This window comes from Myxine glutinosa, chromosome 2, assembly GCF_964187855.1.
Source record: "Myxine glutinosa chromosome 2, kmMyxGlut1.1, whole genome shotgun sequence".
Taxonomy (NCBI): Eukaryota; Metazoa; Chordata; class Myxini; order Myxiniformes; family Myxinidae; genus Myxine; species Myxine glutinosa.
In genome coordinates this window covers 52,732,558-52,804,646 of record NC_136262.1, presented here as the reverse complement: position 1 = coordinate 52,804,646, position 72,089 = coordinate 52,732,558, and the positions used below count along the sequence as shown (strand labels likewise).

Genomic DNA, 72,089 nt, shown 5'->3' with positions numbered 1-72,089 from the left:
GGTCTGATAATGAAAACCAATACACACTATTGGTGCCCATTCAACCCACAAAAAATTGAAAACAAGAAAAAGAGCAATCAGAGATTGCAAACCCTCACCAGGATGTATTTTCAGTGTTTTTAAAGGCTTTTATGTTAAAACAAATATGGCGGCCGAACGACGTGATCGATGACGTCAGCATTAATTTTTTTTCTCCACCAATTTATTCCTAGATTATGCTCACGAAATTTCATCTTGATCGGATGACGTTTTGTACTTGTCAAATTATGACGTCATAATGGAGGAACCTATGACATCATCATTCACAGATGTTATTCAACAGGGAGAGTTCTTTACAATGAGCCATGTCTCAATTTTTACTATTCAGCGCTTTCGGAGATATAGAGGTGCAAAGTTTTTCAGTTTTTCCAAGATGGCGGCCGAACCACGTGACCAATGACGTCATCATTATTTTCTTTCTCCACCATTTTATGTCGACATGACGCGCAAGAAATTTCATCTTGATAGGATGAAGTTTTATACTTGTCGAATTATGACATCATAATGGAGGGACCTATGACATCATCATTAACATATATTATTCCCCATGGAGAGTTCTTTACAATGAACCATGTCTCAATTTTTTCTATTCAGCGCTTTCGGAGATATAGAGGTGGTTTTTCGGTTTTTCCAATATGGCGGACGAAACACGTGATGTTTGACGTCATAATTATCATTAAAGAATTATGCAGGTGGAGTTGCACCCATGGTGAAATTTTCCTGTCAATCGGCCCAATGGTTGGAGAGAAAAATCATATTTATTCTGTGCGGACAAACAAACAAACAGACAGACAAACGGACTCAAATGCAATACCCTCTCCTCTGGCGAGGGTAAACATTGAAAAATACAAGTCATTACGATAAACATAGTCACAATTGTTAAGTCACCTCCTCTCACAATACTCTGGACACTATAGGTAATCTGTTGCATCGGCAACAAAGTACATACAATGAATGTTTTTTTTAAAACATTAGTAAAACAACGATTTGCCTTTGATACCTGCATTTTAAAAAACGACACTTGGTTTTAGTGCAAACACGCCCATCAAAAATTAAAAATAAAAGGTGTAAAAGTATTAAATTGCTTCCAGCTCATATTTGCATATTTTCCATGCGGCTCCGATGATATTCGCTGGTATTTGAGGCAAATTATAATAAAGAATTATTCTCGTTGTGATGTGACACCTGAGGTTAAGCGGTTGTTGTTGAAATGATATGCCACTGCGGCAAGCTGGTGAAAGCTTTCAGCACACTTTAAATAATGGAATGTTAATTCCACCAGATGGTACGAAAATGTTTGTTGTCAGGAAAAAGAAAAGGTTTTAAATGAAGCCATGAACGTCATCCGAGGAGAGCTAAAAGATCATTCGATGTGAATCAAATTCTCTCTCTGCTAAATTAAATGCACTGGGACAGGCTAGTTTCTCTGCTTTTCCATTTCTCCCTCAATAATCGATAAAAGAGGGTTTTATGGGTTTCAGTTATCGTATATTGAACCTCAATCGATGGTTGTGACCCTTGATGGCCACCCCCAAACCCACACTGGTAGTCGGTCGCTGGTAGTCCATTTTGGGAATTGAACTGCTTGAAGGTCTTGACATTTCAATAAATGAGATGAAATCAGCGTCACTGCATGGCTGGCAGGCTGAGTGATTGCCATGCAGGGGACAAGAGTCGAGAAGAGTTTCCCACGTCGTAGTTTGAGTCCACAGTTGTGGAATCTCCACCACGGCTTCCTGAGTCGTACGCAGTTGGAGAGGCAATGTGTAAGCCGGATGAGGATCCAGACGGGTAGGGAGAGGAAGCACCACGGAAGAAAGGCATGGGCAGGCCCATGTGCACAGCCTGGGAAATGGGAGACACACTACCATCGAATGTGGATGTTAGTGTTTGACTACAAGTTCGGCCAAATGTACTTGTAACAATGTTGTAAGTCCCACTGTACTCTTTGTTATCGTTTTACCATTCAATGCACCCTCGTACATTCACTTCCTGTAATAAACTCGAATGGTAGGTTATATAACATGAACACGTGTAACGACTACAAGTAGCATTTAATGTTGCGTAGCCACAACAGCAAGGTGTTCTTAATGCTCCTCAAAAGCTTGTAGCTTTGTTTTGGGTATCTGTGAGTTTAGTTCTGTTCAAACTGGGAAACCGGCAGCCTTGAACACAACCACAAGCACTTTCAGTTGTAAGACAAACTTGATACAATATCTCATGGAAGAGCTGAATGACTGAGGACGGAAGTTTAATATACGGACAATTAGGTTGCAGAGCAGGCGGAATAAATAGCCCCGCAAAGTGGGCGTAACCCCTCAGCCCATGCATGGTGGAAAACAATTTCAAGATGGCTGCCGTGGCGGCCATATTGAAAATCGCAGGGCGCCCATTTTCGAAAGGAACCTTCCTCTACTCAACCCCAACACACACTGCAAAAATGGATTTAATCGGACAAGCCGTTCTGCTTGAAATTGACGGAAACCAATTTCAAGATGGCTGCCGTCGCGGCCATATTGAAAATCGCAGCGCGCCCATGAACCTTCCTCTACTCAACCCCAACACACACTGCAAAAATGGATTTAATCAGACAAGCCGTTCTGCTCGAAATTGACGGAAACCAATTTCAAGATGGCTGCCATGGCGGCCATATTGAAAATCGCAGCGCGCCCATTTTCGAAAGGAACCTTCCTATACTCAACCCCAACACGCACTGCAAAAATGGATTTAATTGGACAAGCCGTTCTGCTCGAAATTGACGGAAACCAATTTCAAGATGGCTGCCGTGGTGGCCATATTGAAAATTGCAGCGCGCCCATTTTCGAAAGGAACCTTCCTCCACTCAACCCCAACACACTGCAAATATGGATTTAATCGGACAAGCCGTTCTGCTCGAAATTGACGGAAACCAAAAGTTGACGGACGCCCGGATGACGCCCGTGACGACAATACCCCTTAGCCCAATTTAGGGGTGAGGGGTGAAAAGGTTAAATGGATGTTTGGGAACAGGCAAACTAAATAGAGAACGGGTAGACAGTGTTAACGACACAACCAGTAATGAGTATCAGAGGTGGATATGAAGGGGATGATAAATGATGATTAGCTATTTCTTTCAAAGGAATAAAATGAAGGCAGATAATTGGGTAGCTATTTGGAGGCAGTCGTAAAGGTGGGAGAACAAAAAAAAGAGAGAGAAAGTGAACAGAAACCTTGGACTTTATGCAAGCAACATGTTGTTGAGGTCCTGATGGACTAGATTCATTAATGACAGACAAAGCTGGGTGTAAGACTACACTAAATATTGTCAGCTTGTCCATGATAGTAAAGAGCAGGCCCTATGCCTTCATCTCCCACTCCCAATTATTTTAAACACAAATGAGGCCTATAGTAATCCCTTTAGAAATGGAAGGGTTTTTTGCAATGGAAAGTAATATTGGACAAAATTGAGCAACACCCACGCATGATTATTGGCAAAACGTATTGTCTCGTCGAAGGTTTGCAAACGCGATATGCCGCAGCGCCAGGATCTTTTAATCCCACAAATAGCCGAAAGGTGGGAGGCTTAACTGTGTTCAAGTACGAATTACCCCCCGCTCTGATTCACCTACGATTCCCCAGATTATTCCAAATTAAACCAAATTCGGTGGTGAATGTGTGGGTGAGGAAAAAGATGGGAAAAGGTTTCTTACCCTTATAAGGGTTTATTTTTTAATAAAATTAATGTGATACGGGGAGAACAGATGGACAGGACGTGGGGAATGGACCACACTAAGCGGTACAGCAGACACATAGAGGAAGAAGGGTATATGCAAACTTCGACATGGTACAATGATAAAGAAATAAACAATCCGAACCCAGCTGTGACTATCTCACAAACAAAGGGGAGCAGGCGAGGATTATCCACTTGCATGATGGCTGTCGGTGTAACAAGAGCACGATTGGCATTTGGTGTAACAGGAGCATGATTGGTGGGGCTAAGGTGTTGTCACACGAGTTGCTTTCTAGATCAGGGCAAACAGCACGAAGAAAGACGCTCTATTCCTTCTCCTTGGCCGGCAGCAGAGACAAAGAGCATGCTTGAGAGAAAGTGAAAGAGTGAGAGAGAGAGAGAGGACGAGCGAGACTAAGAAGGCGAGCAAGCTTGATAAAGAGAGAGAGGAAGAGTGAGACGAAGAAGGCCAGCGAAACAAAAGAGGGCAGCGCGACAAAAGAGGCCAGCCAGACGAAAGAGGGCGGTGAGACAAAAGAGGCCAGCAACACGAAAGAGGCCGCCAGCAAGATAAAAGAGGCTGCCAGCGAGATAAAAGAGGCCGTCAGCGAGACAAAAGGGGCCGCCAGCGAGATGAAAGAGGGCAGCGAGATGAAAGAGGGCAGTGAGACTAAAGAGGCCGCCAGCGAGATGAAAGAGGCCGCCAGCGAGACAAAAGAGGCCGCCAGCGAGATGAAAGAGGGCGGTGAGACGAAAGAGGCCGCCAGCGAGATGAAAGAGGCCGCCGGCAAGATGAAAGAGGGCAGTGAGACGAAAGAGGCCGCCAGCGAGACAAAAGTGGCTGCCAGCGAGATGAAAGAGGGCAGCGAGATGAAAGAGGGCAGCGAGATGAAAGAGGGCAGTGAGACTAAAGAGGCCGCCAGCGAGACGAAAGAGGCTGCCAGCGAGATGAAAGAGGGCAGTGAGACAAAAGAGGCCGCCAGCGAGATGAAAGAGGCCGCCAGCGAGATTAAAGAGGGCAGTGAGACGAAAGAGGCCGCCAGCGAGATGAAAGAGGCCGCCAGCGAGATGAAAGAGGCCGCCAGCGAGATGAAAGAGGCCGCCAGCGAGATGAAAGAGGCCGCCGGCAAGATGAAAGAGGGCAGTGAGACAAAAGAAGCCGCCAGCGAGACAAAAGGGGCTGCCAGCGAGATGAAAGAGGGCAGCGAGATGAAAGAGGGCAGTGAGACTAAAGAGGCCGCCGGCAAGACGAAAGAGGGCAGCAAGATGAAAGAGGGCAGTGAGATGAAAGAGGGCAGTGAGGCAAAAGAGGCCGCCAGCGAGATGAAAGAGGCCGCTGGCGAGATGAAAGAGGGCAGTGAGACGAAAGAGGCCGCCAGCGAGACAAAAGGGGCCGCCAGTGAAATGAAAGAGGGCAGCAAGATGAAAGAGGGCAGTGAGACTAAAGAGGCCACCAGCGAGACGAAAGAGGCCGCCAGCAAGATGAAACAGGGCAGTAAGACGAAAGAGGCCGCCAGCGAGATGAAAGAGGCCACCAGTGAGATGAAAGAGGCCACCAGCGAGATGAAAGAGGCCGCCAGCGAGATGAAAGAGGCCGCTGGCGAGATGAAAGAGGGCAGTGAGACGAAAGAGGCCTCCAGCAAGACAAAAGAGGCCGCCAGTGAGACGAAAGAGGCCGCCAGCGAGACGAAAGAGGCCTCCAGCAAGACAAAAGAGGCTGCCAGCGAGATGAAAGGGGGCAGCGAGATGAAAGAGGCTGCCAGCGAGATGAAAGAGGGCAGCGAGATGAAAGAGGCCGCCAGCGAGATGAAAGAGGCCGCCAGCCAGATGAAAGAGGCTGCCAGCGAGATGAAAGAGACTGCCAGTGAGATGAAAGAGGGCAGCGAGAGGAAAGAGGCTGCCAGCAAGACGGTAGAGAGGACAAAAGACAAAAGGAGACAAATGAGGAAGACAAAAGAGGGACAAAGACAAAATACAAAAGAGGACAAAAGACAAAAGAGGCTGCCAGCAAGACAAAAGAGGCGACAAAAAGAAGACAAAAGAGGCCGCCAGACAGAAGAGGCCGTTAGAGAGACTAAACAGGCCACCAGCGAGACAAACAGGCCCAAGCACACACGCAGGGCAGTACTTTTATCACACTGGGACCGCACACGGTTGATCCCCATTGGACACTGCTCGGGATGAGGGCGGCACTCTTCTATAGAGTCCGTCCTGCCCCATTCCCCCCAACCCCCAAACCAGAGCATTCCTGCAACCCCCAATGGCTGCTTTTTACCCAGCCTGGTGTTGTCAGTAGGACTTGATATACCAGCTCTACTTTCCACCTCACCGCCATGGCTTTTTTTTTTTTTTGTATACAGTCACGTGAAAAAGTAAGTCCACCCCATGTAAAGTTTTGACTTTTTCAACATATTTCAGCATACAGCTATATGATCTTCATTTAAACAGTATCTATAGATAAAGGTGATCTAATTGAACAAAAAACAATGAAAAATTGACTTTGCAATAATTTGTTCAACAAAAAAGTTAACAGAGATGCCATTTCCTTCTGTGGAAAAAGTAAGTACACCCTTGGCTCTAATAGGTGGTATTGCCCCCTTTGGCAGAAACAACCTCAAGTAGGCGTTTCTTATAACTGTTTACCAGTCTCTGACATCGACTGGGAGAAATTTTTGACCACTCCTCCATGCAGAATTCTTTCAGCTGTGCGATGTTTGAGGCGTTGTACATGCACAGCTCGTTTCAAATCCCCCCACAACATATCGATGGGATTTAGATCCGGGCTTTGACTTGGCCATTCCAGAATCCTCCATTTCTTTCTTTTCAGCCATTCCTTGGTAGATTTACTGGTATGTTTAAGGTCATTGTCATGTTGCAAGTGTTACGGATTTATGTGAATTGATGTGAATTACTATTCAGGTCTTTGCTTATTAATGTGTAGTCGATTAAAGGTTGTTGTGATTAAAGGGTCAGGAGCCCTTCTGGGGAAAAGGAGACCGGAAACGGAAGAAGAAAAGACACGAGGTCCGGCAGAAGCGGCGATCTTCTTCCTCTTCCTCGCCGAGCTCCGACGTGAGCGGTATCGATATTGAGCAGTGTGGGGGGACGCTGCGTTTGAAAGCCCGTCTGGCGAAAGGAGTTACCTGCGCGGGGTAATTACCCCTTTACACGTCAAGTTGCCGTGGGTTCGTGCACGGAACCAAGCGTCCGGCACAGTTCGCCTCACCGTCTACAAGGACGCGTACGAGTCGCACCTTGGGCCTCGCGCGCTGGGCAAGCCGCGCGTTGCTTTGCCCGCTTTGCTTGGCAAGGAGGTGTGCGCTGCAGCCGTTGTTCCCGGTACGTGACGTGCACGTTTGGGAGCACGTCAGCCAGGGGTTCGTTCAACCGCCCGTGTGCGGAGAAGCCGACCTACACCTTGGTCTGGAGGGGCCCAGAGACATTGTGAGGGACAGTGACCAAAAGGGGTCATGAGTGGGGAAAGGGGACACATATATAAGATGGCCATCTTTGTAATATTGATTGTTGATTGTTGATGGTTGTTGATTGCTCCGGGAATATATCATTGATTATTCCGGATCCTTGGTGTGGGGTTTCTTATTGACTGGAATTCATATTGATTGCGTATAAATAATAGATCTTTCTGGCGGAGTTCCTCTCACAGTCCGGGGGTCACCGAGACCAGGTAGTCACCGGGAGGACCATGTAACAGAATTGGGGGCTCGTCCAAATTACAATTTGCGGATTCGCAATTGGGTCTACGTCCGGGATCTATAAAATTTTCTAAATTTTAGTCCGGGAAAGAATTCCCAAGAGTGGGAACTTCTCCAACGTTCCCAAAATTGTTTTGCTCTGTCGACAAAACAACAACAAAAAAATAATAATAATAACAATAGCAATAATAGTAAGACTGTTGCTTTTCTTTGTTGGTAAAGTCTTGGGTGAAGGTTAACAGGTGTTAACGATAGTCACCATGGCGTTTGTTGCACAGAACTTTGCGGTAACACCTAGTGAGGCACAGTTCCGAGGGTTACTAAAAGCGGACCTCTTGAAATTGGCCAAACATTTTAACTTGGAGGTCCGAACTAATTTGAGGAAGGCAGAGTTGCAGACCACGGTGATACAGTCTATGGTGGGATTAGGAACATGGGACGAGTTAGCCTGGGAGTGGCTACCCGAAGAACCAGAAGACGTTGAGCTCCGGAAACTGGAGTTGCAATTACGGAGCCAGGAACGGATCAAAGAAGAAGAAAGGAAAGCAGAAAAGGAAAGAGCAGAAGAGGAAAGGAAAGCAGAAGAGAGGAGAGAAGAGAAACAAGCAGAGGAAAGGAGAGTGGAACGAGAACTCCAGAAAAGGTTAAAAGAAGAAGAAAGGAAAGCAGAAAAGGAAAGAGCAGAAGAAGAAAGGAAAGCAGAAGAGAGGAGAGAAGAGAAACAAGCAGAGGAAAGGAGAGTGGAACGAGAACTCCAGGAAAGGTTAGAAGGGAGAAAAGCAGAGGAGAGGAGAGCTGCCAGGGAACTCGAAGCAGAGGGGAGAAAAGCCGAAAGGGAGTTGAAGGAACGTGATCTGGCGCTTCAGCAAGAAATTAAATTCAAGGAGCTGGATTTAATGAGAGAACGGGGAGAGGTACCACCCTTGCTGATGGGGTCGACACCTAGCCAGAACACCTGGGATGTGGGCAGACATGTGAGGCTGGTTCCACCCTTCAGTGAAAAGGAAGTCGCTAAATTTTTTCCACACTTTGAGAAAGTGGCTCGACAGTTAAACTGGCCGGAGGAGGCCTGGACCATACTAGTGCAAAGTGTGCTGGTGGGTAAAGCTCAAGAGATTTATTCGGCGCTACCAATGGACCAATGTGCAGATTATGAGGTATTGAAGAAGCACATCCTCAAAGCCTATGAGTTGGTTCCGGAAGCTTACCGGCAAAAATTCAGGAATGCCAGGAAGAGGGAGAGTGAGACCCATGTGGAGTTTGCTAGAGTGAAAGAAAACATGTTTGATCGGTGGTGTGAGTCAAAAGGAGTCGGGAACGACTTCGAAGCATTGCGTGACCTGATGCTGGTGGAGGAATTTCAACAGTGTGTCCACGAGGACATCAAAGTGTACCTGCAGGAAAAGAAAGTACCGAAGTTGTGGGACGCAGCCACCATGGCAGATGATTATGCCTTAACACACCGGATAGGGGTCCACGAACCTAACTCCTCGCCTAGATCTCCGCAGGGGAGGTGTGTAACAGCAGGTGCGGAGAACGACAATACATGGCGGCGGCCTCGAGATGATTATGGGGACAACGCTGATACCCGAACTGTTCGAAATCAGGGGGCTACGGGCCCAAGACAAACTTATTTTTCGGGGGGCCCGAGGCAGACCACGAGTTTTTCCTCCGGCCTACTTGCGCTTTTTGCAAGAAACCTGGACACTTGATGTCCAGTTGTTACCTCATGAAAAGGGAAAACCCAGAGCGGAGTCCGACTATTACAACTCCGAATGCGATGGCAAGCGTAAGCAATCGCCCACAGAAGAGTTACCAACCATTTATTTATGAGGGGTTTGTCTCACTCGAGGGAGACTTGACTAACCCAAGACCTGTTAGGGTATTGAGGGACACCGGAGCCCATCAATCCTTAATGCTTGAAGGCATTTTGCCATTGTCAAAGAGTACCGCAACTGGTGATAGTGTTCGGTTACAAGGGATCGGTGGCTGTGTTAGTGCCCCACTTCATGTCATCCATTTGGAATCCGATTTGGTGTCAGGACCGGTCACCGTCGGTTTACAAGCCACGCTTCCTGTAGAGGGAGTATCTGTGATTATCGGGAATGATTTGGCCGGGGGGCAAATTTATGGTAACCCGAGGGTTGGTAAAGAGCACAGCAGGGAAAATAACACCACACCAGCTCTGGATGGCGACAAAAGTTCCAAGTTATTTGTAGGGGGACTGAACTTCAACACAGAGGAAGAAGTTCTGACCTCTGTCTTCAAGAGATATGGGCCGCTGGTGGAAGTGCGGGTGGTAAAAGACAGGGAAACGCAACGGTCAAGAGGGTTCGGCTTTGTCACGTTTGCAAGCACAAGAGACGCCAGGGAGGCAGAGAAGAATTGGAATGGTAAGGATTTGGAAGGTCGGACCATAACAGTAGGGAAGGCATTTCGTAGGCGTCGAGAGGTCTACAGAAGAGGACCACTTGGCGGTAGTTTTGGTGTTGGCAGCAGCCGATATTACTATGGAGGCTCCCAGAGTTACGGCACCTCCCGAAAGAATGAATGTCAGAGCACTGGCCGAGAAGGAGACCGCCAGTCAGGTAACGGCTGGGACAAGGGGTCCCACCGTAACTGTTAGGAGTCTGGAGAAGTTGAAGCACTATATACGGTGGAGCCGCCGAGCCGGGGCTCCTACACGGACTAACCGTGAATGCCACGTTCTTAAAGGCGTCCAGGTAGTGAACTTTCATGCACGGACTAACCGTGAACTCCACGTTCTTAAAGGCGTCCATGCAATGAACTTTCCTCCCCGGACTAACCGTGAATTCCACATTCCTTAAGGCGTCCATGTAGGGAATACTCAGCTGGGCCTCCCAAAAAGTGCTATCGAGAGGTTTAACTTTGGGGCTTTGGTCACCACCTCTTAACCGTCATTCAAGAGAAACTAGAAATGGTTGACGCTTGGTCCAGAGGGAATAAATCTAGGGGATTGTGTAAAATTTTGTTGCTTTATTTTTAAGTGATAACTGTGCCCAGGGGGAACTGATGATTTGGGGGGGGGGGGGGGGTTAGTTATCTGGTTTGTTTATCCAAGTTGGCCGGCAAAGAAAGTTTTTGCTGGGTTCAAACTTTCTTTCTTGAAGGGGGGGAGTGTTACGGATTTATGTGAATTGATGTGAATTACTATTCAGGTCTTTGCTTATTACTGTGTAGTCGATTAAAGGTTGTTGTGATTAAAGGGTCAGGAGCCCTTCTGGGAAAAAGGAGACCGGAAACGGAAGAAGAAAAGACACGAGGTCCGGCAGAATCGGCGATCTTCTTCCTCTTCCTCGCCGAGCTCCGACGTGAGCGGTATCGATATTGAGCAGCGTGGGGGGACGCTGCGTTTGAAAGCCCGTCTGGCGAAAGGAGTTACCTGCGCGGGGTAATTACCCCTTCACACGTCAAGTTGCCATGGGTTCGTGCATGGAACCAAGCGTCCGGCACAGTTCGCCTCAACGTCTACAAGGACGCGTACGGGTCGCACCTTGGGCCTCGCGCGCTGGGCAAGCCGCGCGTTGCTTTGCCCGCTTTGCTTGGCAAGGAGGTGTGCGCTGCAGCCGTTGTTCCCGGTACGTGACGTGCACGTTTGGGAGCACGTCAGCCAGGGGTTCGTTCAACCGCCCGTGTGCGGAGAAGCCGACCTACACCTTGGTCTGGAGGGGCCCAGAGACATTGTGAGGGACAGTGACCAAAAGGGGTCGTGAGTGGGGAAAGGGGACACATATATAAGATGGCCATCTTTGTAATATTGATTGTTGATTGTTGATGGTTGTTGATTGCTCGGGGAATATATCATTGATTATTCCGGATCCTTGGTGTGGGGTTTCTTATTGACTGGAATTCATATTGATTGCATATAATTAATAGATCTTTCTGGCGGAGTTCCTCTCACGGTCCGGGGGTCACCGAGACCAGGTAGTCACCGGGAGGACCACGTAACACAAGGTCCACCTTCGGTTGAGCTTCAACTTTCCGACAGATGGCCTCACATTATCCTCAAGCACCCTCTGGTACAATGAAGAATTCATAGTGGATTATATGATGGTGAGCTGCCCAGGCCCTGATGCAGCAAAGCTGCCCCAAACCATAATATTTCCACCACCATGCTTTACAGTTGGTATCAGGTTCTTGCAGTCAAATGCTGTCTTTGGTTTTCGCCAAACAGGTCTTCTGGTGCTGTGGCCAAATAGCTCTACCTTTGACTCATCTGTCCAGAGCACATTGTTCCAGAAGTGCTGGTCTTTGCCTAGGTGTTCATTGGCAAACTTTAGTCTTGCCCTGATGTTCTTTCTGGACAGCAACGGTTTCCTCCTGGCACACCTCCCATGTAGATCAAATTTGTGCAGCGTCTTTCTAATGGTAGACTCATGCACTTTGACATCAACAGTGGCAAGAGCTACCTGTAGGTCCCGTGATGACATTCTGGGGTTCTTAGAGACTTCTTTCAGCATCTTGCGGTCTGCTCTCGGGCTGAACTTGCTGGGGCGGCCTGGCCTGAACAATTTGGCAGTTGTTTGGAATCTTCTCCAATTGTAGATGATCTTCTGGACAGTCGAATGATTGATTTCAAATTGTTTGGAGATCTTTTTAAATCCCTTCCCAGACTCATAGGCATCTATAACTTTCTTTCTGAAGGCCTCAGAGAGCTCTTTTGATCTAGGCATGGTGACGCCACACACTTCAACAACAAAGAGCAAACCAAACGAAATGTCTGATGTTTAAATAAGACAGGTTCCTCCAAGATCCTCTCTAACGATGTTCTAATCATTTGCTCCTGAGCTGGTGCACCTGATCCTAATTTTAGGTATTTGAAGTAGTGATAAATGTAGGGGTGTACTTACTTTTTCCACATGCGAAATTTGCATTTATGTTTATTTATATGATACAATGGACTACAAAATGTAAATGTTTCATGATATTTGTTATATTATATCACCTTTATCTATCAATATTGTTGAAATGAAGATGAAACAGCTGTATGTTGAAATATGTTGAAAAAGTCTAATCTTTACATGGGGTGTACTTACTTTTTCACGTGACTGTATAAGATCGAGGCTCGTGTAAGAGCTAACATCAATCACAAAAAAAAACCCGACACAAAACATACAATAAAAGGAGCGGGAGACAAGATGGGGGGGGGGGGGAGAGGGAAGCACACAAGTACAACAGCAGAGAACAGGGACAACGGAAGATCCATGGGAGGGAGAGGGCTTGGAGGGAGGTGGGCATGGGAAGGCGGGGGGGGGGGGGGGGAGGGATTGCTGAAAATGACCAAACAATTTGTGATCTGAAACGCAAAGCGCTTCCGTGCCCACAGAACGTCCTCCATCCAACCCTGCCTGCTTTACGGGGAGGTTTCACACATGCAACCTTACCCTTTTTATCCTAAAGGTTACACCCACTACCCTCCCCTCAATTACGTAAAACTTAGCCTAACACATCCCTGTTACATGGCAATCTAACTTATTCGAAACACACGGTCCATACCAGAGGCTTACTACATTCTAACGATGGATTCTCCCCTCCCCTTCCTTCCACGTAAAAGTATATTTGGAAGGCTGAGCAACTGTTTGTGCTACTGCAAGCTATGGATGCCACATGATGATTGGAAGTCGGTATCATAACAACGAATACGTTTGTGCTATCTACAGTTGTCTGCAAAAGTATTATAGGGTAAGGGTTGGAGCAATTATGATTTAGTAACTGAATACTTAAGCAACTGAGAGTCATCTGATTTTCTCTGTTAATCAAACGTATTTATATTAAATCTGCATTTTTTATACCTTTACACTTTGAAGTAGTTTGTGAAGACTCCATATATCAAGTTTGATTTGAAAACATCATGAAACGAGGTTCCAGGTAACCTGAACGCAACTGGTCCATATCAATATGGTTAGAATATGCATAATAGAACCACAAACTATATAGTTTATATGTGCGTTTATATGTTTATATGTGCGTTTATATGTGTGTTTTCAAATATCTTTAAGTGGCAAAAGGCTCTAATAGGCTCTAACAGGCTCTAAATAGGCTCTAAAGGCTCTAACAGGTTTCATCAAATTTGATCAGTATTTGTGACTTTTAGAGCTTGGACGTCGTCCAAACTGATGTTTATGGGTCAAGTCATGTCATAGGTCACGACGAGGTCATTTTTCGGACATCGTCAAAACACGTAATGTATGTGTTGAGGTTTGTTACATGCTGTCTACACACCAAGTTTCAGCCTTCTAACTACATTAGGAAGTACCAGATTGACAAAAATTGATTTTTCAATATGGCCGCCCTGCCGTGCCCATTTTTGGGTATGCAACGCCCAAATGCAATCCCAAACTAGTTTACGTCTTAAAGATGCTGCATAACAAGTTTCATCAAATTTTGATCAATATTTGTGACTTTTAGAGCGTAGACGTCGAATTGTTTACAGACGACAGACAGACAGACAGACAGACGGACCACAGACGGACGACGGACGACAGACACTGGGTGTCGACAAAAACTCAGCTGGACATAGTCCTGTTGAGTTAATAAACTCAGGTGGCATCAAAATGTGAAAACTTTGGAGGTGGTTGAATTTTTTTGAAGGCCACAGTATACCATAAGAGAGATGTTTGTCTGTCTGTGTGTCACCACTTTTCTCAGAGATTGCCAAACGGATCTTCGTCAAACTTTCTGAGGTTCACCAGTGAGTGCTGGGAAGTGTTTTAGGCAAAATCGTCAAATAGTTCGATTTTTTGGATTTTAATTTTAAATATTAAAATCGCTCTATAGTGCCTAAGCCTTTGCAGCTCTGTGAAAGGTAATATTAAATGATCCATGACCCCATTCCTTAGTGGTTGTAGGGAAGTGTTATAGGCCCCCATAAAAGATAGAAAAAAACCAAAATATGACTTCTTCAAAATGCCAACAAGATTAGAACAGAGCTAGGCAACGTCGGGTACCCCTGCCAGTGGAACATAAAATAATGTTAGAGAATAAACAGAGCTGAGAGGGAGGGAGAAATCATTCCGAGTGATGAATGTACAAGAAAACACATAACACATGACACACACACACACACACACACACACACACACACACACACACACACACACACACACACACACACACGTCGTGATTTGCACGTACGCATGCACAAGTATGGTTTATACACATGAATGGTTTTGCTTTTGGTTGTGCTTTGGCATGTTTTGTTTTGTTTTGTTTTGTTTTGCATGACATCATATGCTGTGTATTGTATGCACACATTATTTTTATGTGTTATATGCACACATATTGTGCACATGTTGTATTGTATACACATGTTATATCTGATATGTTGTACAGCGTTGTGTGCATGCGTTGTGTGCATGATATATTGCACATATTTTGTGTGTACATACACATGCAGGCATGTGTGAATGCACTCACACACATAAGCACACACACACACATCTCGTTTTTTCATTTCTGTTCCTCACAATTCTATCTCCCTCTTTTATTCACAGACACACACACACACACACACACACACACACACACACACACACACACACACACACACAAACAAACACACACACACACACACACACACACACACTTAATTAATTGTACAGTATCGGTTGTTCCTAAACTTAAATATAAATAATTTAAAGGATTGCTGTAAATGATGTTAATTTCACAACATCCCATATTCAACTTTATTAACTCAACTGGACTATGTCCAGGTGAGTTTTTGTCGACACCCAGTGTCCGTCGTCCATCGTCCGTCTGTCTGTCTGTCTGTCGTCTGTAAACAATTCGACGTGTACGCTCTAAAAGTCACAAATATTGATTACATTTGATGAAACTTGTTATGCAGCATCTTTAAAACATAAACTAGTTTGGGATTGCATTTGGGCGTTGCATGCCCAAAAATGGGCGCGGCAGGGCGGCCATATTGAAAAATCAATTTTTGTCAATCTGGTACTTCGTAATGTAGCTAGAAGGCTGAAACTTGGTGTGTAGACAGTATGTAACAAACCTCAACACATACAGTCTCGTGAAAAGGTAAGTACACCCCATGTAAAGTTTTGACTTTTTCAACATATTTCAACATACAGCTATTTTATCTTCATTTCAGCAATATTGAAAGATAAAGGTGATATAATATAACAAATATCGTGAAATATTTACATTTTGTCGTCCATTGTATAATTTAAATAAACATAAATGCAAATTTCGCATGTGCAAAAAGTAAGTACACCCCTACATTTATCACCACTTCAAATACCTAAAATTAGAATCAGGTGCACCAGCTCAGGTGCAAGTGATTAGAACATCATTAGAGAGGATCTTTGAGGAACCTGTCTTATTTAAACCTCCAAGACATTTAGTTTGGTTTGCTCTTTGTTGTTGTTAGGGTTAGGGTTAGGGTTAGGGTTAGACTTTGGTTTGGTTTGCTCTTTGTTGTTGACGTGTTGACATCACCATGCCTAGATCAAACGAGCTCTCTGAGGCCTTCAGAAAGAAGGTTATAGATGCCTACGAGTCTGGGAAGGGATTTAAAAAGATCTCCAAACAATTTGAAATCAATCATTCGACTGTCTGAAAGATCATCTACAAGTGGAGAAGATTCCAAACAACTGCCAACTTTTTCAGGCCAGGCCGCCCCAGCAAGTTCAGCCCAAGAGCAGACCGCAATATGCTGAAAGAAGTCTCTAAGAACCCCAGAATGTCATCACTGGACCTACAGGTAGCTCTTGCCACTGTTGATGTCAAAGTGCATGAGTCTACCATTAGAAAGAGGCTGCACAAATTTGATCTACATGGGAGGTGTGCCAGGAGGAAACCTTTGCTGTCCAGAAAGAACATCAGGGAAAGACTAAAGTTTGCCAATGAACACCTCGGCAAAGACCAGCACTTCTGGGACAATGTGCTCTGGACAGATGAGTCAAAGGTAGAGCTATTTGGCCACAGTACCAGAAGACATGTTTGGCAAAAACCAAAGACAGCATTTGACCACAAGAACCTGATACCAACTGTAAAGCATGGTGGGGGAAATATTATGGTTTGGGGCAGCTTTGCTGCATAAGGGCCTGGGCAGCGCACAATCATAGAATCCACAATGAATTCTTCATTGTACCAGAGGGTACTTGAGGATAATGTGAGGCAATCTGTCGGAAGGTTGAAGCTCAATCGAAGGTGGACCTTGCAACATGACAATGACCCTAAACATACCAGTAAATCCACCAAGGAATGGCTGAAAAGAAAGAAATGGAGGGTTCTGGAATGGCCAAGTCAAAGCCCGGATATAAATCCCATCGAGATGTTGTGGGGGGATTTGAAACGGGCTGTGCATGCAAGAAACCCCTCAAACATCGCACAGCTGAAAGAATTCTGCATGGAGGAGTGGGCAAAAATTTCTCTCAGTCGATGTCAGAGACTGGTAGACAGTTATAAGAAACGCCTACTTGAGGTTGTTCCTGCCAAAGAGGGCAATACCACCTATTAGAGCCAGGGGTGTACTTACTTTTTCCACATGCGAAATTTGCATTTATGTTTATTTAAATGATACAATGGACTACAAAATGTAAATGTTTCATGATATTTGTTATATCATATCAGCTTCATCTATCAATATTGTTGAAATGAAGATCAAATAGTTGTATGTTGAAATATGTTGAAAAAGTCAAAACTTTACATGGGGTGTATTTACTTTTTCACATGACTGTATATTACGGGTTTTGACGATGTCCGAAAAATGACCTCGTCGTGACCTATGACATGACTTGACCCATAAACATCAGTTTGGACGACGTCCAAGCTCTAAAAGTCACAAATACTGATCAAATTTGATGAAACTTGTGACTTTTGCCACCTATAGATATTTGAAAATTTTCATTTTTCTTGTTTCCATGGAAACAAGTTGGACATAGTGAATTTTGTTATACATTTCGTTTCCGGAGCAGAACTCAAAAACCGTTCAATATATCTTAATCTGTTTAAACATTAGATACCTTCAACGTTACTGTACCTCTTTAGCACATATAAACTACGGTATATAGTTTGTGGTTCTATTATGCATATTCCAACCATATTGATATAGACCAGTTGAGTTCAGGTTCCCTGGAACCTCTAGTTTAAATTGCAAACCTCAAACATAGTTTCTCCACCTAAAGCAAGAACGTTAACCCGTAAGCAATTGACTAGTTTCCAGACTGCATGGATCATCAGCTGGGCACCATTCTTCCTCGATGTTTCAATCCTTTCAGCCCAGGACCTCTCCAAACGGCGGATCCACAACCTCGATCATGGATCCACATCAATTGATGGTCAATCAGTAGATCCACAACCTCAGTTGCGTCCAGGCAGTCAGTCAACCCATCAATGCAACATCACTTATTCCAACTTTACTCACAATAGGATTTAATATCATATATTTATAACTTTCCTTACACACTCGATAATATGATAATATCATTAAATCATGCACATCTTACCTTAAATAAACCATATCTACCAACCATCACGACCACACAACCTACCTCTCGATCAAACTGCACTTCGAATGTTCAAACTGTCTCCTATAACGGTTTTTTGCATGCTGCCGTATCCGAGCAACCACTGATTCCTCGCAACATTGATTTGTAGTATATTTAATTATTATATTGTATTGTATTTACATAAAGATCTCATGAATAATATTATTACGATTCGTATTGTATTTTACTAATTCGATTTGGTGCCTTTTTGTGATATTAAAGAAAACTCGTTTTAATCGACCAACTGCAGCTCCCTGCGCTAACATACGTCTGACTAGTTGTTGTAATTTATTGACCAGTTCAGAGCTGTGTGTGGTTGCTCTTACAGTCCTAATTATTTCACCTGCAACCGTACCATAAAATAGTTTTTTGGGAATGTTGCTGTCTAAGAAAGGCATTCGGACAATGTGGAATGGAAAAGCATCTCGTTTATCAAATAATTTGGTGTGAAATTTATTATTATGGATGTCAATTTGTAATTCTAAAAAGGAAACTGAAGTGGAAGTTTGGTTTTCCTTTTTCAATTCAAGTTCTTTTGGATATATGTCATCATGAAGCTGCTCAAATATAAATCCATCATTAATTGCCAACAAATCATCAATGAATCTGAAGATGTTTCCGCATCTTCGTGCAGTTGTTAATTTATTCCTGCACATGTTCTGGATCCAATCAAACTCGTACTTGCGCAGAAACAAATTTGCAAAGAAAGGGGCTGGATCTGAACCCATGGGTATGCCCACTGTCTGCTGGAGTATCTTGGGATCTGAACGCATGGGTATGCCCACTGTCTGCTGGAGTATCTTGGGATCTGAACCCATGGGTATGCCCACTGTCTGCTGGAGTATCTTGGGATCTGAACCCATGGGTATGCCCACTGTCTGCTGGAGTATCTTGGGATCTGAACCCATGGGTATGCCCACTGTCTGCTGGAGTATCTTGGGATCTGAACCCATGGGTATGCCCACTGCCTGCTGGAGTATCTTGGGATCTGAACCCATGGGTATGCCCACTGTCTGCTGGAGTATCTTGGGATCTGAACCCATGGGTATGCCCACTGTCTGCTGGAGTATCTTGGGATCTGAACCCATGGGTATGCCCACTGTCTGCTGGAGTATCTTGGGATCTGAACCCATGGGTATGCCCACTGTCTGCTGGAGTATCTTGGGATCTGAACCCATGGGTATGCCCACTGTCTGCTGGAGTATCTTGGGATCTGAACCCATGGGTATGCCCACTGCCTGCTGGAGTATCTTGGGATCTGAACCCATGGGTATGCCCACTGTCTGCTGGAGTATCTTGGGATCTGAACCCATGGGTATGCCCACTGTCTGCTGGAGTATCTTGGGATCTGAACCCATGGGTATGCCCACTGTCTGCTGGAGTATCTTGGGATCTGAACCCATGGGTATGCCCACTGTCTGCTGGAGTATCTTGGGATCTGAACCCATGGGTATGCCCACTGTCTGCTGGAGTATCTTGGGATCTGAACCCATGGGTATGCCCACTGTCTGCTGGAGTATCTTGGGATCTGAACCCATGGGTATGCCCACTGTCTGCTGGAGTATCTTGGGATCTGAACCCATGGGTATGCCCACTGTCTGCTGGAGTATCTTGGGATCTGAACCCATGGGTATGCCCACTGTCTGCTGGAGTATCTTGGGATCTGAACCCATGGGTATGCCCACTGCCTGCTGGAGTATCTTGGGATCTGAACCCATGGGTATGCCCACTGTCTGCTGGAGTATCTTGGGATCTGAACCCATGGGTATGCCCACTGTCTGCTGGAGTATCTTGGGATCTGAACCCATGGGTATGCCCACTGTCTGCTGGAGTATCTTGGGATCTGAACCCATGGGTATGCCCACTGTCTGCTGGAGTATCTTGGGATCTGAACCCATGGGTATGCCCACTGTCTGCTGGAGTATCTTGGGATCTGAACCCATGGGTATGCCCACTGTCTGCTGGAGTATCTTGGGATCTGAACCCATGGGTATGCCCACTGCCTACTGGAGTATCTTGGGATCTGAACCCATGGGTATGCCCACTGCCTGCTGGAGTATCTTGTTGCCAAATGTAAAGAAACTGTTGTTTAGCAGAAATCGAATACTTTCTTTGAGTTTACTTTTTGAAAAACTGCATGAATATTGATTATCCTTTCCAGACCAGTGTGCTCTGTTTTGACATACATTAATGTATACTTTATTACCTCCTGCAAATGCTTTATCTATTGCTCTGTCCAATGCAGTTACTAGCTTGTCATGTGGAATGTTTGTGTACAATGTGGAAAAATCAAAGGATGAAAGACATTTTGCCTTACCCTTGTTGTTAATGTTATGGATACTGTCGATTACCGGTTTGGAATTGTGAATGATCCAGAATTTCTTAATACCAGAATATAACTTCACTTTTTCATGGTAGTTTTTTAAGCATTTATAGATTAGTTTCATTGCCGCTGTAATACTGCCCGACAAAGGTTTCAAACTACATTCTCTACTTGCGATGATGAACCTCATCTTACAAGGGTGTTTGTGCATTTTTGGGATCCAGTAAATGATGGTAATTGATGGATTATTGATTCGAACTTTTCTTTTCAAATCAACAACTCTCCTTTTCACATGTTTCTCTACTAGTCAGGTTCACTATGTTTTTTCGTTCAAAATTTTGGTAGATTAGCAAAACTATACATTTTTGGAATATTCAGAGCATGAGGAATCCAAAAATTAATGTTTACATTTGCGTAGACACCTTTGCGAAAATGACACTCAGGACAGTGATGAAGATCTGTAAAAGCATATTCCTGAACGGTATAGACCTCGTAGATCCTGTGTATAGGACTTATAGTTCAATCTGATACTACCTATAACTTCCTATAACAACCTATAACTTCAAAGGACTTGCAATATCATGTATTATGTAATACAGTTATATTGTGGCGGACACAAAAGCCCACTGGCGTGGTGACATCATTCCACGCACCAAGTGGGCGGTGGCCACGCACCAGGGGTAGGCGTGGCCTCATGATATACACTGGGCGCCCAGCCCGGAACAGTACAGTGTTACAGTGCAGTCTTACAATAAAGACGTTTATATGTTACCGCTTGTCCGCTTCCTCCTTGCTCACAAGCAGCGCGCGTAACGCCGCGCTTTACTGGTGACCCTCGACGTTGGATCTGCCGTAGCGATCCTTCCGAACACGACGCCATGGCAATGGCGATTAAACTTCCCGAATTTTGGGAGGCCCAGGCCGAGGTCTGGTTCGTTCAAGCCGAAGCCCAGTTTCAGCTTCGGCGCCTCACCAACGACGACCTGCGCTACTGCCATGTCGTCGCCTCCCTCGGGCCCGGCACGGCTGCTCGAGTTGTGTCCGTCCTTCGCCACCCACCGGACGGCCACAAGTACGAGACACTCAAGCGGCTACTCCTAGCCACGTTCGGCCTCACGGACGACGCACGTGCCGACCGCCTCCTGGATCTCCCCGAGCTCGGTGAGACGCGCCCGTCGGTCCGAATGGACCATATGCTGTCCCTGTTGGGCGACGAGGCCCCCGGTTCGCTATTCCGGGCGCTTTTCCGTCGCCAACTTCCAGCGCAGGTTCGCCTCGCGTTGGCCGGGACCGGGCTAACGGAACCCCGAGCATTGGCGGCCGAGGCGGACAAGTACTTCGCCGCTTCGGACACGCGGGCGAGCGTTGGCGTGGCCGTCACGGCCTTCGACGCTGATGTTCCACAGCATCATCTTCTACAGCACGCTGATGTTCCACAGCATCATCTTCTACAGCACGCTGATGTTCCACAGCATCATCTTCTACAGCACGCTGATGTTCCACAGCATCATCTTCTACAGCACGCTGTGGTTCAGCAGCATGCTGATACGCACCTCGTGAACGCCGCCACGCCCCGCCCACCGCCGCGGCGAAAACCGCCACCACGGGGAAACCCGTCGACTCCACCGGCCTGGCGGAGCCAGCCGCGCTCCTCCAGCTCCACCACCTGGTGCCGGTTCCACGCCAAGTTCGGCCACGAAGCTCGGCGGTGTCATCCGCCGTGCTCCTTCAACGGGTCGGGAAATGCCCGGGCCGGCGCTCAATTGTGGCGATGAGCGCCGGCCGTTCGAGCAGCCTGCTGTTCATAATGGACACCTTCTCCGGGCGCCGTTACCTGTGCGACACGGGAGCACAGGTGAGTGTCATTCCCGCCGGCACGTCAGACAAGCACGCCGCGGGTGGGGGCCCCGCGCTGCTTGCCGCGAATGGGACGCCCATCCGTACGTACGGAAAACGCTGCCTCTCTCTGCGGTTTGGAGGGCAGGTTTTCCGATGGACGTTCGTCACCGCCGACGTGCCCATGGCACTGCTTGGCGCGGACTTCCTGTGCGCTAATGGGCTCCTGGTCGACGTCAAGCGCAGACGGCTTGTCCAGGCCGAGACGTTCAGCTCGCTCGCATGTGCGTTGCCCAGCTCAACGAGCGGCTTGCCAAGCGGCTTGCCGAACGATTCGGTTCCGGCCACGTAGGTCTGTACGCTTCCGGCAGCGGACGCATTCACCCGCCTCCTCGCCGGCTTCCCGGCCCTCACGCGGCCCACCTTCTCGGCGGGGGCCGTCAAGCACGGGGTGGCCCATCACATCCCCACCGTCGGGCCACCGATCTACGCCCGGGCACGCCGCCTCGAGCCGACGAAGCTGGCGGTGGCAAAAGCGGAGTCCGCTACCCTGGAGCGACTCGGCATCGTTCGGCGCTCAGAGAGCGCTTGGGCGTCGCCGCTGCACATCGTGCCGAAGCCCGGCGGGGGATGGCGACCGTGCGGGGACTATCGCCGTCTCAATGACGCCACGACTCCCGACCGCTACCCCGTCCCCCACATTCAGGACTTTTCCGCCCGTTTGGCGGGCAGGTCCTTCTTCTCGAAGGTGGACCTCATACGCGGCTACCATCAGGTCCCCGTCAGGCCGGAGGACGTCCCGAAGACGGCGGTCATCACGCCATTCGGACTCTTCGAGTTCCTGCGCATGCCCTTCAGTCTGAAGAATGCGGCTCAGGCGTTCCAGCGACTGATGGACAGCGTCCTGCGCGACTTGGATTTTGTCTACGTCTACCTGGACGATATCCTCGTCGCCAGCGCGTCCCGCGAAGAGCACCTACGCCACCTCCGCATGCTCTTCGAACGCCTGGGCCAGCATGGCCTGATTGTGAACCCCGCAAAGTGCCGGTTCGGCGCCGCCACAATCGATTTTCTGGGGCACCGTGTCACCAGGCACGGCGCCGTCCCCCTGCCGGCCAAGGTGGAGGCGGTGAAGGGGTTTCCGCGCCCCCGCACAATCAGAGGGCTGCAGGAGTTCCTGGGCATGGTGAACTTTTACCATCGGTTCCTGCCCCGTATCGCCCAGCTCCTGCGCCCCCTGCACGAAGCTCTCCGAGGTAAGCCAGGCAAAGGCGACGTTACCTGGACCGAGCAGATGGACACGGCGTTCACGGGCGCGAAGCTCGCCTTGGCTGACGCCACCATGCTCGCGCACCCGGCGCCCGATGCACCGATCGCCCTCACCACCGATGCCTCGGACTACGCGGTTGGCGCGGTGCACGAGCAATGGGTGCGTGGAGCTTGGCAACCGCTGGCGTTCTTTAGCCGGCAGCTTCGCCCGCCCGAACGCCGTTACAGTACCTTCGACCGCAAGTTGCTCGGACTTCACTTGGCGGTCAGGCACTTCCGCCATCTGCTCGAGGGCCGGGCGTTCACTGCCTTCGTCGACCACAAGCCGCTGATCTTCGCGATAGGCAAGGTCACCGAGCCGTGGTCGGCCCGGCAGCAGCGTCACCTCTCGGCCGTGTCCGAGTACACGACGGACATCCAGCACGTCGCGGGGAAGGACAACCCGGTGGCGGATTGCCTTTCCCGGGCCGTCGCCCACACAGTCCACCTCGGCATCGACTATGCCCGGATGGCAGCGGACCAGGCCGCTGACCCCGACGTCCAGGCCTTGCGGACCGCCGTCACGGGCCTCCGCGTCACCGAGGTGCCGTTCGACGGCGCGGGGGCGGCCCTCTTGTGCGACGTCTCCCTCGGGCGTCCTCGCCCCATTGTGCCCGCGGGCTGGCAGCGCCAGGTGTTTGACGCCATCCACGGCCTGTCCCACCCGGGCGCGAGGGCCTCCCAAAGGCTGATCGCCGACAAGTTCGTCTGGCATGGCCTCCGGAAGGCCGTCCGCGGCTGGGCCAGGACGTGCCTCGCGTGCCAGCGCGCCAAGGTGCACCGGCACACCCAGGCCCCGTTGGCCCCGTTCACGGTGCCGGAACGCCGGTTTGACCACGTCCACGTGGACCTGGTGGGACCTCTGCCCCCCTCGCGGGGTTTCACCTACGTCCTCACCATGGTGGACCGCACCACCCGGTGGCCGGAGGCCGTGCCCTTGGCGTCGACAACGGCGGCCGATGTCGCGCAGGCTTTCATCGCCACCTGGGTCGCCCGGTTCGGCGCCCCCTCAGACATCTCATCCGACCGCGGCCCCCAGTTCACCTCGGAGCTCTGGGGGGTGGTTGCGCAGGGGCTCGGGGTCCGGCTGCACCGAACCACGGCCTACCACCCCCAGGCTAACGGCCTGTGTGAGCGATTTCACCGCTCATTGAAGGCCGCGCTCCGGGCCACCCTCCGCGACGGCGGCTGGGTCGACAGGCTCCCCTGGGTCCTGCTGGGCCTCCGGACGGCGCCCAAGGAGGACCTGCGCGCATCCGCGGCGGAGTTGGTCTTCGGGCAACCGCTGCGGGTGCCGGGCGAGTTCCTCCCCGACTCCACGGCACCATGGTCCGCGGCACAGCAGCGCTCCGCTCTGCAAGAGACCGCCCAGAGGTTCGCCCCGGTGCCAACGGCATGCCACGGGCACCCACCGATGCACGTCGCCCCGGAGCTTCACACGGCGGAGTACGTCTTCGTCCGCCACGATGCCCATCGGACACCACTGCAGCCCCCGTACGACGGGCCTTTCCGCGTGCTGGAGACCGGGGCGAAGCACTTCACCCTGGACATCGGCGGTACTCCTGACCGCGTTTCGGTAGACCGCCTCAAGCCGGCCCACCTCGATGTGGACCATCCACCGCCAGTGGCCCGACCCCCACGTCGGGGCCGCCCTCCTGCGGGCGGACCCCCGGCACCGCCCAGCCCCGCCGCCACGGCGCCCCCCGGTCCTGCACCCATCCCAGGGGCAGCCAGGGGCATCCCACCTGGTATCCCTGCACCCCGGACGCCGCCGATCGCCAGGGGGCGCTTCGGCCGGGTCATTCGTCTGCCCCGCAAACTGGCCCTCCAGGTGCGCGGGAATTCTGGGGGGGCGCGTGTGGCGGACACAAAAGCCCACTGGCGTGGTGACATCATTCCACGCACCAAGTGGGCGGTGGCCACGCACCAGGGGTAGGCGTGGCCTCATGATATACACCGGGCGCCCAGCCCGGAACAGTACAGTGTTACAGTGCAGTCTTACAATAAAGACGTTTATATGTTACCGCTTGTCCGCTTCCTCCTTGCTCACAAGCAGCGCGCGTAACGCCGCGCTTTAATATCACAAATATAAAGACAATGGTTTTCAATTACCTTTGTTTGTTGCTTTTCTATAATCCTGAGCACTATTTTGAGGCCTTTATTGGATTCCTTGACCCAGAAAACATAGGATTAGCATATTTAATTAAGTCTCTAGGTTGACTAGAAGCCGAGATCGCGCAAAATATGTATTTTATGGCGGCCATTTTCAAAATCCAAAATGGCGGCCATGCAGGTGTCTGTGCAAATGCCAACATTGATTTTCAGATTCCTCATGCTCTGAAGATTCCAAAAATGTACAGGTTTGCTAATCCCAAAATTTTGAACGAAATTCTATTTGTTAACATAGTGAACCTGACTATACCTCCTCCAACCATAAAGCCATTTGTGTGTTTGGTACTTTATGTTTATCAATTTGTTCTTTCATCCATTCGCCCAGTCCCATCATTGTAAGTTCCATTGCTTTATTCCAGTTTATTCTTTTATTTTCTCTATAATTTGGTCCTTTTGTAAGTAATGCACGTAATCTTTTATCTTTCACTATTCTGAGGTCACCTGTGATGACGTGTTTATGATGTGGATCTTTGAATGCGGAATGTTCACACCTACAATGATGTGTGTTATTTAACCATTCCTCTATGGCTAGAGATTGTACAGTGTCCTTGTAGTTTAAGATCTTTCCCCGAATTGAATTTCCCAAAGTGTACACAACTCTTGGTCGCTCTCTCTATTGTATTGTTTCTGGAAGTTTACTCCACACTTCCTTATGTTGAAGTATTTTCTCGATATTTATCATTTCCACCCCTTTGTTATCAAACTTAATTTTGATGATATCATTGTCTTTTCTACGATTCACTTTTTTAGGTTTCTCTTTGTACATTTTATGATCAATCATGACCAGAATTGCTTCCATGTGTTGGATTGGGAGTTCCTCTTGATCGTCCTCTTCCATTAATCTGTTCACGATTTGCCAAACTTCTTTCAGTTTTTTTTTTTTTTAAGTATTCATCTTAATTCTGCTGCTGTTAAGTAATGTGCAGATATTTGATTTGTTAAAATCTAACCATTCATTTACAATTTGTTGTGGTGTGTCTATAATTGGACATTTATGTCCATAGTTATGTACTCTGTGTCTCTGAGAGTCTCGTGGTAAGGTGTTATAAACAGAGGCGATGATGTTTTGTCCATTTTGCTGTGTATATGTGTCATTAATTCTTTCATTTAATCCATAAGGGTAAGCAGTTCTTAATTCTTTAATCCCGAAAAGTTATCTACGATTACGTAATTGTGTGATTGTTTTATCTTCCATCCCATTCTTTTTACAGCCATTTCCGCTTATCTTTTCTATAACCTGAACACTGAAGCTCGCATTTTCACAATACGCAACAACAACAACAACAACAACAACAACACACACACACACACACACACACACACACACACACACACACGAACACACACACACACACACACACACACACACACACACACACACACACTAACGGAGGTTGATACGTTGAGACGCGATAGATCTCCGTTCCATCTCATGAGGCCCACCCATGTGTGGGAATAGCAGGCAAAAACAACTTGCATGCATACACAAATACACACACACACATATATACGTGCACACACTCATACATACGCACGCACACACACACACACACACACACACACACACACACACACACACACACACACAGGTGGATGCATCGAGACTTAGGAGGCTCTGTTCCACCTTCTGAAACCCACATTTGGAGAAAACAACCAACGACACACACACACGATAGAAAGCATGCAAATATATAAAATCAATGCCCAAATAATCAAACTGAGAAAGCATTGGAGCTCTGGAATACAATATTGATATTACAGCACTCAGAGTAGCCTGGTGTTGGCTTAGCGGTTAGGGTGCTGGCTTTGGATCCTAGGATCCTGAGTTTGATTCTCGGTCGATCGTTGAATTAACGCCAGGGGGGTTGACTCAGCCTGTCATCCTTCCGAGGTCGGCAAATTGAGTACCAGCTCACTGGTAATCGGGCCACTGTATCAGTGGCACAAACGCGCTTCTAGAACAATTATACAAACCAGCAGCCACAGGCTGCATACGAAACAACAACAACAACAGCACTCAGAAGGAAATATCGAAATACCAGACGTGAAGATACAGCGTGGAATCTTCCAGGGAGACAGTCTTTCCTCCTTCTGTTTTGTCTGGCTCTGGACCCACTAAATAACCTCATCAATGAACAAGGACATGGATACACCCTAACAACCAACATACGAACATCCAAAGAAATAGGAAAGGTGACACATCTACTATACATGGATGATTTAAAGCTCTTCTCACCAATTTACAAAAAATTGAGAGAACTAAAACTAGTAAAACGATTCTCCGAGGAAATTCAAATGGAATTTTGGGCGAGTACAAGTGCACATTTGTACAAGGTAAACCAACAAAAACAAATATAAAATTGACCTTGAAAGAACAATACAGCAGTTAGAAAACAAAACATCATACAAATACCTCGGAGGAGAAGAGGGCCACCAAATATGTCACAAACAAATACTCAAACAAACGCCAAAAATACCGACATAGAACGAAGCTGATCCTGAAAACATACCTCTCCCCAAGAAACAAAATCAAAGCCATAAACCAGCTTGCAGTACCAGTGTTCCAATATAGCTGCGGAATAATAAACTGGGTCCAATCAGAAATCAACACGTAAGACATCAAAACAAGAAAACTCCTTACCATCAACAAATGTTTTACAAAAACCAGTGCATCCCGAGAATGTACCTGCCAAGACGAGAGGGAGGGAGCGGCCTGATGGAACTCAACCAGGTGCACAGAGCAACGAGTGTAGGACTAGCTGAGTGTGTGAAATGCTCAACAGACTATTTGATGCAATTTGTAAAAAACATGAACACAACAAACCTGAAAATGTATCCCCAACTCACTTCGAAAAGGATTTCCAAAAACAGGTGTGAATAGAAGATGCAGCACAGGAAAATGGAACAGCAATAAATACAGCCCCAACAACCATACATCCTGTCCTGTCCCTCATTCCTCCCTACTCATTGTTTGTCCAAGTCTGCCTCCACCTTGGCCTTCAACTCTGCCGTTGGTATTTCCCCCATCTCTTAACTGTTCCTTTTGTCCTGTTGTGTCCTGATCCGTTCAGTGTACTACATCTAGCTCTTCCATGAGCCTCGACTATGTAAACAAACAAAAAAACGCATAAACAAAATATGCAAAGTGAATCATTTTCATATTTGCAAAATATTTCTGGATACCCTGTTCCGTTCCAGAAAACTCATGGAAACACGAACCAAGGGCAATCATTGAAAATGAGGACGTCATGCTCACGTACAACCTGATGATTCCATGGACCATTAACATACAAAACAAAGCATTGTGTCCGGACATTGTACTTAGGAACAAAAAGGAAAAGACTGCATTGATGATTGAGATATCAGTACCCAGCGATTTTGGCCTTAACAACGCAGAAATCAAGAAAATGACCAAATACCAGGACCTTCAAAATGAGGTCAATAGGCCTTGGAAGCTGAAGAGCATCAAAATTGTACCAGTGATAATTGGAGCAACAGGAATGATAAAGAAGAACCTCACTGAGATTAAAAAAAAAAAAAAACATCCCCGGGAATATTACCACAAATGAACTACAACTGGAGGCAATCCGGGTTCGGTGACGATCCTGAAAAGAGAACTTGGAGCAAAACTCTGAAAAAGTTAAACAGCTTGGTCCATGAACCGTGATCCCTTACTGAAGAGGAGGTGGGTACTTTGGGGCCTGGGAGGACGCCGTTCCACCTCCTGAAACCCGCAAATGGAGATAACAACCAATGACACACACCTACACACACACACACACACACACACACACACACACACACACACACACACACACACACACACACACACACAATGTGCCTTTGCTAGATAGCTTAGAGTAAGGCACATTTACGCTAATTTTACACCATACCTCTCCGGGTTAAAGGTCAAGGTCAAATGGTTGTCTGAAAAAAAAAGAACACGCTTTTTGCCATTGTGGAATCTCAAAGACCGCTTGGCCTTCCAAAATGTTCTTGCATCAGAATAGTGGACCCACATTGAAGTTATGCCTGTGATGTTTGTTTGGTGTCCGGATTTTGACAGAATAACAAAAAGCACCTTTTTGACCACAACTTGAATATTTCTCCGTTTTTCATGATGTTGAGTTTTATGGGTAGATTCGAGATGGGGACACATTTTCTTAATTTCCACTATTCCTAAATGGTGAAGTTCAAGGTCATATGGTGGTATGAAAATAATATAACAAAAACATGGCTTTGTAGGGCGTTATACTTTTTTATTGGCCCGACATCAATGATTAGCAGCCCGACATAGCCATTAGCGGCCCGCGGCCCTCAGATGATGGCATTGAGTCAAAGTGACGGGCGTTACACAGTTTCACCATGCATTGAAATCGGCGATACTGGACTAGTAACGCCTTCGCAAGTGATAATAATATGCAATAAATGGATCGTGGGTTTTTTATTATTATTATTTTTATATATTATTTTTATATTTTTTAAAATAGTATTATTTTTATGAATCATCAACAATTATGACAATCTTTTATTGATTTTAATTATGCAATTAATCAATCAATTATTGTACACCTCTCCCTCCCAATGCACTCTCTATGAGCCGCACTGCGGTATTGCCGGGTGCCGGAGGCGCCCCGGCAATGCCGCGCTGTAGGATATTTAATTATTTGCCATGGGGGCGGTGTACTTTGAATGTACAGTGCATTAAGAAAGTATTCAGACCCCTTCACTTTTTTCACATTTTGTTATGTTGCAGCCCTGTGTTGAAATCGTTTAAATTCATTTTTTCCTCATCAATCTACACTCAATACCCCATAATGACAAAGAGAAAATTGGATTTTAGAAAGTTTTGCAAATTTATTAAAAAGAAAAAACGGAAATATCACATTGACATAAGTATTCATACCCTTTGCTATGACACTTCAAATTTAGCTCAGGTTCCTCCCATTTCTCTTGATCATCTTTGAGATGTTTCTACACCTTGATTGGAGTCCACCTGTGGTAAATTCAATTGATTGGACATGATTTGGAAAGGCATACACCTGTCTATATAAGGTCTCGCAGCTGACAATGCATATCAGAGCAAAAACCAAGCCATGAGGTCGAAGGAACTGCCTGCAGAGCTCGGAGACAGGATTGTGTCGAGGCACAGATCTGGGGAAGCCTACAAAAAAAAATTCTGCTGCATTGAAGGTTCCCAAGAGCACAGTGGCCTCCATAATTCTTAAATGGAAGAAGTTTGGAACAACCAGGACTCTTCCTAGAGCTGGCCGCCCGGCCAAACTGAGCAATCGGGGGAGAAGGGCCTTGGTAAGAGAGGTGACCAAGAACCCGATGATCACTCTGGCTGAGCTCCAGAGATCCTGTGTGGAGACGGGAGAAACTTCCAGAAGGACAACCATCACTGCAACACTCCACCGATCTGGGCTTTATGGCAGAGTGGTCAGATGGAAGCGTCTCCTCAGTGAAAGACACATGAAAACCCGCTTGGAGTTTGCAAAAAAGCACCTAAAGGACTCTCAGATTGTGAGAAACAAGATTCTGTGGTCTGATGAAACCAAGATTGAACTGTTTGGCCTCAATTCTAAGCGTCATGTCTGGAGGAAACCAGGCACCGCTCATCACCTTCCCAATACCATCCCAACGGTGAAGCATGGTGGTGGCAGCATCATGCTGTGGGGGTGTTGTTTAGCAGCAGGGACTGGGGGACTGGTCAGGTTTAAGGGAACAATGAACGGAGCAAAGCATAGAGATATCCTTAATGAAAACCTGAAACAGAGCGCTCAAGACCACAGACTGAGCCGAAGGTTCACCTTCCAACAGGACAATGACCCTATGCACACAGCCTAGACAACGTAGGAGTGGCTTAGGCACAACTTTGTGAAGGTCCTTGAGTGGCCCAGCCAGAGCCCTGACTTCGACCCAATCGAACATCTCTGGAGAGACCTGAAAATGGCTGTCCACTGACGGTCCCCATCCAAGCTGACAGAGCTTGAGAGGATCTGCAGAGAAGAATGGCAGAAAATCCCCAAATCCAGGTGTGCAATGCTTGTCGCGTCATACCCAAGAAGACTCGAGGCTGTAATCGCTGCCAAAGGTGCTTAAACTAAGTACTGAGTTAAGGGTCTGAATACAGTACTTATGTTAATGTGATATTTCAGTTTTTCTTTTTAATAAATTTGCAAAACTTTCTAAAATCCTGTTTTCTCTTTGTCATTATGGAGTATTGAGTGTAGATTGATGAGGGAAAAAATGAATTTAAACGATTTCAGCATAAGGCTGCAACATAAAAAAATGTGAAAAAAGTGAAGGGGTCTGAATACTTTCTGAATGCACTGTATATATATATATATATATATATATATATACACATATAGTTGTATACCAAGTTGAGGCTCGTATAAGAGCTAATACATAGAACATATAACAAAGGGAGTGGGAGACAAGAGGGGGAGAGAGGGAAGCACAACAACAGTAGAGAACCAGGACATCAGGAGATCTGTGTGAGGGAGAAGGTTGCGGGGAGGGGGGGGTGTGGGGATGTGTGGGTGGGGGGGGGGGGGGGGGGGAGGAAACAAGATTTGGGGTATATTGATGGGGGTAGAAAGGATTATTAAAGTTTAACGGGGGTAGAACGTCAGGCACTGACAGCTTGTTCTCTATATTTTCATTCCAAACAGCATCATTCATCATTCCAATCACAAATTAATAAATCCGGATTATTAATTAAAATTAATTCAACTGGATTAATAATAAACACAAAGAAACATAAACAGAAACACACACAAAACATATAATAAAGGGAGCAGGAGCCAAGAGGGGAGGGAGAGAGAAGCACAACAACAGTAGAGAACCAGGACATCAGGAGATCTGTGGAAGGGAGAAGGTTGGGAGGGTGGTGTGGGGGGGGGGGGGAGGATGTGGGGGGTGTGGGGGGGAGGTGGAGGAAACAGGATTTGAGGTATATTAATGGGGGTAGAAAGGATTATTAAAGATTAACGGGGGTAGAACGTCAGGCACTGACAGCTTGTTCTCTATATTTTAATTCATCATTCCAATCACAAATTAATACTATGGTATTAATATATCAAAATATAAAGTTAAATCACGATTGTATTGAGATATTTTTTAAAAAACAGCGATCCATCCTCATCTGTTCACTTCCGGATTCGGGAGCAAGGTCTGGGTCGATTACATGTCAAAATGATAATTGTATTGAAGAATTTCTGAAACCTCCTCCCTACCTTACGACACCCGCGACGACCCCAAAATGTTCCACAGAAGGTTATTATATTTCCTTTTAGTAAAATACGCAACTGTAATGGTTACTAAACGCGGCCCTCTGTCATGTGACCAGATCCTCAGGTCTGATTGGTGAACGTCAGACAATTGCTGTTCTTGATGGCATTGGCCTAGGGGCTATGCCATAAAAAAGCAGATCTTATCACAAGCCTAAACATTCACTTTCGCCCAAAGACCGAAGTTGCCCTTGTCATAACAACCTGAGGGCCTTTCACTTACTCACCACAGGCAGGTTGGGGGTCTTTCTGTCTTCTACCGACTCCTCTCCGGCCTTGCTCCCCCAGCTCTCTCTGTGTTCTGTCCCCCAAATATTCCTACAGGATGCACAAGATCTGCCTGCAACCCTCTTCTGGTGAAACTGCCAAAATCTAAGCTCTCCGCTCACCTTCACTCCTTCATTCCTTTTTTTCCCCGCCTCTGGAACAAACTCCCACACTCTCTTCAATCCCACCCCTCCCTCCAGGTCTTTAAAACAGCTGTTCACCACCATCTCTTATCTTCCCCCATCCAAAACCTTGATCTTTTCTACCCCCGCTAATTCACCCCAGATCCACTTTTTTGAAATACCGACTTCTTTCTTTCCTGGAAGTCCTAGCAGTGTCCATGTGTTTTACACCTCTCCGATTTCAGCCCTTTCCATGCCTCCTCCCCCCAAGCCCTCTCCCTCCCACAGATCTCCTGATGTCCCTGTTGTACTGTTGTACTTGTGTGTTTCCTTGTCTCTCCCCATCTTGTCTCCCGCTCCCTTTGTTACATGTTTTATGTGTCCGTTTGTTTTTTTGTGATTAATGTTAGCTCTTACAGGAGCCTCGACCTTGTATACAAAAAAAAAAAAAAAAAAATACACATGCACCTCAGGCCAAAAATGCATGGTCGTACAAAACTAGCGTTTGTCGTTTCTGTCTGTAGACATCACCAGCATGACAAAAGCTTGAAATGCAGAGTTTACATGCATATAATGCGTCATGTCTTATTTGCACAATCTCTCACATCATCAGAGACATCACCAATAGCGTTAAATTGCACTGTACAATTCCATTGAGTAAGGAGGTGCAGTCTGTGTGCAGCTACTTCCTGAATGAATTGTGTGCCTGGAGCTAAACTCTGATGACGTAGCCGTGTTGTTGGTTACCTGCCAGCCAAAGCAGTTGGGTGGTGTAAACCACCGGTTCCATGTGCTGAATATTGTAGACCTGGCCAAGTCTCATGGGGGCTCATCATGGATGTGTCCATCATTTCTGAGATGAGAAAGAACGAGGTTTGTAATACATTTAGACTCTTACTGTATCCAAAATACCAAGTGCAAGGGACATAAACAATCAAGGACACATCAATATCCCATTGAAATATCAGAGTGTCTGCCTGAGAGGAAAAAAGGGAAGTGACGAAGGAGTTGGAGGTCGTGGTTGTGGGAGAAGATTGAGAATAAATAAAAAACACATGTATAAAAAAAAAAAACCACCTTTAGAGGCCATTTTTCCCCGCAAGCGGGGGTTGGCCTTTTTCGGGAACTGTGGTTGTTGTTGTTTTTCGGTCCCCTTTTTGAAGCAATGTTTTACGGCCGGATGCCCTTCCTGACGCCAACCCTTTTTGCCGCCTTTAACGACAAACAGGGAATTACCAGTGAGCTGGTACTCAATTAGCCGACCTCGGAAGGATGACAGGCTGAGTCAACCCCCCTGGCGTTAATTCAGCGATTGACCAGGATTCGAACCCAGGATCCTAGGAATCCTTAGCCGGCACCCTAGCCGCTAGCCCAACACCAGGGATAGAAAAACACATGTATGAATGAATGAATTGTGAATGAATGATTGAATGAATGAATGAATGAATGAAAACAACTGCGGGATTCGAACCCAGGATCCTAGGATCCTTAGCCGGCACCCTAGCCACTAGCCCAATACCAGGGATAAAAAAAACACATGTATGAATGAATGAATTGTATTAATTGTAAACAAAAACTGGTTATCAGGCGAGTTGAAATTAACATTATTGGAATGCTTTTGATTTTTTAATTACTGGGTAGAGTGAAGTAAAATGTGGTAATTAAAGTGTGAGGACGACAACGCAAACAAAAGAGCCAATCGGGGTCAGGCTGTAGCCTGCAGGGTCTTATGTGGGTATGTCCCACTCTTACATGTAAAAGTTCCTTCATGGGCCTTAGAGGATTTAAAAAAAGGAATATGTACTATTTAATTCAGAATAATAGGTACATTTGGTATTGTCCTTATTACACGAACACGTGGCTTATTGGCCATTCAACTTAACGAATATATATAGGTAATTGGAATGATGCCATTATCACTCGTGTGTGTGTGTGTGTGTGTGTGTGTGTGTGTGTGTGTGTGTGTGTGTGTGTGTGTGTGTGTCTGTGTGTGTGTGTGTGTCTGTGTGTGTGTGTACATTGCCTTCAGAAAGTATTCACACCTCTTGACTTTTTCACATTGTTATGTTACATCCTGGATTTAAAATGGATTAAATTGAGATTTATTTTGGTCACAGATCTACACAAAATACCCCATAATGTCAAAGTGGAATTTTTTTTTTTAGAAATCTTCATAAAATAATTAAATAAAAAATATCTAATTTATATACAGTAAGTATTCAACCCACTGAGTCAATACTTCGTAGAAGCACCTTTGGCAGGGATTACAGCTTCGAGTCTTCTTGGGTATGTCGGTATCAGCTTTGCACATTTGGATTTGGGGGGTTTGTCCCATTCGTCCTTGCAGATTTGTTCAGGCTCTGTCAAGTTGGATGGGGAGTGTCGGTGAGCAGCAATCTTCAAGTCTTTCCACAGATTCTCAATGGCTATGGCTGGGATTCAAATCTGAGCTATGGCTGGGCAGTTTGGGCTATGGCTGGAATCCTTCAAGTCTGGGCTATGGTTCTTATTGTGAAGCCATTCCAGTGTTGCTTTGGCTGTATGCTTGCGGTCATTGTCCTGTGGGAACGTAAATCTTCATTGCAGTCTAAGGTCTTTTGCACTCTGAAGCAGATTCTCCTCCATAATTCTGTATTTGGCTCCATTCAATATTCCTTCTATCCTTACGAGTCTCCCAGTCTCTGCCGCTGAAAATAATCCCTTGTGTGGGTATGTCCCACATAAGGGATGATCCCACATAAGGCACGATGCTGTCACCTCCATGCTTCAAGGTACGGGTGGTTATGTGGGTGATGAGCTGTGCTCGGTTTCCGCAAGACGTAGCACTTTGCATACAGGCCAAAGAGTTCCATTTTCGCATCAACAGATCACATAATATTTTGCCTCATGCTCCCAGAATCTTTCACGTGCCTTTTTGCAAACTCCAGGCGTATTGTCATGTGCCCTTTTCTCAGGAGTGGCTTCCGTCTGGCCACTCTCCCATAAAGCTTGGATTTGTGAAATGCTGCAGAGACTATTGTCCTTCTAGCAGGTTCTCCCATCTCAGCCAAGGAACTCTGAAGTTCTATCAGAATGGGCATTGGGTTATTGGTCACCTCCCTGACCAAGGTCCTTCTTGCCCTGTTTTTCAGTTTGGTCAGGCGGCCATCTCTAGGAAGAGTCTGGGTAGTTCCATATTCTTTCCATTTCCTAATGATGGAGCTCTCTGTGCTCTTGCAAATGTTCAACACGAGAAAATGTTTCATACCCTTCACCAGATCTTTGCCTCCTCACAATTCTATCTCGGAGTTCTACGGAGAGTTCCTTGAACTTTATGGTCGAGTTTCTGCTTTGACATGCACTGTCAACTATGGGACCTTATATAGAAAGGTGTGTTTCTTTCTAAACCATGTCCAATCAATTGAATTGGCCACTAGTGGACTCCAATAAAGTTGTAGAGACATCTCAAGGATGATCAAAGGAAATTGGATGCACCTGAGCTCAATTTGGAGTGTCATTGCAAAGGGGTTGAATACTTATTGACTCGACATTTCAGCTTTTCATTTTTGATTTTGTCGGAATGTTAAAAAATATAATTCCACTTTGACATTATGGGGTATTATGTGTAAATCAGTGACAAAAATATCCCGATTTAATTAATTTTAAATTCAGGCTGGAACACAACAAAATGTGAAAAAAGTCAGGGGGTGTGAATACTTTCTGAAGGTACTGTATGTAGTGGAAGAAAATGGAAATAAAGGAAAGAATGCGTGGAAGTGCGAATAACACATGATAGGATCACATCTCATCTTACTATAATTCACCAAATGTCCGTCCGTCTGTTCGAAGGTACCGCAAAAAAGGCTCAACTGATCACAACAATATTTTGGGTGGGTAATCCTGCGACCTCCTGGGAGTAAAATAGGCTATGTTGTTTTTTCCAATTTTCCAGTTTTTCCAAACACGATGGAATAATATTTACCGATATGAACAGTGATGTGGCTTTTGTTGAAATTCTACGCACCAGGAGAGAGTAGATCGACTCCTGACAACCTCTTCCTATATAAACGTGCGGCTCTGAAGTAACACGGCAGCGTGTGCAAAGCGACTGAGAAACAGGTGGAGCAGCCGCTTCCGTGTTACAGATTCGGCGCGCACTCTTCACACATAAACGTGCGACTGAGAAAGACGTATGGAATCCTCACGCTTCCGTTTTGCAGAATTCAATCGTTTTTCAAAATGGGCGCCATGTACTGTTTATATTTTGATGATTTGTGTGTGATATGATTTAACGGATGTTTATATGAATCGTTTAAAATAAAAAAGCCTTCAATTTCTGATATTTTGCCTTTTCATTTGGGCCTCCCAATTGAAGCCCCGCCCGTAGGTCGGGTACAGTTGCTAGTATGTAAAATGAAAAGCTCCATAGTAGAGGCATGTGTTGATATCGCACACTGTGATTGGTTTTCAAGCAAGCAATAATGAGAAAGTGAAATAACAGGTGGTGATATCATTGTAGTGTGTTTAATGTGTGGTTAATATGATGGTTCCTGGGAAGGAAAGATCACATATGACAAATGTTTAGACCTCAACGTCTTAGCGAGTGAAGAGGATTCCATGCGGCAGATGGCAGCCCCACTTCATGTTTCACCAGGAAATGGATGCAAGGCTCTGATAATCTGTGAACTGATACTGTTGACAATGGAAGCAGTGGAGGAAGAATGTCCAAACTCTCTAAAAGTGACGTTAAGTACCTCAGGGTATATTCTCTGTATGAAAGACTACGATCCAGTAAAGACCTTGTGAATGACCTCCCTGAAAGTAAGGGTGTTTACGTTTCTTCAAGAAAAGCAAGATACACCTCAGCGCAAAGTGGTCCCAGTCGACCGGAGCTGCCCGGAAACTTTTGTTTCTCCTTAGCAAAAGGACCGAAGCTGCCCGGAAACTTTTGTTTCTCCTTAGCAAAAGTTCTACTGTCAAAGCCTTTTGACCACCTCTCATCGGAAATATCATGGGTGAACTTACTGGGTGAAGCACCTTGTCCATTGTAGAGGCTTTGGTAGGGCATGGAACGGTGTGCCTGGTGTGATGGGAAACGCTCACAGACAGATGTGCCAGGCAGCGGAAATGATCCGGGATAATGCTGCTGGCCAGGTAGAAACCAATCACCAACTGTACGATATAGAAAACGCTAAATTAACAATAGCAATCAATAATAAAACAAGTACAGATACATTCAAAGTACACCGCCCCCATGCTAGATAATTAAATATCCTACAGCGCGGCTCATAGAGGCTGCATTGGGAGGGAGAGGTGCACAATAATTGATTGATTGTATAATTAAAATAAATAAAAGATCATCACAAAATATTTTCTTAATCAATTGGCTAATAGCATAACTAAACCACTAGTGCTTCATCCGAAGATGTATCTTTTAGAAATTTAATGAAATGTCATTAATAAAAAATTAAATAATTAATTGATTAATCAATAAATAATTAATCGATTAAATGATTAATCAATAAATCAAAAATATCCTTGATAGCCACATCACTTGGTCACTGTCATGTCCAAATATTAGCTTCCTAGCTCAAAAGGTGCCTGAGATATTGGCCAAATGAGAAAGAAAATATATAAATGATTAATAATGAAAATAAATAAATAATAATCATGAAAAAATTAAATTAATAATCAATTCGGTCATAGAACACATAAACCACCCCCATTTCATCAGAATTTGTAACTTAATTATTTTATTTTTTTTAGTCATTCATCGAATAATTAAATAATTAATCCATTAATTGATTAATTAATAAATCAAAAAATAGCCTTTGCAGCCAAATCACCTGGTCATTGGCATGTCCAAATATCAGCTTCCGAACTTAAAACGTACCTGAGATAATGGCCAGAAGAGAAAGTAAATTTAATTAATTAAATAAGTACTTAATTAATCGCTAATAATTAAATAACTCCTCAATTAATTGATTGATCAAAAAACAAAAAATACCGTTTTTGACAAAGTTCTTGCTCACTATTGAGCCAAAATTTCAGCTTCCTAGCTCAAAGGATGGCTGAGATATAGCCCGGACAAACAAGAAAGCAAGAAAATAAACAAACAAACAAGTACAGATACATTCAAAGTACACCGCCCCCATGCCAAATAATTAAATATCCTACAGCGCGGTATTGCCGGCGCGCCTCAGGCGCCCGGCAATACCGCAGTGCAGCTCATAGAGACTGTATTTGGAGAGAGAGGTGCACAATAATTGATTGATTAATTGTATAATTAAAATCAATAAAAGAATATCACAAAATATTTTCTTAATCAACTGGCTAATAGCATAACTAAACCACTCGTGCTTCATCCAAAGATGTATCTTTTAGAAATTTAATTAAATATGTCATTAATAAAAAATTAAAAAATTAATTGATTCATCAATAAATAATTAATCGATTAATCAGTAAATAATTAATCGATTAAATGATTAATCAATAAATCAAAAATATCCTTGGTAGCCACATCACTTGGTCACTGTCATGTCCAATCCAAATATTAGCTTCCCAGCTCAAAAGGTGCCTGAGATATTGGCCAAAAGAGAAAGCAAATAAATAAATGATTAATAATGAAAATAAATAAATAATAATCATAAAAAATGAAATTATTAATCAATTCGGTCACAGAACACATAAACCACCACCATTTCATCAGAATCGGTAACTGAAAAAAAAAAAAAAAATTAAATAATTAATCGAATAATTAAATTAATAATCGATTAATTGATTAATTGATTAATCAATAAATCAAAAATATCCTTGATAGACACATCACTTGGCCACTCATGTCCAAATATTAGCTTCTGAGCTCAAAAGGTGCCTGAGATATTGGCCAAATGAGAAAGAAGATAAATAAATGATTAATAATGAAAAGAAATAAATAGTAATCATAAAAAATTAAATTATTAATCAATTCGGTCAGAGAACACAAAAACCACCACCATTTCATCAGAATCTGTAACTTAAAAAAAAAAAAAAAATTTGTCATTAATCGAATAATGAAATAATTAATCGATTAATTGATTAATTGATTAATGAATAAATCAAAAATAGCCTTTGCCGCCAAATCACCTGGTCATTGGCATGTCCAAATATCAGCTTCCTAACTCAAAAGGTGCCTGAGTTAATGGTCAGAAGAGAAAGGAAATTTGATTAATTAAATAAGTACTTAATTAATCGCTAATAATTAAATAACTCCACAAATTAATTGATTATTCAAAAAACAAAAAAAATAGCGTTTTTGACAAAGGGCTTGCTCACTATTGTGCCGAAATTTCATCTTCCTAGCTCAAAGGATGGCTGAGATATCGCCCGGACAAACAAACAAACAAGAAAGAAAACAAGTACAGATACATTCAAAGTACACTGACCCCATGCCAAATAATTAAATATCCTACAGAGCGGCATTGCCGGGGCGCCTCTGGCGCCCGGCAATACCTCAGTGCAGCTCATAGAGGCTGCATTTGGAGGGAGAGGTGTATGCTAATTTATGGATTAATTGTATAATTAAAATCAATAAAAGATTATCTCAAAATATTTTCTTAATCAATTGGCTAATAGCATAACTAAACCACGAGTGCTTCATCCGAAGATGTATCTTTTAGAAATTTAATTAAGTAAGTCATTAATAAAAAATGAAATAATTACTTGATTAATCAATAAATAATTAATCAATTAATCAATAAATAATTAATCGATTAAATGTTTAATCAATAAATCAAAAATATCCTTGATAGCCACATCACCTGGTCACTGTCATGTCCAAATATTAGCTTCCCAGCTCAAAAGGTGCCTGAGATATTGGCCAAATGAGAAAGAAAATAAATAAATGATTGATAATGAAAATAAATAAATAATAATCATTAAAAAAATTAAATTATTAATCAATTCGGTCAAAGAACACAGAAACCACCATCATTTAATCAGAATCTGTAACTGAATTTATTTTTATTTTTAGTAATTAATCGAATAATTAAATAATTAATCGAGTAATTGATTAATTGATTCATCAATAAATCAAAAATATCCTTGATAGCCACATCACTTGGTCACTCATGTCCAAATATTAGCTTCCGAGATCAAAAGGTGCCTGAGATATTGGCCAAATGAGAAAGAAAATAAATAAATGATTAATAATGAAAATAAAGAAATAATAATCATTAAAAAAATTAAATTATTAATCAATTCGGTCATAGAACACAGAAACCACCACCATTTCATCAGAATCTGTAACTTAAAAAAAAATTTTTAGTCATTAATTGAATAATTACATAATTAATCGATTAATTGATTCATTGATTAATTGATAAATCAAAAATAGCCTTTGCAGCCAAATCACCTGGTCATTGGCATGTCCAAATATCAGCTTCCTAACTCAAAAGGTGCCTGAGTTAATGGTCAGAAGATAAAGGAAAGTTGATTAATTAAATAAGTACTTAATTAATCACTAATAATTAAATAACTCCTCAATTAATGAATGAATCAAAAAACAAAAAATAATGTTTTTGAGAAATGACTTGCTCACTATTGTGCCGAAATTTCAGCTTCTTAGCTCAAAGGATGGCTGAGATAACACCCGGCCAAACAAACAAACAAACAAACAAGAAAACAAGAAAGCAAGAAAACAACCAGAGTGAAAACTGAGTACTCTCTTTCAGCGTGCGTCACTGCTGAGCCCCCTTCGGTGCCCGGCAATGACGATTTGCAATGCCTGGAAATGGCATAGGAAAGGTGCGGTGTACAACAACCAGAGTGAAAACTGAGTACTCCATTTCAGCGTGCGTCACTGCCAAGCCCCCTTCGGTGCCCGGCAATGACGTTTTGCAATGCCAGGAGATGGCATAGGAAAGGTGCGGTGTACAACAACCAGAGTGAAAACTGAGTACTCCCTTTCAGCGTGCGTCACTGCCGAGCCCCCTTCGGTGCCCAGCAATGACGATTTGCAATGCCTGGAGATGGCATAGGAAAGGTGCGGTGTAAATTTATCACAAAATATTTTCTTAATCAATTGGCTAATAGCATAACTAAACCACTCGTGCTTCATCCGAAGATGTATCTTTTAGAAATTTAATTAAATAAGTCATTAATAAAAAATTAAATAATTAATTGATTAATCAATAAACAAGTACACAAACATTCAAAGTACACCGCCCCCATGCCAAATAATTAAATATCCTACAGCGCGGCATTGCCGGGGCGCCTCCGGCGCCCGGCAATACCGCAGTGCAGCTCATTGAGGCTGCATTGGGAGGGAGAGGTGTACACTAATTGATTGATTGATTGTATAATTAAAATCAATAAAAGATTACCACAAAATATTTTCATAATCAATTGGCTAATAGCATAACTAAACCACTAGTGCTTCATCCGAAGATGTATCTTTTAGAAATGTAATTAAATAACTCATTAATAAAAAATTAAATAATTAATTGATTACTCAATAAATAATTAATCGATTAATCAATAAATAATTAATCGATTAATCAATAAATAATTAATCGATTAAATGATTAATCAATAAATCAAAAATATCCTTGATAGCCACATCACTTGGTCACTGTCATGTCCAAATATTAGCTTCCCAGCTCAAAAGGTGCCTGAGATATTGGCCAAATGAGAAAGAAAATAAATAAATGATTAATAATGAAAAAAAAAAAATCATGAAAAAATTAAATTATTAATCAATTCGGTCACAGAACACATAAACCACCACCATTTCATCAGAATCTGTAACTGGATTTTTTTTTTTTTAGTAATTAATCGAATAATTAAATAATTAATCGATTAATTGATTAATTGATTAATCAATAAATCAAAAATATCCTTGATAGCCACATCACTTGGTCAATCATGTCCAAATATTAGCTTCCGAGCTCAAAAAGTGCCTGAGATATTGGCCAAATGAGAAAGAAAATAAATAAATGATTAATAATGAAAATAAACAAATAATAATCATTAAAAAATTAAATTATTAATCAATTCGGTCATAGAACACAGAAAACACCACCATTTCATTCGAATCTGTAACTTAAAAAATAATAATTTTTAGTCATTAATCGAATAATTAAATAATTAATCGATTAATTGATTCATTGATTAATTAATAAATCAAAAATAGCATTTGCAGCCAAATCACCTGGTCATTGGCATGTCCAAATATCAGCTTCCTAACTCAAAAGGTGCCTGAGTTAATGGTCAGAAGAGAAAGGAAATTTGATTAATTAAATAAGTACTTAATTAATCGCTAATAATTAAATAACTCCTCAATTAATTGATTAATCAAAAAACAAAAAATATCGTTCTTGACAAAGGACTTGCTCACTATTGTGCCGAAATTTCAGTTTCCTAGCTCAAAGGATGGCTGAGATATCGCCCGGAAAAACAAACAAACAAGAAAGAAAGAAAGAAAACAAGTACATATACATTCAAAGTACACCGCCCCCATGCCAAATAATTAAATATCCTCCAGTGCGGCATTGCCGGGGCGCCTTAGGCGCCCGGCAATACCGCAGTCCAGCTCATCGAGGCTGCATTGGGAGGGAGAGGTGTACATTAATTGATTGATTAATTGTATAATTAAAATCAATAAAAGATTATCACAAAATATTTCCTTAATCAATTGGCTAATAGCATAACTAAACCACTAGTGCTTCATCCAAAGATGTATCTTTTAGAAATTTAATTAAATAAGGCATTAATAAAAAATTAAATAATTAATTGATTAATCAATAAATAATCAATTAATCATTAAATAATTAATCGATTAAATGATTAATCAATAAATCAAAAATATCCTTGATAGCCACATCACTTGGTCACTCATGTCCAAATATTAGCTTCCGAGCTCAAAAAGTGCCTGAGATATTGGCCAAATGAGAAAGAAAATAAATAAATGATTAATAATGAAAATAAATAAATAATAATCATAAAAAAATTATATTATTAATCATTTCGGTCATAGAACACATAAACCACCACCATTTCATCAGAATCTGTAACTTAAAAAAAAAATTTTTTTAGTCATTAATCGAATAATTAAATTATTAATCGCTTAATTAATTAATTAATTAATTAATCAAAAATGGCCTTTGCAGCCAAATCAACTGGTCATTGGCATGTCCAAATATCAGCTTCCTAAGTCAAAAGGTGCCTGAGTTAATGGTCAGAAGAGAAAGTAAATTTAATTAATTAAATAAGTAATTAATTAATCGCTAATAATTAAATAACTCCTCAATTAATTGATTAATCAAAAAACAAAAAATACCGTTTTTGACAAAGGACTTACTCACTACTGTGCCGAAATTTGAGCTTCCTAGCTCAAAGGATGGCTGAGATATCGTCCGGACAAACAAACAAACAAGAAAGCAAGCAAGAAAACAAACAAACAACCAGAGTGAAAACTGAGTACTCCCTTTCAGCGTGCGTCACTGCCGAGCCCCCTTCGGTGCCCGGCAATGACGTTTTGCAATGCCTGGAGATGGCATAGGAAAGGAGCGGTGTACAACAAACAACCAGAGTGAAAACTGAGTACTCCCTTTCAGCGTGCGTCATTGCCGAGCCCCCTTCGGTGCCCGACAATGACGTTATGCAGCACCTGGGGATGGCATAGGAAAGGTGCGGTGTATAACAAGAACATGTCATGCAGAGCACGATACTTGCAAGATCCACTCCCCCCTTTCCCCCGAAAAAAGGTTGCAATTGATCCAGCAAATTGTCCATTTCATCAAGAAAAAAATTGACGATCTTGATCAAAGCTCGGGTAATAGGATGAAAAGTGACGATTTTTAGATGAAAATTGATGATTTTAGGAGATTGACCTTGAGTTGACCTTTGACCTTTCGACCTCAAAAATAGTTGGTTTCCCAATTCAGTGAGGCACTATGCAAATGTTAAATTTTCAAGTCAATCGGATGAAAATTGATGATTTTTTCAGATGAAAATTGATTTTGAAAGTTTGACCTTGAGTTTACCTTTTACCTTTTTACCTCAAAAATAGTTGGATTCCCAATTTAGTGACTCAATGTGCAAATGCTGTTCAATTTCCAAGTCAATCTGATTCAAAATGGCGATTTTAGAAATTTGACCTCCAGATGACCGTTGACCTCAAAATCAATAGGCTTCTCAATTGTGACGACCTCTACAACTTGGTGAATTTTCATGACGATCAGTTTTGAATTGTGACCTTTAGGCTGGTGACAAATAAATGAAAAATCACTCATAGAGTGACACTTGGCAGAACATAACAAAGTAGAATGGCAGTAGAACATCCTTTTGACCTCAAAAATAATTAGTGGTTGAATTCAGTGACCTGATATGCAAATCGTCTTCAAAGTTTAAGTTAACTGTTTGAAAATTGTTAGAAATTCGGCCTATGTTGACTTTTTGGCCTATGTCGACCTCAAAAATAGTTGGTGGTTGGTTTCAGTAGGCTGATATGCAAATTCTATTCAAATTTCAAGTCAATCAGATTAAATTGAGGATTTTAGAAATTTGAAAGTAGTGGTTGACCTTTGGCCTATGTTGACCTTTGGCCTATGTTGATGTTGACCATTCCAATAATAGTTGGTGGTTGAATTCAGTTCACTGATCTGAAAATCCCTTTCAAATTCCAAGTCAATCGGATGAAAATTGATGGTTTTTCAGATAAAAATTGATGATTTTGGAAGTTTGACCTTGAGTTGACCTTTGACCTAAAAATGGTTGGTTTTCCAATTTAGTGACTCAATACTGTTCAATTCAATTTCAGATGTTCAATTTTCTTATGAAAAATGTTGTTCAATTTTCAAGTCAATCGGATTTAAAATGGCGATTTTAGAAATATGACCTCCAGATGACCTTTGACCTCAAAATCAATAGGCTTCTCAATTGTGACGACCTCTACAACTTGGTGAAGTTTTATAACGATTGGTTTAGAATTGTGACCTGCAGGCTGGTGACAAACAAATGAAAAATCACTCGTGGAGTGACACTTGGAATTGAGAGGAATTGAGAAATCGGATGAAAATTGAGGATTTTAGAAATTCGAAAAAAGTGGTTGACCTTTGTTTGGCCTATGCTGACCTTTTGGCCTAGGCTGATCTCAAAAATAGTTGGTGGTTGAATTCAGTTAGCCGATATGTAAATCCTATTCAAATTTCAAGTCAATTGGATGAAAATTGAGGATTTTAGAAATTTGAAAAAAAGTTGTTGACCTTTGGCATACGTTGACCTTTTGACCTCAAAAACATATAAGTTTTGTCGAACCACGAACTCTACCATTTGGTGAAGTTTCGTGAAGATCGGTTTAAAATTGCGACCTGTAGGCAAGTATAAGTGAGCGGACAGACAAACAAACACACACAGACAAACACACAAACCGGAGCCGGAGTGATCAATATACTTGTCAAAACACTTTTTTTTTGCCAAGTAACAAACAGACAGACAGACAGAATAACAAATGCAACTGATCAATATACGTGAAAAATCTTCGATTTTGCAAGCAATAATAATCATCATCATAATTTTATAATCTCATAACTTACGAGGAGAATAGCTTGATGGCTGGATGTCAGACAAATCATACAGGTTGTCCTTGGGAGATTCACTTCTGAAGCACAACATGTTAATTAGACAATATGAGCATCAGGAAGCAAAGCTCATACTTTCACACATTTCAAATCAAAATGATGTTAAAGTGGGAAAATCACATGATAGCATTTAAACTAGTGTTCGCGAGCTTGCCAGTGTGACATAAACACTGCTATGATTCTGTCGTCCATGCTCGATTCTCTAAGCACCTCTGCACTGATTGGTGCTTTGCAGGCTGAGTGGTTGCTCAGCATCAATGAGTATGTCATCCTTCGGACTGGGCCCCCATCTGTACGCCCCCATCTGCTAGCATTCGCCGGCCTATATGTTAAAGTTCCGAAGGTGTCTTTCTTAAGACTAGGCTATTGTGTGTGCCATCTGTCATCACGGGATGCTTAGAGGATGGGATAGTTTTTGTTTTTATTGCTTCTAATGCAGTTAAAGATTCCAACACTTCTGCAGCATCGCTTTGAGGACCTCATCATCAAATCCCACAATGAAAGACCTCATCGCCAAGGAGTGTGACACAATCGGTCAACGCAGAACACCGCATATTGTAGTATTTAATTATTCTTCCACAAATTTAATCCTATTCACCTTCTTTTTTCAATATCAGTTCAATTTGTCTTCAAGAAGGTTTCGCTAATAAACATTTAATTTGATATCCCTGCTTAATTTCTTTGTCACCAATATGATTTTGTGTATTTTGAAGATCATCATTAATGAGTTACATCATCGATCAATATGCTACTCATACAAGACTAATTGAGATTAGAAGTTTGTACTTTTGGAATACTTTTCATTTGCTGGATCCATGTCCAGCCATTCACACACCTTCTTTTGTCAAGAAATGCTTTGGCAAATGGATTGTGCTGGATTTTCAGGGCAGTAATCTGGAAGAAAAAAAATATTGGTCAAAAATAACAATTGATCAACCCCCACCCCCTTCCCAAAAAATAATTGGTGTTATCAATATGCAGTAAATAACATGACGGGTCTGTCCCTTTGTTTGTCATGATTGTCTCTTCTCTCACTGCTTTGTGTGTCGTCTCTTCGTAGGTATTATTAACAATATCTTACAATAAATTCCTTTATAGGATCTAAACTTCCTTCCAAATTTTAGCACATTTGATCCAGTCAAAAGTAGACTTTTGACAAATGTTCCTCATGCAGGATGACGTCACAGTATTCTGGTGCATAGTGCTTCAAGGCCAAATGTCACAGGGTGCTACTGCTGCTGCTACTGTTGTTGGTTGTTTTTTAATGTCCTTATGGTCCTATCAAATGTCATTCCATCTCATCACCTAGTAATCATAGTCCTTGATGAGTATATCAGGTAGTAAGTAATAAAAGTGTGCTGTGATTAAACTAGTAATTATAGCAAACAGAAAAAAATAATAATACTGCATTGGAGTCATCAGAAGAAACCAAAAAAAGGTAAAGAGCAAAGATGGAGTCATCACAAGGCACCTGGATAGGATTCGGGTTTCAGCCGGTACTCCTCTACCGTCAAACCCATCCAAGCGCAGCCAAGCGAACCTTCCAGAAAAAAAAAAATTCTGCTAGAATTCACTTCTCCGAAGACAGATAGATAAAGAAAGAGAGAAATAAAGAAGAAGCAAGAATTAGAATACATAAAGAGAAATATGAAAAAGTAGAAAGAAATGTGAAAGGAACAAAGATCCCTAACTCCTAGCCCCTAGCTCTTCGACCTAACTCCTAGCCCTAAGCTCCTAGCCCGAACTCCTAGCCCTAAGCTCCTTGCCCTAACTCCTAGCCCTAAGCTCCTAGCCCTAACTCCTAGCCCTAAGCTCCTTGCCCTAATTCCTAGCCCTAGCTCCTACCCCGTGAAGTCCTAGCCCCAGCTCCTAGCCCTAAGCTCCTAGCCCTAAGATCCTAGCCCTAAGCTCCTAGCCCTAGCTCCTAGCCCTAGCTCCTAGCCCTAAGCTCCTAGCCCTAGCTCCTTGCCCTAAGCTCCTAGCCCTAAGCTCCTAGCCCTAACTCCTAGCCCTAAGCTCCTAGCCCTAAGCTCCTAGCCCTAACTCCTAGCCCTAAGCTCCTAGCCCTAAGCTCCTAGCCCTAAGCTCCTAGCCCGAAGCTCCTAGCCCTAACTCCTAGCCCTAAGCTCCTAGCCCTAAGCTCCTAGCCCTAACTCCTAGCCCTAAGCTCCTAGCCCTAACTCCTAGCCCTAAGCTCCTAGCCCTAAGCTCCTAGCCCTAACTCCTAGCCCTAAGCTCCTAGCCCTAAGCTCCTAGCCCTAACTCCTAGCCCTAAGCTCCTAGCCCTAACTCCTAGCCCTAAGCTCCTAGCCCTAAGCTCCTAGCCCTAGCTCCTTGCCCTAAGCTCCTTGCCCTAAGCTCCTAGCCCTAACTCCTAGCCCTAAGCTCCTTGCCCTAATTCCTAGCCCTAGCTCCTACCCCGTGAAGTCCTAGCCCCAGCTCCTAGCCCTAAGCTCCTAGCCCTAAGCTCCTAGCCCTAAGCTCCTAGCCCTAGCTCCTCGCCCTAGCTCCTAGCCCTAAGCTCCTAGCCCTAGCTCCTTGCCCTAAGCTCCTAGCCCTATCTCCTAGCCCTAAGTTCCTTGCCCTAATTCCTAGCCCTAGCTCCTAGCCCTAACTCCTAGCCCCAAGCTCCTTGCCCTAATTCCTAGCCCTAGCTCCTAACCCGTGAAGTCCTAGCCCCAGCTACTAGCCCTAAGCTCCTAGCCCTATCTCCTAGCCCTATCTCCTAGCCCTATCTCCTAGCCCTATCTCCTAGCCCTAAGCTCCTAGCCCTATCTCCTAGCCCTAAGCTCCTAGCCCTATCTCCTAGCCCTATCTCCTTGCCCTATCTCCTAGCCCTAAGCTCCTTGCCTTATCTCCTAGCCCTAGCTCCTAGCCCTATCTCCTAGCCCTAAGCTCCTAGCCCTATCTCCTAGCCCTAAAGCCCCTGTCACACCTTGACGATTTAGCCAACGTATGCCGACGTATCAAAATTGAGTGCTGGTGTGAGTCATACGCTGGCATACGTCGACAAATTTTGTGCATGCACAAAATTTGTCGACGAGCTCGGCGTACTACGACGTATGCCAGCGTGCTTCAGCGTGCTCTTAACGTAGCCAAATTTTTCATACGTCAGCATACGCTGGCTAAAACGTCAAGGTGTGACAGCGGCTTAAGCTCCTAGCCCTATCTCCTCGCCCTAAGCTCCTAGCCCTATCTCCTAGCCCTAAGCTCCTTGCCCTATCTCCTAGCCCTAAGCTCCTTGCCCTATCTCCTAGCCCTAGCTCCTAGCCCTATCTACTAGCCCTAAACTCCTTGCCCTATCTCCTAGCCCTAGCTCCTAGCCCTAGCTCCTAGCCCTATCTCCTAGCCCTAAGCTCCTTGCCCTATCTCCTCGCCCTAGCTCCTAGCCCTAGCTCCTAGCCCTATCTCCTAGCCCTATCTCCTAGCCCTATCTCCTAGCCCTATCTCCTAGCCCTAAGCTCCTAGCCCTATCTCCTAGCCCTAGCTCCTACCCCGTGAAGTCCTAGCTCCTAGCCCCAATCCCTAGCTCCTAGCCCTAGAAAGATGTTGGGAAGAACCCGTATAGATCGATTTCAGCATTTTTTCCTCAGGCAAAAACGCAGCAACAGTTACAAGCTACCAGAGGTCCATCAGTGGGGAATCAGAATCCATACAGCATCAGGATATGGTATAATGGCAATGAAACAGAAAACGAAATACTGCATTGGAGTCATCAGAAGGAACCAAAAAAAAAAAAAAAAGGTAAAGAGCAAAGATGGAGTCATCAGGAGGAACTTGGATAGGATTCGGGTTTCAGCCGCTATTCCTCTACTCTCAAACCCATCCAAATGCAGCCAAGTGAGCCTTTCAGAAAAAATAAAATTCTGCAAGAATTCACTTCTCTAATGCAATATTTGGTCCATTGCTTTCATTCACACAACTCTTTCTTTATGGAATCGCTTTTCACTTTTCAAAATGTTCTCTAAATATTATTGTATTCAACTGGCCTGGCAGGATGGCCTAGACTCGAGGTAAGCACATCCATCTCTAAGCTCTCGAGCCTGGGTTTGAATCTCGGACCAGCTGTAAACTGTCATGTCAACTTGGATGGACGTTGAACTGGGCATCCCATCTGCCGGGATTAGTTGGTGGACGTTAAAGATCCCATGGCGTCCTTCACGAAGAGTAAGGGAGCTGTCGCTGGCACCATGGACAAATTCCAAATTCCTGTCCTACCTACTTAGTCGAACGGCAGGCCTGGCCAGCCGGTTTGTGAAAGACTTGGGCCAAAAACTTCCTCCGGCCAACCCTAAAGAAAGTGGGAATAAATATGGCCATTAAAAAGAGAAGAAGAGCTCTTGAATTTCACTAAAATTTATTGGTTAGATACAACTTTACCGATCCCCCTTATAACTAAATTTTTTTTTACCTTTTGTGCAAAGTTTGGTCTTGTTTGTCATCATTACATGGACACTGCAGGTAATGTTGTTGCGCATCTCCATAATTTCCATCATGCAAGGAAGATCTGTCTAATTATTCCAATACATCCAATAAAAAATAAAGCCCTGGTAAAAAAAATAAAAAAATCGATGTGGCACCCCTCCACCCTCCCAACCACCCAAGGAAAGTCACTGGCCATTCATGATCACAAAAAGGAAGCAGTGGGTGCCATTCATCCCCCATAGCCTCTTCATGAAAGGGAAGGAGCATGTGTGATTCGATATTCCATGATGATGTGACAGGAGAAAAACTAAACTTGTGTACGTGCAGAAGATCGTAGAACGGTGGTGCTATGTGCCAATGTCCGATAATGCCAAAGGATCCTTATAAACATTCATCTCCCACATGAATCGACAGAAATACAAGATTGTTAGTTCACTTGAGCAATCTTGCACAAGCCACATTGAAAGTTATATTGGCCAATTGCAACCTGGCGGATTCCTTTGCAATCTTGTCAATTATCAGATTTCATATTAGAGAACATTTTTATGGTGGAACAAATCCCACCTTGACCACCAAAAAATGAATTGGAGAAGAAGAAGAAGAACCACCCTTAGAGGCCATTTTTCCCCACAGAGCAGGGGTTGGCCTATTTTAGGCACCTTGGTCCCCTTTTTGAAGCAATGTTTTATGGCCGGATGCCCTTCCTGCCACCAACCCTGTTAGTCGCCTCTTGTGACACACAGGGAATTACCAGTGAACTGGTACTCAATTTGCAGACCTCGGAAGGATGACAGGCTGAGTCAACCCCCCTGGCGTTAATTCAGCAATTAACAGGGATTTGAACCCAGGATCCGTGGATCCCAAGCTGGCACCCTAACAGATAAGCCAACATCCTAACCGCTAAGCCAACACCAGGCAACAAAAAATGAATTTGAGGACAAACCATAATCCTCGACAAGTTCGCCGGATATTACTTGCAAATGAACATACAGTCACGTGAAAAAGTAAGTACACCCCATGTAACGTTTTGACTTTTTCAACATATTTCAATATACAGCTATTTGATAATTTCAACAATATTGATAGATAAAGGTGATATAATATAACAAATATCATGAAACATTTACATTTTGGAGTCCATTGTATAATTTAAATAAACATAAATGCAAATTTCACATGTGGAAAAAGTAAGTACACCCCTACATTTATCACTACTTCAAATACCTAAAATTAGAATCAGGTGCACCAGCTCAGGTGCAAATGATTAGAACATCGTTAGAGAGGATCTTGGAGGAACCTGTCTTATTTAAACCTCAGACATTTAATTTGGTTTGCTCTTTGTTGTTGAAGTGTGCGGCGTCACCATGCCTAGATCAAAAGAGCTCTCTGAGGCCTTCAGAAAGAAGGTTATAGATGCCTATGAGTCTGGGAAGGGATTTAAAAGATCTCCAAACAATTTGAAATCAATCATTCGACTGTCCGGAAGATCATCTACAAGTGGAGAAGATTCCAAACAACTGCCAACTTGTTCAGGCCAGGCTGCCCCAGCAAGTTCAGCCCGAGAGCAGACCGCAAGATGCTGAAAGAAGTCTATAAGAACCCCAGAATGTCATCACGGGACCTACAGGTAGCTCTTGCCACTGTTGATGTCAAAGTGCACGAGTCTACCATTAGAAAGAGGCTGCACAAATTTGATCTACATGGGAGGTGTGCCAGGAGGAAACCTTTGCTGTCCAGAAAGAACATCAGGGCAAGACTAAAGTTTGCCAATGAACACCTCGGCAAAGACCAGCACTTCTGGAACAATGTGCTCTGGACAGATGAGTCAAAGGTAGAGCTATTTGGCCACAGTACCAGAAGACATGTTTGGCGAAAACCAAAGACAGCATTTGACCACAAGAACCTGATACCAACTGTAAAGCATGGTGGTGGAAATATTATGGTTTGGGGCAGCTGTGCTGCATCGGGGCCTGGGCAGCGCCCCATCATAGAATCCACGATGAATTCTTCATTGTACCAGAGGGTGCTTGAGGATATTGTGAGGCCATCTGTCCGAAAGTTGAAGCTCAACCGAAGGTGGACCTTGCAACATGACAATGACCCTAAACATACCATTAAATCCACCAAGGAATGGTTGAAAAGAAAGAAATGGAGGGTTCTGGAATGGCCAAGTCAAAGCCCGGATCTAAATCCCATCGAGATGTTGTGGGTGGATTTGAAACGAGCTGTGCATGCAAGAAACCCCTCAGTCATCGCACAGCTGAAAGAATTCTGCATGGAGGAGTGGGCAAAAGTTTCTCCCAGTCGATGTCAGAGACTGATAGACAGTTAAAAGAAACGCCTACTTGAAGTTGTTTCTGCCAAAGGGGGCAATACCACCTATTAGAGCCAAGGGTGTACTTACTTTTTCCACATGTGAAATTTGCATTTATGTTTATTTAAATTATACAATGGACTACAAAATGTAAATTTTTCATGATATTTGTTGTATTATATCACCTTTATCTATCAATATTGTTGAAATGAAGATCAAATAGCTGTATGTTGAAATATGTTGAAAAAGTCAAAACTTTACATGGGGTGTACTTACTTTTTCACGTGACTGTAAATATTTTGTTGAATTATGATCAACATATTTCATGTACCTCCTCATTCTGATAGGCGGTCACGGCAATGAAACGAGTCTCTGGAAATGTGTGGCTGGAAAGTAGGCCCTGCGAGCCTCCCACACGGACAATGTGGATGCGTGGCTGGTACTTGTGCAGCGAGTTGAGCATGACCTGTGACACAAACACCATGTACACATTTAATCAGGTCTGCCCTGACTCTAATTCATATGAACCTCTTCAGTCAATCCCATTGCAAACACACCTGCTACTTATAGCAATCATTTTTTTGCATTTACTAACAATTGAGACTCTCCAAGGAGACATTTTTCACCCACAAATACAATGTGAACTACATATATTATTGTGGGAACGGTCACAGGGGGCAAGGTAGACTAGTTATTTCATGAATAAAAGTATAGCATAAGTGTTTTGTTTCATTGTGAAATGATAGGTCAGGTGCCGAAGAGTGTTTTCGCAGAAATTCAGAGTCCCTCCGCACCCCCCTCTCCTTTCAACTAAACGACTCCATCGCCTGGCCGGAGGTTTGCGAGAACAGCGCACACCCATTCTCTTGCAGGTGAGAGACGGGAAGACAACATCTCTCTCGGGCTCTGCAAACTTGAACGGCGACCCGACCCGGGAATGCAACTCGAACTGGACACACCGCCTAGGCACTCCGCTCCACTCCGACCGGACAACGACTCATTAGGAGCATGGACTTGTATGTGCTCGCAGGACACCCGACCCCGTGAAGCTGCTCGGCCCTGGCCTCCCCATGCTTATTGGTGGTCTGGTCGTAACTCACAGAGAGATCCCATCCTTGAGCCTCTGGACTCTTCTCGAAAGTGTCCACTCCAAAACTTGCGCCTTCTTGGCGTTGCAAGGCCGAATTTCCCCATCAATGCCAAAACAAAGGAAATAATATTAAATAGGGTTTTTAAGGAGCAATTTTAGACACAAATATTAGGAAGGGAAGAAAACAGCTTTCTATACAAACGTTAACGCAAAGTCCTTTTTACAATTAAATTACCTCACTCTTATGCTAATACATGGACTGAGGAAATAAGTTATTATTATTGCTATACAATCCTAACACCTAGAAGCCATTTGCACAACACTACCCCCACCTTCCTCCTTCAGACTCTCCTGAGGCTGCTCTCAGAGGGGGAGCAGCATTGGGACCCGAATCCACTTACCATACAAACAACTCCCTATCCTAGTCTACAAATGCATAGAGCAATCAAATGTTCATCCCGAGTGTAATGCATCAATCTACTATCCCTACTCATTCTCTCGAATGTATGCACTTATACAACTATGAGCGAGGTACCCAGGAACCAATAAATTCCACATTCCTGTGACACCTGCAGTTAAACGTAAGGCATGGACAGCAGGTTCGTGAAGGACTTGGGCAAAAAATGTACTGCAGCTGACCACACCAGAAGATGGATATTCTGTTTCTACTGTATATATATGGTCCTGCAAATACCAAATCTGCGAATGTGAGCAAAAAATTGAGGCCTCTTACGAGTAGAAACCCTCAAATAATTTCCTCAATCTCCTTTAAACTCAATCTCCCTATATTTTCATTCCAAACAGCATCATTCCAATCACAAATTAATACTATACAATTAATACTACAAAATATAATGTTGCAAACATTTGTGAGGTAAACGAATATAATAATGCCGTTCTGACGTGATAACCAACACAGACGAATCTGCCGGTGGGAAACGGGGATATGTAGGCCTAACACTTCGTATGGGTGGAACTCAAAATCACATTTTTATTGAAAAATTTATGAAACCTCCCACCCACCTTAGGACACCCGCTGCGACCCCAAAAGGTTCCACAGAAAGTTTGGCGGGGCTAGCCCCAAAACTGAGGGAGTAGTTCGGGGACGGAAAGACAGACAGACAACACTCCTGCTTTATTACGTCGATATCGGGAAGTCTTTTAGCTACATACAAAGTGTGGTTGGGAGGGGTGAGTATACCATAAGGTGTAACTTGTTCTCTATAAAGAATTTGTAAAGTTCCTGCTGTTCATTGTTCCTCCCTCCCCGGTAGCACCTCTTTACCCAATGTCGTTCAATGTGGCCCTGAGTCCTGGCACATCGTGTCCTAGGTGGCCTCAAGGCTCATCAGTATACAGAATTACCAGTACGTCACATCATCAATGCCCATGTGGCCTCTCAAAGACGTGAATCTTCTTGGCCAAACACATGGTCCTGCATCAAGTGGAGCAAGCTAGCTGACAGGTACAAGGGCCTGTGGCAGCAAGATGGACGGTGGCAACTGTCCTCGGGAGCAGGAGCATGCTTGTGGCAGCAGTTAGGATGGCCGGCTTCAGCACAAATCTTATCCTAACCCTACCTGCTCCACTAATCTGTCTATTCCTAGCTCTGTCCCTCTCAGTCCCTCTTAACTAAGACCCAGGGCCCCAATACCATGAACGATGCTATCTCCAGGGAGGAAACCAGGACACGTGTGGTGACTCAAAGGATGACATGGCGTGCCCTTTTCTGGCTCGCTGTCAGAGGTTTTCTCTAACAATTTGGGACTAAAGGGTCCTCGCAAAATCCATTTGCTGGAATCCTGTTCTCCAGTGGCCATAGACATCAAAATGGTGCAAAGGAAAAGCATCTCTAAACTATCCTGGAGTTTCCAAAAGGACTTTTTCTCTTTTATCTCTAACCCATCTTATCTTTATCGTGGTTCTACCTAACCAATTTACCCACTGCTCTACATGCTGGTGCTCTACTCAGTTTGTTGGGCATATCCATCAAATTTTCACTCTGTGCCTTTCGACAATCACGTGGCTGGGCAATGTGGTCCCTTTTGCAGAATTTCTGCCTGCTCTCTAGCATGGCACCCCCGAGTTGCTGGGGCCACCTTGCAAGCTGCCTTGCGCCATCCCAATTCTGGAGGCCTCTCACTGGCTCCCTCTACAGGTGCACCCTCTCTGGCACAAAAGTGCGTCAGGTCCTCTTGCAGGTACCTGGGCCTACCTCAACAACAAATTTAGCTGCCCCACATGTCATCCATGGCCTGCGCAAGGCCAGTGCACTCCCAGCGCCCAGGATTCCCTTCCTATTTGAGTTCTAGCTCAAGTCCAGACCTCACTCCCAGCCCTTGAACTATACCTTTGCACCCATTCCAATTTCTCCTTTACTTCCTTCAGCACTAACACTGGAATGGCATCCATGTTGCAAAACAGTACTACCCATCATTAGAACTACCTATTACTAGAACGTGGATTCCCCTCCACAGGTGTGTGTGCTTCCTCCTCATTAACACATATACGCCCTCTTCACACCATGTTATACAATCCTCAATCACTCCAAATGTTGGTCCAACAACCTCAATCACATTCACCTCGCTCAACATCCGTTCCCCCATACATCCCTTTTCCCACTGGGACGAGGGAATGGAGGAGGAGGAAGGCATTCTATCTTAAAAGTCCTTGAATCAAAATCCAACCATCTACAATTTGAGCTTTTATAATTTCCAATTCTCTTTTTACCATTTAAAACGTCAATTCGAAATGTCTTCTAAACCTTCTAACACTACTAGTCCCCATCAACCTGCCTATTCTCATCTCTGCCTCTGTTATTGTTCCATCTGGGCCCATGTTGAATCCCCATTGAGACCCTTCAGTCTTGGTCTTCACACCCACCTCTGCTGTGAGACCTCCATATGGCCCACATGGGACCCCTCTTCCATCTCGGTGCCTCCATCCTTACGCCAATACCCATGGGTGGCAGCACCATAATCTTCCTCACGTGGTGGCCCCCTCCCTTTTTATAGGGCTGTGAGCAGAAGTGCGCAGAGGCTCATAGCAACAAGTCTCCATAGCAGTGTGGCGGCAAATAAACGACTGCTGAGACCACAAATTTAGGTGAAAAGTCTGAAATAATTCAAGGTAACGCCAAGATTTGGTGACTGAACAGTGGAATTTGGTACTTTGGTCTGTGAATGGAGGAAGTTTGAACTTTTTGGATCTAAGAGATGCCAGTTCATATGCCAACGACCTGGAGAACATTATAATAGGCAATGTATGCAGCCTACTGTGAAATGTGGTCGAGGCTCTGTGACTGTCTGGGGTTGTATCTCAGCTTTTGGTGTAGGACAACTTGTATAAAATCAATGGGATGCTAACAAAGGAGAAGGACAAGCAGATACTGCAGCACCATGCAGTTCCGAGTGGAAATAGTTTAATCAGAGGAGGATTCATTTTCTAACAAGATAATGATCCAAAACCCACTTGCAATATACTAAAACAGTATTTGGAGAACAAAGTTACACCTGGAGTGCTCCACATGTTAGAATAGCCACCCCATAGTTCAAACATGAGACCCATCTAGGCCATATGGGATTACCTGGAAACAAAGAAGAACAATAGGAACCCAACTAACCTTACAAAACTGTGGAATGTACTACAGGATATTTGGCACCCTATTCCTGTAAGAGTGCTTCAGTCATATACAGGAAGCATTGGGAAAAGAGTGATGGCACTCAATAAGGCAAAGGTTGGACACACAGGTATTGACTGATATTTAAAAAGGACACTGTTCTTGTTATTTATTTGAGCAATTTACTTTACATTTACAAAGGATGTAAATTTACAATAATAAACACTGTCACTTTTATGTTTAACTGAGCAAGGAAGTTTATGGTAAATTCAAGATTTTGCATTTATTACTAAATCATTATTGGTGTTGCCGTTTGCAAACTCATTATAAGGCAGAAATTACTTAAACTGACATAATAATAGTAAAAACAAATTTATTCAAGTGGTCGTAACTTTTCCACGAACCCTATTCAACTTTCCGTTGATATATTTTCTAATTATATATACTTATACATCGTAAAACAGATTATTGGTGAGTTTTGATTTAAAATGTGAGTATGTCGTTTGTTAAGTACTTATTTTGGTTGTTTAATTTAGAAAAACAATCACACCCACATAGCTTTCATTTAAGAATTGTTTACAGGAGTAGAAAATAAAATTATTGCATCACTCAATAGATTGCGCAGACATAGGTCAGTTCCATGATGATATCAGAGATGTCTAAAGAAAAGATTGACAATAAGACCAGGAAGTACCTGGATCTTTACTGATGCAATATTTGCAAAATGGTCTAAAAGCAAGCCGCTTTTCCAGGAATAAGTCGGTTGTTGCTGATCTGTACTTGTACCTGTAACCAACTTGATTGGCTAGAAGGTGGGAATGACTACGCGGAAGAAAGTTGCAATTGTTTCTGAGCGAAGATGGACTATGTACATGATTGATTGCATCAAAACTGACAATTAACCAGTCAACTATACCTCGACTCTTGAAGAGGGACAAGAAAACTGGGATTACAGTTAAGAAAGGCTTAAATAAGTTTCGAAAATTGAACGTTGAAGCACCTGTTCCTCAGGGACCAAGCAGCCTCAACAATCAATTTGAAGTAGACCTGCTAGGACCATTATGTGGTGACTTAGCAGCCATATCACCTTGTTGCTATGCCTTGTTTGCTATCACCTTGTTTCTATGGGTCTCCATATCTGTAGGCCTCAAAATAAGTCATCGCTCTGCTCTCTTAAACCTACGACCTTTGCCAACAACTCCAGCATGCACGGGTTCTTCCATGAACTCCCCTCCTTATTAAAAGACCAAAATGCAGTCCAAAATGCAGAATTCCCTTGTTCCTTACTTCTTCCACCTATTAAACCACCTTCCAGAGGCTGTTCTTTCCCATTTTCCCCTTCAGGACTTAAAGCAGGTAGTGCACAACCACCTCGAGTAACCACCTAGAGTCATCCCCCATCCTGAGCAATGATCTTTATTACCCCCATTTACCCATCTTAACCCAATTATCTTACTTCCTGGTTTCCGCGTTTCCGTTTGTTCATTCCCTTACTGGTTGTGTCCAATTGTTGCCTCACTAAAGGCCCAGAAGGGAAATAGTTTACTTGGAGACAAGGTAGAGAAGAATACCGGGCATTATACTCCGACTGCATGAGGCCTTGTTCAAAACAAGTACATTTGTACTTGGAAAAGTACAAAAAAGTACATTTTAAACAAGTTTTTGCCTTCTTCATTCCCTTGGTTGCTGTGTCCACTTGTTTCCTGCCAACTGCTCCACCAATTGCCAATTTTCAATACGTTTCCTTTTGCCCTTTGTTACCTCGCTCATCAATGAGCCTAGATTTTGCATACAAATAAAGTGTACCTGTCCACTGCCATTCATCTTGTTGGACAGCTTCACTTTGCAGAAAGACACTGGGGCGCGCATCCAGTGTGCACCGAAGTTGGGCGAGTCCGGATGGATGTACACGCAGCTGGGGGGCTGAGGCTCGGGCTTGCCTCCTGCAACCCACTCTCCATTCACGTACCTCCAGCGGTATGAGTCCGCCGCAGAGAAGTCAAGAAGCAATGAATACATTGAATGGGCGTCCAGGCCGGACACGGACACCTTGATGACCGGAAACATGCGTCTGCAAGGCCAGCAATATGACATCACAGCAAGTTAAATTTGTAACTTTATCTATTTTCTATATATTTTTTCACTAATTTATAAGTTTCACTAATTTACAAAAGGCCTCTAAATCTCAGAACAAAAGATGAAACAATAAGATATAGTTCTCAAAGAATATGGTCATCACCTTTCAATTACCAACTGCATGGAAACTTGTAAACCAGCCTATTTCAATCAAATGCTGAACAAAGACCTCTGTCATCTCATGTTGAGGAGTTTTTGAGTTACTCACCATGCTTGCTAAAGTGCAGTGACGTGTCAAGATAGAGAAGCCATGAGAATCAAACCCACAATAGCCACGGGAGAAAGAAACAAGTCTTTGACCGGTTGCAGTTGGGTAGATCCATATTCAAAAATGAAGGTACTCCCAGGGGCGTAGTGCAGCCGGAGTACACCAGCGTGCCGCTCCGGCACCTCAATCCATCCGAGGCAGAGCTTAGCTCCACAATAGTAAAGAAAAAAAAGAAAAAACACCCACTTTCACGATGGTCGAGTTATTTTGCTATGTGAGCTTCCGTGGCCAAATAATTGGGGTGAAAGCTTGTCCCAAAGCTTGGATATGCCAATACGTTGGATGCTTTGTCGAAGGAATAATATTATAGCAATATGGGTTATAGGCAACACAAACCGTAAACTCAAAGAAAGTTTCGTAAACTCAAAGAAAGTTTTGTCAATTCAAAGAAAGAAAGTTTCGTCAACTCAAGGAATAAAGTTTCGTCAACTCAAAGAAAGAAAATTTCGTCAACTCAAGGAAAGAAAGTTTGGTCAACTCAAAGAAAGAAAGTTTTGTCAACTCAAAGAAAAAAAGTTTCGTCAACTCCAGGAAAGAAAGTTTCGTCAACTCCAGGAAAGAAAGTTTCGTCAACTCAAAGAAAGACATCAATTAATGTGAAAGACAACAAATAAAGAACTAATGCCAGCAGACAAGACGCCCAGTGAAACACCGTGATGAAACACCGTGACCCAGTTTATAGCTGGGTCGGGATTCCAACTCAGACTTGAGAGCTTAGAGGTGAATGTGCGTACCTATACACCATCTTGCCAGCCCTTACCACATGGTACTAAATAAAAACAAAACAAAATTTAGTTGTATTTCTTAAAATACATTGTTTTGTCGAAAAACGTTTTTTTAGAGACTAACTGATCTGACTTTTTATCAAAAGGGGATTTGAAATTGTGAGATTGAGTGGGTATGAGTGGTAAGCTTGTGTTTATCATGGCAAAATGTGTGTATTTCATTTATCACTCATTTGGGGGACTCAAATGGTTAGTGTCATTTAAAAACTTGATGTGACGGTAGTTCTGGAGATGACTAGTTCTGGAGATGTCACGGCCGACATTTTTTTTGGCAGGGCTCCTCCCGTAAGTCAAAATTTGGCATTGCACCACTGGCTACAACCAAACAGTATGGTTTCCTATCAGGCAAGGGCATTGTTCAAGGTTCAAAAGCCTTGTCTACAGAGCAGTTATGCTTTGGGGGTTGTATTTCATTTTTGAAATTATTTAACTACTTGGCCATACAGCCAGCTCTGTGATGAGCAACAGGAAGACATTGTCACATGGTATTCACTTGGACACTGATGCATCAATGGGGACATTTTGCAAAAACAAAAAGCCTGGCGCTGCATCTCAAACGACTGATCTACGAACACCCAAATGATATACATTATCGCTTTTACATTGCCCTTTTTGTAAGGCATACCGATTTGCGTACCTATTTACCTATGCCACATAAAAAACATGTTAAAAGACAGATGATGGTGGAGTGTGGTATGGTTTGTAAAATTTTACATCACTACTCGCAACCACAACCAAATTCTGCAATTATTCCCACCTTGTTGTAAGGGTTGGCCCGAGAAAAGTTCTGGCTCAAGTCTTTCACGAATTGGCTGCCCAGGCCTTGCATTCCCCTGAAAGTGCAGGAATTTTGTAATTCGTTTCAGCGGGCCAGCGATAACTCACCTACTCTTGTCGAAAGACACCGTGGGACCTTCAATACCCACAAACTAATCCCAGCAGACGGACCACCGAGTTCAACATCCATCCGAGGGATGGCACCTCGTGATGCCAGGGCCAGGCCCTGCTTACAAAGCACCAAGGAAGATCCCACATTTGTCGTTAACGAATTCTCTGGGATTCAATTCAGTCCTATGGCTGCGTCATGACCAAGACCCAACTGTGCCACTGATGCCGTGTCCCCTATAGGTTAGAACAGGGATTTGTAATTTGTTCTGAGAGCGTTGGTAACAACCCAACTCCTCTTCTTAAAATACACTGTAGGGACCTTCAAAGACCACCAACGAATGTTGGAAGACATCCATACAAGGACCAGCTGGCTCACCTTGCCTTGCGTAAAACGTAAAACACCAGTTGGACAGGCACCGATAATAGTTTTGCACAGGTTTACATCGGTACAGATAATACTTTTGCACAGGTCTACATCAGCACCGATAATAGTTTTGCACAAGTTTACATCGGCACCGATAATAGTTTTGCACAAGTTTACATCGGCACCGATACTAGTCTTGCACAGGTTTACATCAGCACCGATAATACTTATGCACAGATTTACATCAGCACCGATAATAGTTTTGCACATGTTTACATCAGCACCGATAATAGTTTTGCACAGGTTTACATTGGCACCGATACTAGTTTTGCACAGGTTTACATCAGCACCGATAATAGTTTTGCAGAGGTTTACATCGGTACCGATAATAGTTTTGTACAGGTTTACATCAGCACCGATAATAGTTTTGCAGAGGTTTACATCGGTACCGATAATAGTTTTGCAGAGGTTTGCATCGGGACCGAAAATAGTTTTGCAGAGGTTTGCATCGGTACCGATAATAGTTTTGCACAAGTTTACATCAGTACCGATAATAGTTTTGCACAGGTTTACATCAGCACCGATAATAGTTTTGCACAGGTTTACATCAGCACCGATAATAGTTTTGCACATGTTTACATTAGCACCGATAATAGTTTTGTACAGCTTTACATCGGCACCGATAATAGTTTTGCACAGGTTTACATCAGCACCGATAATAGTTTTGCACACGTTTACATTGGCACCGATACTAGTTTTGCACAGGTTTACATCAGCACCGATAATAGTTTTGCACAGATTTACATTGGCACCGATAATAGTTTTGTACAGCTTTACATCGGCACCGATAATAGTTTTGCACAGGTTTACATCGGCACCGGTAATAGTTTTGCACAGGTTTACATAGTTTACATCAGCACCGATAATAGTTTTGCACAGGTTTACATCAGCACCGATAATAGTTTTGTACAAGTTTACATCGGAACCGATAATAGTTTTGCACAGGTTTACATCGGCACCGATAATATTTTTGCACAAGTTTACATCGGCACCGAAAATAGTTTTGCACAGGTTTACATCAGCACCAATAATAGTTTTGCACAGGTTTACATCGGTACCGATAGTTTTGCACAGGTTTACATTGGTACCGATAATAGTTTTGCACAGGTTTACATCAGCACCGATAATACTTTTGCACAGGTTTACATCGGCACCGATAATAGTTTTGCACATGTTTACATCGGCACCGATACTAGTTTTGCACAGGTTTACATCAGCACCGATAATACTTTTGCACAGGTTTACATCGGCACCGATACTAGTTTTGCACAGGTTTACATCGGCACAGATAATACTTTTGCACAGGTTTACATCGGCACCGATGCTAGTTTTGCACAGGTTTACATCAGCACCGATAATACTTTTGCACAGGTTTACATCGGCACCGATACTAGTTTTGCACAGGTTTACATCGGCACTGATAATAATAGTTTTGTACAAGTTTACATCGGCACCGATAATAGTTTTGCACAGGTTTACATCGGCACTGATAATAGTTTTGTACAAGTTTACATCGGCACCGATAATAGTTGTGCACAGGTTTACATCGGCACCGATAATACTTTTGCACAGGTTTACATCGCACCGATAATAGTTTTGCACAGGTTTACATCGGCACAGATAATAGTTTTGCACAGGTTTACATCGGCACAGATAATACTTTTGCACAGGTTTACATCGGCACAGATAATAGTTTTGCACAGGTTTACATCGGCACAGATAATACTTTTGCACAGGTTTACATCGGCACAGATAATAGTTTTGCACAGGTTTACATCGGCACCGATAATACTTTTGCACAGGTTTACATCAGCACCGATAATAGTTTTGCACAGGTTTACATCGGTACCGATAATAGTTTTGCACAGATTTACATCGGCACAGATAATACTTTTGCACAGGTTTACATCGGCACAGATAATAGTTTTGCACAGGTTTACATCGGCACAGATAATACTTTTGCACAGGTTTACATCGGCACAGATAATACTTTTGCACAGGTTTACATCGGCACCGATAATACTTTTGCACAGGTTTACATCAGCACCGATAAATAGTTTTGCACAGGTTTACATCGGTACCGATAATAGTTTTGCACAGATTTACATCGGCACAGATAATACTTTTGCACAGGTTTACATCGGCACCGATAATAGTTGTGCACAGGTTTACATCGGCACCGATAATACTTTTGCACAGGTTTACATCGCACCGATAATAGTTTTGCACAGGTTTACATCGGCACAGATAATAGTTTTGCACAGGTTTACATCGGCACAGATAATACTTTTGCACAGGTTTACATCGGCACCGATAATAGTTTTGCACAGGTTTACATCGGCACAGATAATAGTTTTGCACAGGTTTACATCGGCACAGATAATACTTTTGCACAGGTTTACATCGGCACAGATAATAGTTTTGCACAGATTTACATCGGCACCGATAATTCGTTTGCACAGGTTTACATCGGCACAGATAATTCGTTTGCACAGGTTTACATCGGCACAGATAATACTTTTGCACAGGTTTACATCAGCACCGATAATAGTTTTGCACAGGTTTACATCGGCACCGATAATACTCTTGCACACCTTCCCGTCTTGGTGACGATCATCTCGTTGCTGAGTACGTGGAACTGCTCCCACAAGGCGCACTCCTCCAGCACGACCCGCACGTCGCGTTCACTCGCCTCGCTCTTGATGGTCGACTCGCTCGGTACCACGCTCAGGAGCTGCTCCAGTCGGCCTGGGGACTCCTCGCCATTTGACTCGCACATGACCTGCGCGCTCGGTCTTGTCGCTCGACCTAAACCGCCTCACTCGAGTCACTACCCAGAGGTCGCACCTGCACGGTTGAGGAAGAAGTAGCAAGACGATGTCGGTATTTTAAGGTTTCAGGAGGACGAGTTAAATGAATCCGAGGGGAGGACGCAGCACATCCTCTTGATGTGATTCTCCACCGAGTGTGTTAGGGAAGAGGAAGAAGGGGGAGGGGAGTGGGAATATGTACGTTGATTCCCCGTCCAAGTCCCTTGATGACGGGTTCTGCATTTAATACCTAAATGAGCCAGGCGAGGCCTCTCCATTGGGCCACGACTGTGTTTGAAGTGGCCGCGCGGCCACGACAAGACCATCTGCGTGGGGTTCGCCGGGGAGATGCGTCCATGGGGGAAATGACCTCATATTCTCCCGGGCCGATGTGCTGCGGAACGCAGTAAAGTTTTACTCCGATCTCACCTTCTTTGTCTATGCGCATTTTCGGTGTGTCTTTGATGTCTCGAGTTCACCTCCCTCGACTCCTCTTCCTCTCTGGTCTTCGCTATGTTGTTCTATCTTCCCTCTTCTCTTGCTATCATCTCTCCTCGACTACTCTCTGTCTCCCTTGCATCTTTACCTGCGCCACCAAAGGTGCATGGAGGTTATCTTTTCACCCCTGTCTGTCTGTTTGTCCGTTTGTCTGTCTGTCCGTTTGTGAACACAATATCTCAAAACGTTGTAGACGGATTTGGACGAAACTTGGTGGACCGGTTTTGTGTGTGACAAGGAAGAATCCATTCAATTTTGGTGAAAATCCAGATCCGGATCCGGCTAGTAGAATTTTTAAAGTGATTCTTCACTATTGGGCCATAGGGCCAAAAACGATATATAGCAGGATATCTCAAAAAGTTGTGGATGGATTTGGACGAAACTTGGTGTATCGGTTGTGTGTGTGACAAGGAAGAATCCATTCAGTTTTGGTAAAGATCGGATCCGGCTAGTAGAATTTTAAAAGTGATTCTTCACTATTGTAAAATAGGGCTAAAAACGATACATAGCAGGATATCTCAAAAAGTTGTGGACGGATGATTTTGAATAGATATGATTCTGTATTGTGATTTTCTGGTCGACTCTGGGATACAAAACGTAAACTGCTCACCTGGCGGAGGTGTGCTCTCTACTGAGTGCCGTTCTAGTCCTGATTGTGGTTCACTGCTTGGTTGCTCAGATGAGACCATTTCACTACCCCAGTCCCCACCTTGTATGTGTGAACCTTGGAAACACAATTCCACATTTTCCAGTTGAATGGCCTCATCCAGAGTGCTAGCAATTAACCCTTTCATTCAACCCACTGTTTATGTCTTGTGTCTTATCTAAAACGCGCTTGCAGGTTTTCTCATCATTTTACGGATGCGAGTGAAAGTCGATTGCTTGTTTTGAGACGACGACTCTGATTCATTGGGGAAGTGCTTTACAAAAAGATAAACCCACAAGGTATCATAAAGTAATTTCCGTATCATGAAGCGCACCATTCCTAAAGCTATTCTCGCTTTGGTGCTAAACGGAGTGATGGCTCGACGTCTCAACTATTCTTATCGCACAGATCTCCACGGATTTCCCTGTAAATCCCGAAGTAAACTCGTGATTATTATACGAAGTATGCAATCATGATATTGACATAAAGAGAACGTGATGCCTTACTATACGTGATACCTGTAGATGTGCGCGACCTTGGCTTTTGGCCCTTGATGGTTTTTATGACGTCATGCGCGTAAAAGCAGTATATGTACACGTCAGCACCGATTTCACGATACAAACAATCCTGTGAGACGGGTCTGGGTGGTAGGAGGGGTTGGAGAGGATGAGTGTAAGACAAAAACAAAATGAAGGAGCAAGTAGCACACAGCACTCGTTTATATGACGGAAACTCCAAAATGAATCTTCTTTATTGAATTTCTCGATAGTTTTGTTTTCAAAACAACTAATAAATAGCAACAGAGACATGCATGTGCATTTTAGAACATGCAGTCATATTCCCACGAGGAGAAGTTGAAAGCTTGCATACGCATAGACTACTTTTTTTTTTTTTTCAACCACACATTTTACTGGAAAGAAGTCATCGCTTTTACGCAAACCCTCCTAATAGCTGTGCAAACTCCCAATGAGCTTGTCCAAAAAAAAAACTCTTGTCAAACCAGTGTATTCATGTACATCTACCCGAAGTCTGAAGCACGTTGTCAAAAAAACACATACACTACATGGCCAAAAGTATGCGGACATACCTTCTAATTAGTGGATTCGGCTGTTTCAGCCACACCCATTGCTGACAGGTATACAGACTTGGCATTTAATATGGAATATTTTTTTTGTGGGGGTGAACTTACTTTTCAAGATGTCTTAGAACCAAAAGTTAATTGGAATTATGTTGAAATTATTCTAGATTTTGTTAATGTGACCTTTAAAAGAAACAAAAACCACATTTGACATTTCGAAACAAATAAATTGATCCCTGAAAGTGATGTAAACTGATATCGAACTCAATTCATGGACAGTACTGTGTTAAACTTCTGTACGTTTTCCAGAAGTATCTCTTTATTTTGCACATTAGCAAAAAATTTTTTTAACAAAAACAAAAGTTAAATTACGCCTGGGATTACAGACAGTAAAATTATAGTTCAGTCCTTTGTGTAACCCCCACGAGCATTCAGGAGAGCACGTACACGTTGAGGCATGCTGTTCACGAGATTTGCCAAGGTTTAGACAGGAATCGCTTGCCATGCAGTGACAATAGTCTGCTGCAATTCACGCACAGAGGTCGGCTGCTGGTCCAAGTGGTCGATTTGACGCGTTAATTCTGCCCACAAGTTCTCTATCGGATTCATATCTGGGGAAATGGCAGGCCACTCCATATGCTCTACACCACGGTCAGCAAGAAAGTGTTGGATCATGCGAGCATGATGAGGCCGTGCATTGTCATCTTGGAAGACAAAGTTTCCTCGAAAGGCTGCACGAGCAAATGGAAGCAATGTTTCTTCCAGAATGGCCCTGTACTTGAACTGGTTCAGGTTTCCATTCAGAACAACCAGGTAAGTTTTGCCCCCTGTATGAAAAGCAGCCCAAACGGTCAACCCACCACCTCCAGCTTGGACTCTTGGCACTATACAATCTTTGTTGTAGGCTTCATGCACTTGTCTGCGCACTCGGACGCGGCCATCTTGATGATAGACCAGAAATCTAGACTCGTCACTGAAGATCACATGATTCCAGTGTCCTGGCTGCCATTGACGGTGATCTCTGGCCCACTGCAATCGGTGTTGGCAGTGTTGTCTGGTCAGGCGTGGCTTTCTCAGGGGACACCTGGCACGATAGCCTGCTTGAACCAGTCGTTGGTTGACTAGCCTTCTGGATACAGGCACATTTGTCAGTTGCTGCCACTCAGCCCTAAGCTGATTAGCTGACTTGGTACGGCCATTGCGGACTACCCGGTGCAGCTGGCGATCATCCCTCCTTGTGGTTCTCCGGGGACATACTGGCCTCGGTATTGGAGTAGGGACACCCCTCTGAGCATTTCGTTTCAGGATCTTTGACACCTGACCTTGAGTGATGCCATACTGCCGAGCAATAGCACGCTCTTTCATGCTATAATTTCGTAAAGCCACCGCTCCATGACAAACAGCATTGTCGAGTTGACGGACCATCTCCAGAGGAAGTGGCAATAACTTTTGGAGACATGCAGCAGTTGTTTTCCACGAATACAGAACACAACAACCCTTGTATACCCGACTGTGAAGCCAATCGTCATATGCACCTGTCCGTACATTTTGCCATGCCACCTGTGATATAATCCTGTTGTTGACTTCTTGCTGCGACAGACAAATCAGTGACATGGTTCTTTTAACAACTAAATCACCAAAGTGTAAAAGAAACTCACCAGATTGATATACTGAGTTAAGAAAGTAAACCCGTCAAGAAAAAAAAAAAAATTCCATATTAAATGCCAAGTTTGTATATAATCAAGCACACAGCTATGCAATCTCCATTGACAAACATTGGCAGTAGAATGGGCCGTACTGAAGAGCTCAGTGACTTTCAACGTGGCACCGTCATCGGATGCCACCTTTCCAACAAGTCAGTTCGTCAAATTTCTGCCCTGCCCAGGTCAACTGTAAGTGCTGTCATTGTGAAGTGGAAATGTCTAGGAGCAACAACAGCTCAGCTGCGAAATGGTAGGCCACACAAGCTCACAGAACGGGACCGCCGAGTGCTGAAGCGCGTAAAAATCGTCTGTCTTCGGTTGCAACACTCACTACTGAGTTCCGAACTGCCTCTGGTAGCAACGTCAGCACAACAATTGTTCGTCGGGAACTTCATGAAATGGGTTTCCATGGCCCAGGAGCCGCCTAAGATCAAGATCAACACAAGCCTAAGATCACCATGTGTAATGCCAAGCGTCGTCTGGAGTGGTGTAAAGCTCGCCGCCATTGGACTCTGGAGCAGTGGAAACACGTTCTCTGGAGTGATGAATCACGTTTCACTATCTGTCAGTCAGACGGACGAATCTGGGTTTGGCGGATGCCAGGAGAACGCTACCTGCCCGAATGCATAGTGCCAACTGTAAAGTTCAGTGGAGGAGGAATAATGGTCTGGGGCTGTTTTTAATGGTTCGGGCTTGACCCCTTCATTCCAGTGAAGGGAAATCTTAACGCTACAGCATACAATGACATTCTAGTCGATTGTGTGCTTCCAACTTTGTGGCAACAGTTTGGGGAAGGCCCTTTCCTTTTTCAGCATGACAATGCCCCCGTGCACAAAGCAAGGTCCATACAGAAATGGGTTATCGAGATCGGTGTGGAAGAACTTGACTGGCCTGCACAGAGCCCTGACCTCAACCCCATCGAACACCTTTGGGATGAATTGGAACGCGGACTGCGATCCAGGCCTAATCACCCAACATCAGTGCCCGACCTCAGTATTGTTCTTGTGGCTGAATGGAAGCAAATCCCCACAGCAATGTTCCAACATCTAGTGGAAAGCCTTCCCAGAAGAGTGGAGGCTGTTATAGCAGTAAAGGGAGGGGGGGGGGGGGGGGACCAACTCCATATTAATGCCCATGATTTTGGAATGAGATGTTTGATGAGCACATACGGGTATGATGTTCAGGTGTCCACATACTTTTGGCCATGTAGTGTACATCCTAACCCACGGGTACAGAATGCATGGTCATACAATAACTTTGGGGTTCAGTGACTATAATCAGACAGAGTGGATTCCCCTCCCCCACACCTACAGAAACGGAACCAACATATTATACTTTGAGGGAGTGTACACACACACACACACACACACACACACACACACACACACACACACACACACACACACACACACACACACACACACACACGCACACACCAAGTATGTGTATAGGCAGAACAGATGGGACATAAAAGAGGATGCTACAGAACAATAGATCACATCCTACTGGATAAGGCCACACACTAAAACTGTAAAACTCGAAGAACAAAATTATCCACAGCATGGATAGACTACAAAAAAGCATTTGATAGTGTCCCACATTAATAGATGATACAGTGCATGCAATTGTACAAGATAAACCCCCAAATAATCAAACTGATTGGGAAAGCAATGTATGTATGTAGGCACATCTACACCACATTGATATTACAGCGCTTAGAAGGAAAGCTTGAAATACCAGGAGTGAAGATACGTCGTAGGATCTTCCAAGGTGACATCCTTTCGCTCCTCATGTTTTGCGTGGCCGTGGACCACTGAGAAATCTCCTTAATGAGCAAGAACACGGATACACTCTAACATCCATTAATATAACTTTCAACGAGACGGGAAAGGTGACACATCTACTGTACATGGATGGTTTAAAACTCTTTGGACCGACCAACGAAATATGGGCAGAACAACTCAAATTAGTGAAATAGTACTCCAATGACATTCAAATAGAATTTTGACAAGATAAGTGTGCCAAGTGCACATTTGTACATGGTAGACCAACAAAAATGGACAACATAAAAACCAACCTAGATACAGCAATACAGGAGCTAGATGCATATTATGCAAATTAATGAACACTAGCAACGGTACCCGCCCTATGGGCGGGGCTTCAATTGGGAGGCCTAAATGAAAAGGCAAAATATCAGAAATTGAAGGCTTTTTTTATTTTAAACGATTCATATAAACATCCGTTGAATCATATCACACGCAAATCATCAAAATCTAAACAGTATCTTTAGAATTTGAATAAAAGCCACATCACTGTTCATATCGGTAAATATTATTCCATCGTGTTTCAAATCGTGATCGATGCACTATGATCCTGATGATCGTGATCGTGAATCGTGATCGATAATCGTGTTCACAATCGCTATGTCCTATGTACTCCAGATACGTGTACCAAATTCCCGATACGTTTAACTGTACCAAATCAACAGTTA

General features: G+C 43.9%; 1 protein-coding gene across 1 annotated transcript; it reads right to left on the bottom strand.

The window, feature by feature from the left end:
• Nucleotides 1-38,126: 38,126 nt before the first annotated feature.
• On the bottom strand, nt 38,127-65,642 carry LOC137422381 (T-box transcription factor T-like). Its single transcript, XM_068109133.2, has 6 exons — nt 65,458-65,642; nt 60,169-60,433; nt 53,985-54,119; nt 47,750-47,808; nt 46,870-46,934; nt 38,127-38,467 (listed from the first exon to the last, which is right to left on the bottom strand). The coding sequence occupies exons 1-6, from the start codon at nt 65,640-65,642 to the stop codon at nt 38,127-38,129; spliced, it is 1,050 nt and encodes a 349-aa protein (XP_067965234.1).
• Between the last annotated feature and the right edge of the window lie 6,447 nt (nt 65,643-72,089).

Excerpts from the sequence above, each read along its gene's own strand:
- LOC137422381 (XM_068109133.2), bottom strand. The coding sequence starts at position 65,642 with ATGTGCGAGTCAAATGGCGAGGAGTCCCCAGGCCGACTGGAGCAGCTC. Across the intron at positions 47,809-53,984 it reads CCGCCTATCAGAATGAGGAG|ATTACTGCCCTGAAAATCCA; the intron begins GTACATGAAATA and ends TTTTTCTTCCAG. Across the intron at positions 38,468-46,869 it reads GCCATCAAGCTATTCTCCTC|TTGGTGATTGGTTTCTACCT; the intron begins GTAAGTTATGAG and ends TATATCGTACAG.